The sequence below is a fragment of the Papaver somniferum genome, unplaced genomic scaffold (assembly GCF_003573695.1).
Source record: "Papaver somniferum cultivar HN1 unplaced genomic scaffold, ASM357369v1 unplaced-scaffold_137, whole genome shotgun sequence".
In the NCBI taxonomy this organism is placed as follows: Eukaryota; Viridiplantae; Streptophyta; class Magnoliopsida; order Ranunculales; family Papaveraceae; genus Papaver; species Papaver somniferum.
Window position 1 is genome coordinate 19,328,286 of NW_020622934.1, and position 72,089 is coordinate 19,400,374.

Here is a 72,089-nt window from a genome sequence, read left to right on the forward strand (position 1 = left end):
ATTTATGAGTTACCCATCACTGTTCAAGAATTATGAAGGATAAAACTCAACCAAACTGATTTTCCTTAACACTAAAAGCTGCAAACATGAGACAGAGATGAATATTTCTACAAATATGCTTCAAATACACAAAACAACAATTGAATGTGTTGACACACTCTGTGTGCTAAAGATTTACATGTAAATTTGTCAAAATAGAAAATAAGAAACCAATAAATTTCTACATAGATGAAAAAACAGTACACATACACATGTACTGAAGATAACAAGAATTTACAACAATACATATTTGATATGTACCGACAGAAAAAACAGTACGTATTGATATGTATCCAGCGAAAACACAGTATATATTGATATGTACCAAGTGAAAATGACCGTGTTTTCGCATAATCCAGCCGTCGATTACACAAGAATATGTCGTTAATTTTCTATGAAAGTCACACAACCTCAAGAAATTACGGGAAACACATCCCTAATAAATAAAATGTATATTGATATGAATTTGACACCCAGCACCATTGGTACAAAATTTTAGATATCAAGTGATTCCTAATAAAATGTTGTTTCCTAATAAGATTTTAGACACCCAACACCATTGCTGATGGATGTTGTTATGGGCTTACAAGAAGATGGATGTTTTTTACATACATCATAACCATCCATTTCTTATTTTTCCACAAGAGTGGTACTAATGCTTACAACACTTCCACCAATCCCTTTTTCCACAAGAGTGGTACTACTGCTTACGTAACACCAATCCAAAACATTTTAATTAGAGTAAATCAACACTTATTCCAAAACCTGAAGGATGGATGGAACATTCTCTAAAATTAGCTAATTAACATTCGATAAAAACTAAAGAGGTCCATGTACTTGTGATAGAGATTGTTAGGTATTTAACATACAATCTTCGGTAAACGACATAAGCAGGGAAATGATTGATCAAATGTATAATCTTTCGGGATGAAAGAACCATAGTGTGATGGCAGAAACATTATATCAATCAATTTAAGCATCCACACAGCATGAGCACTAAGCATATGAAACAGAGTATTTCCATCCATAAAACGGTGCCAAATTACTAGTAAATCTTAAATTCTTTAGCCCTAAAAGCTCATTCTAATTATCCGCAATTTCAACGAATCAATAATAACTCCTAACTAGAACCAATTCCAAATCATACTAACAAGTTTCTACAAATGAAAATTATCAATTTGAAAATGACCAATTTTAAGATCAAAAGTGGGTTCAAGTATCAGATTCTATGATTCCAAAAAAAAGTACAGAAAAATAAACTCTACCCAATCATGATAAATTAGGAAACAAACCAACCAAAAAAACCAAAATAAGCCTTAACCTGAAAAATGGAGGTTGAGTTTCAGGAAACAAAGGTTGTTATTTATGTGGAATCAGGAGATTTGGATCTTATATTAGGATGATACCCAAACGAACCCAAAAAAAAACCATCAGATGAAGACACTAAAGAAAAAAACATAAATTAAATCAACTTACCCATCCAATCGTTCGAACTTGAATCGAAATTCGTTGGAGCTGAAAAATGACGATTCACCATTATTGCCTCTTCTGGTTTTAGTTTGAATCGAGAGTTGGAATTCTTCGGGTTTTTTCCACCAATCGCCATTGCCAAAGCTCTCTAATTTGTGATGAACGAACGAACTGATGAAACAGAATTAGATCCGACTTAAAAGGGTGTTTTGGCCAATTAAAAATACACTTTATAACTTTCGCACGTGTACTGGACGAGCGAGTAAAAAATCTGATCCAAAAACATGTTTTTGGACCAGCGATTAAATTTATTTTAGGATTGGATTAACCACTAAACAGTCTCCTAAAACTAGATTAACCAGTAATTCCTAGTCGACATCGCCATATCTAGTGTGTTCTGTTCAAGTGGGTCAGATTTAAGTGATCCGGTATTTAGCTTGGCATATAGTGGGGCTGTACATAGTGCTGTTCGGTGTGGTTTCTCCCAAAACACTCAAACGCGGAAAAGAATTTGCTCTAGCACTTGATCTAGCAGCACAGGTGACAGCCATCTGGCCGTATATTATGTCAACAAACTTTTGAGTTAAAGGAATTATATATCCTATTTTTGCCGACTAATTTCTTTCCATATTTTTTTATAACAGAATTTAATATCTTTATCTTAAAATCAATAAGTAAAACTTTTGAATATCAGTTCTAACTGAAATCGGAAGAACATTGATTCAAAAATGAATAGATAAAACTTAAAATTAATAAGGATTGATAATGACAAATTTTAAGATTAATACTAATTATCTTTATCTTCATAAAACTCATCAAGTTTGAAAGGGATTCTAATTTAATCACTAATGTGATATCGGGAGTTGGTTCCTTTACTTTGAGCTCGTGCAGCAATTTTCTCAAATTAATTTGAGTTGTACTCAATATATACTTTTGATTTTGGATATTATTGGTCAGGCATTACGTCTCAACATGAAGAAGGGAAATGGATGATGTTTCTTCATAATGACGATGCCTACTCTAATGACCATAGATGTCACCATTTTCATCATACATCAAAACAAGAAACCTCTTCATAACTCACCTCTCAAAGCTCTCAGCACCCTAATCGTTCTAGATAGGTTCAAGTAAATTAAATTAATCTAATAGATCTTGGAAGTTCCATAAATATAGAGGTTCTTGTATCTTCCCCAAAGAAATATATCGATGGTTAAGTAGGATACTATTCTCCCTAAAAATTCGGCAGTGAACATACATACGGAACAAAATTAGTCGGACAAAAAAAATACTTCTGTTAGATAAAAAGTTTGCTGACATCACATATCACTAGATGGTTGTCCTCCGAGCTGCTAGATCAATTTTGCTCTAGCACTGCTAGAGCAAAAAAATTTCCCTCAAACGCACTTTGCCATTTATAGTTTGGAAGATTGATTTCTAAGTGGCCGGTGCGAGTTTTGCATTTCTGCAGTTGGTTACACAGAAGTTGGGAAGCACTGACACGGACACGACACAACACAGACACAGGGATCGGTAAAATTTAAAATTATCAGGACACTGACATGTTTATATATATTATAATTAAATAATTTTTATGCACTAATATCAAATACATTAATCAGCAAATACATAAAAAAGACTCAATTTTATGCCATTAGGTTAGCATACATGTACAAATATTATTTATACTAATTTTCATAAACCATTCAATTACCCAATTAGTAAAATGGGGTATAAATTTTTACACGTACATCGTGTTGGTATCCCACACGCATCTTATGTCCGACGCGTGTCTGACACGAACACATTATCAATACACTAGTGTGTCCATGCTTCCTAGCACAACAGTTCAAAATGAAAATTTGAGGTAAAATGAGAGCATTGTCCTGTATTGTCTTTGCCCTGTCCTGTAATTTTTAGACCCAGAATATGGTCAATATCTCCTCTTGATTTTAATGGAACTTCCATGTGCCTTCAATTCATATATATATTCTTAGTATATTCATGTCATGTGGATAGAAACTACAAGTACAAGTACAAACCACATTTGCATTTGAACATGCATCAATTTCAGGAGTTGCGGTAATTTTGTGTTATACAAGAGGCCTAGGTTAATGATCACCACATATACACCTGCCTTTACTTTTTTGAAGTGACTGATGAATAATGGGGTAGCACTTTGTACTGTGCAGAGGGCGTCAAGTCAAATTAATCTTGTACTAGATCTTTACCAGCCAATGTACTCGGCTATTGGCTTCCCAACCACAGAATGTAAATGCGCATGCAAAAATGTACTCACAAATCTAAGATTTTGTCAGTTCCTGGCAACCAGTACAAGCAACCTCTCTCTTTATTTTTTTCTTTTCCCAAGTTTTTTCCCTTTAATATATTGATGGATATGCTAATATCGATTTCGAGCGGCAATACTCACAATTTCCGGAAAAAAAATCAACCATTCATAAATTGAAGTGAATTTACCAAGTCACTCGGATTTCAACATATTTTACATCCACCATAAATGTCATAAGAAATTGACGTTCCTTTGCTAATCAGCTACATCAAACATCAATACAGGAGCCAATAGTTTCAAGAACCAAACGTTTGGTCACATCGGAAGACAAGAGCCTGAAAACGAAAACTTGAGGAATCTAATGCTAAATACAAAGATGTTGCAGATAAGCATAAAAGATTGAAAACTTTTCAAGAGGGAGAACTAGTAAATGATTCATCTAAGCAAGGAAAGATTTCCAGTTGGTACCTATAATAAGACTAAGATGAAGAAATACGGTCCTTTCAAAATCATGAAGAAAATCAGTGACAATGCATATGTCATTATTCTATCCAAGGAATGGAACATTTCTAATGTGTTCAATATTCAAGAGATTTTCACCTTTCATGGTGATAATGACCTATTATTTGTTTCAAGCAACTCAGAGACAAGTTTTTCTCAAGAAGGGGGACTGATGTAGGACATCTATATGTTTTCAATGTATCAACTGTTCCAGTTGATCCAATTGGTCTGTATCAACAATGACAATTGATCCCTTTATGTTGTATCAACTCTCACAGTTGATCCCTTTACGCTGTGTCAACTGTCACAGTTGATTCATAGCATCTACTTTGGTTTTCTTGTTTATCAAGTTTAGAGCTTCTTCTTTTAGAGTTTCTTTATTTCTTCTTTTAAAGTTTTCCTATTTTTAGGTTCTTGTCATGCCTATATAAACAGACTTATTACGTATTTGTAAGAGACACATCATTATTATTATCAAGTTTATTCAAACAACTCTTTTTAGAGCATTCTATCATTCTCATCTCTAAACTATATTGTTTTTCTATTTTCTCACCCTTTTCTTCCCTTCTCATCACCTGCAATCTCCGTATTGCCTTATTCTCTTACTTGTACTACACTAGTTGGTATCCGTTACCTAGTTTCTAGATTTTTATCTTGAAACAAATCCTTGACACAGCTTTCACAATTCAAAACCCTATATTATTATCAACTTCAATGGCAGATCAATCTCTTACCAAAGCCTACCTTCCTGACATGGAAACAGATATCGTCAAAAGATTAGAAACCTCTTTGACAGAAAAGATAACTAATTCTATGACATAGAAGTTATTACACAAATTCAACTCACATGAACATTATCTTGTCAAGTTGTTGAAACACATGGGATTAGATGAAGAAGGTGTTCCCGATTTGACTGACGATAAAGAGGTCAATACTGAAGAAAAGAATTCAGAAGAAACAAAAACACAAGATGATGAAGCAGCAAAGAAAACAAAAGACGATGAAGCAACAAAGGTTAAAAGTTCTTTTGTTCAGTATACTTATGTCCCTAAAGAAATTTCTCAATTTCTTAAGTTCACACAACAATTTGAGAGATTTCTTAACAGTCCTTATAAGAAACCTGCATCTGTGAATATCCCTAGTGATAAAGACGAGGACAAACTTGAAGCCGAGCTAGAACAAAGATGGGAAGATGAGAAGAGGTTAAAATCTAGCATAAATCCTTATGGAACTTTGCCAGAATATAAATTGAAAGCTGATATTCCCAACTTTCATAGTGGTTTACAAATAGAAGAATTGTTGGATTGGTTTTATGAAGTAGAATCTTTTTTTTTTTAATTTCATGGAGATACCTGATTCTTTTCAGGTTAAGTTGGTTGCATATAAATTAAAAGGTGGAGCTGCAGCTTGGTGGGATAAAATCTGTGATGATCGACGTAACATTAACAAGCCTCAAATACGTACTTGTAAAAAAATGAGAAACTTATTAAGAGATAAGTTTTTACCAGAGATTTTATGCAACAACTGTTTATCAAGCTTCAACACTGTCGACAAGGAGCTAGGCTTGTGGAAGAATATTTAGCTGAGTTCTACATGGTTGCACGTAACCAGTTGAATGAGTCTGAAGAACAATTAGTTGCACGCTTTGTAGATGGATTAAACATCTTAATTCAGCAAGGGATGACACATTCTGCATTTACTATGGTTGAAGTTATACAACAAGCTATTAAAGTTGAAAGGCGTGTGCTTAATACTTCCAGACAAGCAACACCATGACAAGCTCGTTATCAGAATTATTATAAAACTGCAAGAACATCAAATTCTTATTATGGCAACCAAGGTGAAAGGGGATCAACAATGGTTGTTGATCCACACGAACATAGTTATAGTTCACAACAACAACCAGTGAGCTTTTCTTTTGCTCATCCAACTTCAACCACCAATACTTCACCTATCTTACCATCTTTTATTGAGCCTCAATCCATTCAGCAACATCACCTAAACCATCAAGTGTCAGATTTTCTAATAGGATGCAAAATCAATTTCCACCTCCAAATAAGCCAACTAATATTTATTCAAAATTTCATGGAGATAAATGCAATAAATGCAATCAACCTGGTCATTCTTCAGCTGACTGTCGACACTTTAATGGTTTCATTGGAGATAATCAAGTACAGATTGAATCAAAGGATGTTGAAATTTTTGATGATGATGAAGGTGAAGAAGCTGAAAATATTGAATTACATGAGACTTATGGTGAACACTTTGTTAGAATGATTCGACCACTCATGCTTGTTGAACCATGTTATTCTCAAAGACATAATATTTTCTAAACCAAGTGCTTTATAGGTGGCAAAGTATGTGACAGGATCATTGACAGTGGCAGTGTCGACAATTACATTGCATCTGTTGTTGTAGAGAAAATGGGATTACCAACTACACCTCATCCTACTCCTTATTCTGTAGGTTGGGTGAATAGTTCTGTTAGAGCATTGCTCGGTCGAACTCGCATGCATTGCTATCTCAAGCATGTTTGTCAATGTTAGTGATCAAAACTATAAGTCTTGACTTCTAGTCTATTTTAGATAAGTCTCGGACTAGGATAGAAAGCGTAGTTGAGCTCAAGGACTTCATGGTGATTCATCATACAAGTAAAAGAACTACTCAAGGAACCGGTGGAACTTCTCGACAAAAAGGTATGTGAAGACTTGAACTTATCTATCACTCAAAAGTCTATCTACTCTATCTCCTACTCTTTGAGACAAGAAGTCGTATGCTATATATATAGACTTTGATTATATACATTTGGTATTTCGAGCCGAGTATACCTCGCCTATCTATATCTCGAAATATGAGTTGGTAAGCTTTTCGCTTTAACCAATTTTATCTTTACCATGTGACGAAAGTCATGATATGTTTCAATCATCTTGAAAATTGATTTGACGAGAAATGGTGTAACAACTGTATAACGTCCTCTAAGAATGTTTCAATGATTGAAATGAGATTTTAGATTACATAACCAATGGTGGACATAAGTATGGTTGTGGAAAAATATTTATGTATAAGTCCTATTCCTTGAACCAAAGTTTGCGAACTTTGTTGATCAAGAGAACCAGAAGAATGGCGTGAGCCAAGTCTGCGAACTCAGTCCACGAAATGCCGAAGTTCTCAAACCCGAGAATTTCTGCTGGAGTTGACAAACTACTTGCGTGAAACTAAGTCCGCGAACCCAGTCCGAGAACCAACGAAGTTCTCATACCCGAGAATTTCTGCTGGAGTTTGTAAACTCTGCCTAGTAACTTAAGTCCGCGAAACTAGTCTGCGAACTGGATAAGGTTATATATCTGAAGATGATTTATGAACTTAAACTTAAAAAGACTAAGGAATGTAGTTTGCAAACCGTGGGTATAAAAGTTCATGAACCGATTCGAGTGAATCAAATCATCTTTGCTTCAATTGTGTCTTGTGTAGTACATGATATTTCCTTGCAATTGAACAACTCTCTAACTAGTTCATTTGAAGTCATTTGAACTAGTTATGGTGAAGAAGAACGTGTTTGATATGAAATGCCCATATGGCTAACATTTTGGTTAACTATTGTTGAACCAACAAGTGCATACGTTTGGGTACGGTTAACAAACCTAGAAGTGTGCATTGCCAAGTGTGTGTAACAAGCTAAGTTTTCGATCTAACGGTTGGGAAATATTATCTTGAATCTAAATCAGGTTTTCATCTAACGGTGTATATTGATTGCTTTGTTACCATACTTAATTGCAAACCCTGATTTGAAATACTATATAAGGGGAACTCTAGTATCTGTGCAAAACTAATCCCCACACCTCATGTGTGATACTAGTTTGCTTATTAGAGTCGGTTCTCCTTTAACCTTTGGTTTTCTTCTTCTAAAACTAGGTTAACTACTTAAAGACTTCATTGGGATTGTGAAGCCAGACCGATACTACTTTTATCGTAGTTGTGTGATCTTATCTTGCATCTTATGTCGTACGAGTACAATCAGATTGATTGGATTGAGTTTGATATCTCCGATAGGCAAGATATAAAAAGTAATCACAAACATCTTCGTCTCATTGTTTGTGATTCCGCAACATCTTGTTTCGCTACCATACGATTAAGATTGTTGTGAGGTGATTGATAACTCTAGGCTGTTCTTCGGGAATATAAGACCGGATTATCAATTGGTTCCTGTTCACCTTGATTATTATCAAAAGACGGAACAAAACCTTTTAGGGTTTATCTGTGAGAGAGAGATTGATCATTTGATAGACTTGTCTGTGTGAGACATATTTGTTTATTGTCAAGTCTTCGACTTTGGGTCGTAGCAACTCTTAGTTGTGGGTGGGATCAACTAAGGGAATCAAGTGCGCAGTATCCTGCTGGGATCAGAGGCGTAGGGAGTACAATTGTACCTTGGTTCACTGGGAGACTGATTGGGGTTCAACTACAGTCCAGTACGAAGTTAGCTTGGAGTAGGCTAGTGTCTGTAGTGGCTTAATACAGTGTGTGTTCAATCTGGACTAGGTCCCGGGGTTTTTCTGCATTTGCGGTTTCCTCGTTAACAAAATTTCTGGTGTCTGTGTTATTTCTATTTCCGCATTATATTTTTTTTATATAATTGAAATAATACAGGTTGTGCGTTTGAATCAATTAATTGGAAATCCGACCTTTGGTTGTTGATTGATATTGATTGATCCTTGGATATTGGTCTTTGGTACCATCCAAGTTATTCCTTGTATTTGATTAGAACTCGCAGTTCTTGCTTGACTAAATAAAATCAAGAAGAGAGATATAAACTCGTTGATATACTTTTAATTGATTGAGTCTTGTTGATTCTATTAAAAGTATATTCGAAGTTGTCCATACAGATTGCTAAGAGAAATATTGGGTGGTGTTGCTAGACCCTCTCTTTTTCAAGTTCCTCTACACAGAAAATTACTCATCAGTGTGTTATTAAGTTTTCTTTTGTTGGATATGAAGAATCTGTGCTATGTGATGTTATCGATATAAATGAAACACATCTCCTACTTGGAAGACCATGGCAGTATGACGTTAGAGCAGTTTATAACTGTTTTGAGAATACTTATACCTTTTACAAAGATGGTAAAAGAGTAACTCTATTTCCTTCCAAGTCTTCTTCAGTGATTCAAGAACGTAGTGATTGCAAGACTACTGCATTAGTGGCTACTATCTCTCGCTCTCTAAACTCATCTCACACTTCGAGTTCTCATGAAGACACCAAACTTATGGTAACAATTCCTACTCAGGTACAACCTTTATTATCTAAATTTAATGCATTATTCCTAAAGAATTACCTGTGAGTTTACCACCTTTTCGAGACGTTCAACATTGCATTGATCTTATACCTGGAGCTTATTTACCTAATCTAGCTCATTATCGGTTGAGTCCAACTGAACATGAAATATTACAGGGTCAAGTTAATGATTTATTGACTAAAGGATTAATTAGACCTAGTAATAGCCCTTGTGTTTGTCCTGCTATTCTGGTGCCTAAAAAGGATAATGGATGGAGAATGTGTATAGATTGCAGAGCTTTGAACCGTATCACCATACCTTATAGGTTTCCTATTCCACGTATTGAGGATATGATTGATCTTTTAGCAAGGTCTATAATTTTCACTAAACTTGATCTTCGCAGTGGTTATCATCAGATTAGAATCAGAGTTGGAGATGAATGGAAAACTTCTTTCAAAACAAGAGAGGGGTTATATGAATGGCTAGTTATGCCTTTTGGCATGTCTAATGCTCCTAGCACCTCTATGAGACTCATGAATCAGATCTTACAACCCTTTCTGAGTAAATTTGTCATTATGTACTTTGATGACATATTAATTTTCAGCAGAAGTGCAAAAGAGCATATCAATCATCTTTCTCAGGTGTTCAAAGTTTTATACGACAATTCTTTGTTTGTGAACTTGAAGAAATGCACATTTATGTCATCTGAAGTTACTTTCTTGGGATATGTTATCTCTTCCAAGGGTATTCATGTGGATCCTTCTAAAGTTCAAGCTATTATGGATTGGCATGTTCCTAATTCTATCAAAGAGGTAAGAAGTTTTCATGGACTAGCTTCTTTTCATAGGCGTTTTGTAAGAAATTTCAGCACCATTGCTGCACCTCTTACTGATTGTTTGAAGAAGAAAAAGTTCATATGGACTGAAGAAGCTGATAAAAGTTTCTACACTCTTAAAGAGAAACTATGTTCAGCTCCTATCCTTGCACTGCCTGACTTTTCCAAGCCTTTTCAAGTTGATTGTGATGCTTCTATTATTGGAACTGGAGCAGTTTTATCTCAGGAAGGACATCCAGTTGCTTATCATAGTGAAAAAATTCTGAGACACAAAAAAATTGGTCTACATATGAATTGGAATTGCTTGCACTTGTACAAGCTCTTAAACAGTGGCATACTTATTTGGTTCATAGAGAGTTTGTCATTAATACTGATAATCATACTTTGAAGTATCTCCAAACTTCAACAAAGATTAATCGTATGCATGATAGGTGGTTATCCACAATTAACAAGTACACTTTTTCTATCAAACATAAAAGTGGAAAGCTCAATCAAGTTGCAGATGCTTTAAGTAGAAGGCGACATCTTTTAGCAACCATTCGTAATGAGAGTTTTGCTTTTGATTATATAAAAGAGATTTATGCTGAAGATGATGACTTTAAAACACTATGGGAGCAATGCAGTTCTTTGGTTCATGGAGTTGATGACCTTATCATTCAAGATGGCTTCTTATTTAAAGGTAATCGTCTTTGTATTCCTAATGGCTCTTTACGTCTTCATTTAATAAGTGAACTGCATGGAAGTGGTCTTGGTGGTCATGTTGGCAGAGATAAAACTATTGCACTTGTAGAAAAACGCTATTACTGGCCTTCACTTAAGAGTGATGTACAAAAATATGTTATGAGATGCATGGTTTTTCAAAAAGCTAAGGGTATTGTTCAAAACACCGGCATTTATACGCATTTACCTATACCGGAAGCTCCGTGGGTGGACATTAGCATGGACTTCATTCTAGGTTTGCCTCGAACAGCTAGAGGTAATGATTCAGTGATGGTTGTTGTGGACAGATACTCCAAGATGGCTCATTTTATAACATGTAAAAAGTCTACTGATGCGTCAAATGCATCCTTATTTTTTCAGAGAGATAGTTCGATTACATGGCATTCCTAAGTCTATTACTTCTGATAGAGATACAAAAATCTTGAGCTATTTTTGGAAGACATTGTGGATGCATTTGGGAACTAATTTACAGTTCAGCACTACTTCACATCCTCAAAGAGATAGACAGACTGAAGTTGTCAATCGTTCTTTGGGCAATTTGATTCGAGCTAAAAGAATTGATAACATCAAATAGTGGGATATTTTGCTGCCTCATATGGAGTTTGCATTCAACACTTCAGTAAACAGATCTACAGGTAAAACTCCTTTTGAAATTGTTTATTCAAAGGTTCCTAATCATGTATTAGACTTGGTTGTACTTCCTAAGTTACATAAATCCAATGTCAAAGCTGATAATCTGTTGGAGCAAGCTTCTCAACTACATCATGAGGTCAAAACAAAACTTGAGGAATCTAATGCTAAATACAAAGGTGTTGCAGATAAGCATAAAAGATTCAAAACTTTTCAAGAGGGAGAACTAGTAATGATTCATCTACGCAAGGAAAGATTTCCAGTTGGTACCTATAACAAGACTAAGATGAAGAAATACGGTCTTTTCAAAATCATGAAGAAAATCAGTAACAATGCATATGTCATTAATCTAACCAAGGAATGGAACATTTCTAATGTGTTCAATGTTCAAGAGATTTTCACATTTCATGGTGATAATGACCTATTATTTGTTTCAAGCAACTCAGAGACGAGTTTTCTCAAGAAGGGGGGACTGATGTAGGACATCTATCTGTTTTCAATGTATCAACTGTTCCAGTTGATCCAATTGGTCTGTATCAACAATGACAGTTGATCCCTTTATGTTGTATCAACTCTCACAGTTGATCCCTTTACGTTGTGTCAACTGTCACAGTTGATTCATAACATCTACTTTGGTTTTCTTGTTTATCAAGTTTAGAACTTCTTCTTTTAGAGTTTCCTTATTTCTTCTTTTAGAGTTTTACTATTTTTAGGTTCTTGTCATGCCTATATAAACAGGCTTATTACGTTTTTGTAAGAGACACATCATTATTATTATCAAGTTTATTCAAACAACTCTTTTCAGAGCTTTCTATCATTCTCATCTCTAAACTATATTGTTCTTCTGTTTTCTCACCCTTTTCTTCCCTTCTCATCACCTGCAATCTCCGTATTGCCTTCTTCTCTTACACGTACTACACTAGAATAAGTAAGACAGAGAAGAAGAATCAACTACGCATTTTCTAACAATAAGAATAGGCTACACTACATGAATCCTAAACAATGGACAACTAATACTGAAAAATAATATGGTGGTTTAAGATGACATGAATAAAAGCTTAGAAAAAATAGTCGTAGAACTAAGCATACAAAAGAATCATGAGTAACAATTTTTAACAGCAATGTAACTGATGCGCTATAGGTGCACTCGAGTATTCACGACAGTACCAGCCACAATGATAAATTGTCGTCAACAGCAGGGTTCGAACCTGCGCGGGCGAAGCCCAAATATTTCAAGTCTGTCTCCTTAACCACTCGGACATATTGACTGGTTCTTCATTTCTAACAAATTATTAGAATAAGATACGTAGACTTTGCAGTTTGCATAATGGAGAAAGAAAATTACAACACATTTCTACTTAATTCACTCAGGGAACATTATTTAAATACCTCTCAAAATTTTCTTCTTAAAATATATTTTTATTCAATTTTTAAAAATACTCATATTTTTTGAAAAGTGGACATAGCTACCACAAGTTGCTTTCAGAAATGGACACAACTAACACAAATTATTTCCAAATTGTTTCCAAAAAGTGGAAGCAATTTTTCATATTGACTCCAAAAAAATTGTTCTTTATCCCTCAAGGATATTTGTGCAAGGTCAACAAAAATGGAGAGTATTTATAATATTACCATTTTAGATACTTTTAGGCAGTGACCAATGCTATAAGGATGCGTACAAACAGACTCATCTAAGGATGTACCAATTGGTGGATCTGCCCCTCCACCATAGGATTGGTAGGGCAGACTTTTTAAATCAGTGTGATCCCGATATCCTAATTTAACGGTTGAAAAACTTGGTACACTTATAGCTTTTTCGGGTACAAATATACATGCAATCTGATAACTTCTCTTTTGCAAAGTTGCATACACATTTCTCATCATTCATAGTTTACTATACAGTTTCCTAAGTCATTGCACAATTTTTCACTCTCTTCATCCAAGTTATGGTTTAATGTTAGATTAATAAAATTATATAGAGTTTTTTAATATCTATTCTCTTTTTTGTTTTAATACTTACGAATGATGAAAACTGGAAGTATTAAACTGACTTTAGCGTAATACTGAATAAAAAAGGATTCAAATAAAACTCTGAGGGTTACCTTTTATGTTGTTTAACGAATTGCGGTTTAGGATTTTGGAACTTGGTAAGCATTTTAAAGGATTGATGCATTCAGTTGCGCAGTGAGTGAGGAAGGATCATAACCTATTAATTAATCTCGGTGGTGGAGAAGAAGGATTTGGGGGTTTTTACTTTTTACGTTTTTTTTAGAGTATAAAAGGAGTTTTAGAGAAGAAGTATTTTGGGTTCTCATAATCTCAGCCGATTTTCGAATGATTTTCTCCATGAAAGAGAAGCTATCAGAAAATCGTGATGGTGACTTCGTCGGTCTTCTCCTAAATAAGGAAGACAGACTAAGAATTTAGATTAGATTAGTTTTAAGGTTAGATTAAATCGGTCAAAGACATGGGTTGTATATATAACAAAATTGCTAAAAGTGATTAGGTTATATTTAACAAATTAAATTTTTCCGTGGATTGTATTTAGTCAGATTAGATTGTGTTTAACAAATTACATTTTTCCGTGGATTGTATTTAGTCATATTAGGTTGTGTTTAACAAATCATAAACCAAAATTGATTTTGCATGTCAATGTTGAATCTTGGTCCATGATTTTTCAGCTCATTCATACTTCATCTCCCACATATCAACACCTTAGGACCGAAACCAAGCAAGCAAAGAGACCATCCTGAAAGGCACAAACTTGTTTCAAATCTTTCACCGATCAGTCAGGCAATGACATTTCATCGAACTACTCTTTCTCGATATCGAAGTAAACAATAACTTACGAGTCTTCGTATGGTATAGCCCTAGATTCAACATTTGCCATCCAATAAAGAGCTTCATTAACTGGTATTCAATAAACAAGATTATCAATACAGAGTTCCTCAACTCTTTTCCATTTATTATTTTTCGTTGAATATACTATAACCTCACGAGTACCTTCAAAATGAAAACTAATACATGTTTATTCAGTTCATAGTCGTCTATTTCAACAAGGAAAAATGAGCAAAATAATGATAAAGTACAATGACAGATAGTACCTACAAGAGTGGCATGTATGATTAGCTCTCGACTTTGCGGATGAGTTCGGACAGGTGGAGAAAAACTGCTTAGGTTTTGTAGAAGAATCCTATTATAAGGGCTTCAAGATTTTGATTTTGAGGGCTCATATAGATTCAAATATCCTATAAGTAGATAAGGAGATTTAATTATTATAAAAATGAAAATCACACTCATAATTTATAAAATTACCATTAATAACTAACGTAAATCTAGTTAAAAATCAAAAACTAAACATAAACATAAACATAAACAAAAAACTAAATAAAATCTCTTCCTTTTTTTCTTTGCCCACTTCTTCATCTTCTTCGATGATGACTAATGATGATGATCAATCCCAAGAAGAAAAAGAATTGAACAATCAAACACTAGTTAATCGACCAATATGACTTCAAATAGGTACGAAAAAATTCATCTTTTTAATTTCATGAATAGGTTAGATTTGATGAAATTAGAGATTTAAAAATTAGTTTCAGAATTGTATACGGCTGGGAAATCAATCATAATCGTAAATCATATCTATGGTTGGGTAATATGAACTTCTACCCATAAAATACTCTAAGTTTTCCGACGCGGTTGGGATTTCCACACCATATGTGGAACTTATGAGTTTATCTACGGTTGGGAAAATTTGGATTCCCAACCACATACATTGATTATAGTTAGATTTACCAACCGTATGTTAATTTTAAAAAACCATTTATTACCACTAATTTTCTCTAAAATATATTTCCTTCCAAATATATTGGAGAGTATAAAAGATGCAATCAATTTCATTTTCATCATTGTGGGGTTCCACATAATATCCATTTGCATGGGCTTCTTTGGAATTTAACAAGGTGTGATTATCTCTCGGTACATGTAGAGATTTTGTGACGTCTTTGTTCTATCTTGAAAACAAATTTTTAGCAGTGCTGCGCTCGCTGATCCAATCCTTGTAGTCACATTATAAGGAAATAGTTCAACAACTAGTTTAAATTCCTTAAGCTGGTGGGAGGAAAACCACTATCTGTTAGACATTGAGTTTTGAGATATTAAATAAGTGGTGTGGCCTTATTAGTAGAAAAAGTGAGATTCAACTCAAGTACTTTAGAGTGAACATGATATATTTTTCATACAGATATATCTCAAGTGCTATAGAGAATTTATGTCTCGTACGTGGGAATGATGTACTTTTCATTCCATAAGCGCAGACATTGGATCTAGTTCAAATAAATAGTCAATTGGCCATGCAAATTTCTTCTTGTCATTAATGTTTATGTCTAAAGTATGACCTTCCCACGGAAATTGGTTGCTACGATGGTACCCGCATTGCATTTCTTGTACCAATACCGATAAGAAGATTCATTCCCAACTCTTTGGTGAGAACTAGAATTACATCTTAGATTCACTCCATATTCAGTTGATACATGTACTTTGTGTCGTTACTACCGGGGGAAAATACATCTTTGTCTCATGATATATGTCCCTTTTCACATGCTTTATGAAAAGACGAGGGTACCCAAATATACCTTAATCTAAAACTTTTCCTACGTATAAGTCCTTTCTCCGAAAGTGATTGTCTATGGACTGAGTCGAAATAATACAACCAATTGGTTCACACTTTGTGTGCTCGTCTATGGATAAAATATCGAGAAATACAACAACGAAGTATGTTTACTTGATAAAAAGGTTTGGACTTAACCAAACACAATAGGATTCACTTATCAAGTAAATATGAATTAATGTTTGTGTGATTTACTTTAAATTATACTAAAGACAATTATAATTGCGAAAAATAAAAGTAAATGACACAGCAAGATTTTGTTAACGAGGAAAACCGCAAATGCAGAAAAACCCCGGGACCTTATCCAAAATTGAATACTCTCAGGATTAAGCCGCTACACAAAATTACACCTACTTCGTATAGTTGAGACCAAACAACTAAACCTATAGTTCACCTAGTTCCGTCTGTATTCCCACGCCTCCAACTTATTAATAAGTCACGTACTTGGAACAATTCCTTTGGTTCGTATTCCAAACAGTAAAGAAACAACAAATATGTTTGGTATCAACTCTCTTCAACCAAGTGATATGAGTCCGACAAAGTCTCTTTTGTTTATCTTAACATAAACTCCTTCGCCAGGTCCTTAGATCTATCTTATGTTCAATTACCGAAGTAATATTTTAAGATTAAGCCAACAACACTATTAATCCAAAGATTTTTTTTGATGTCGATCTACTCATTTAATATCCAATCTATCACAAGGATAAACCGATTATTAATTGGATGCTCTTTTCCCGAAACAAGTATTGTGCACACCAAAGACTATGAACCCACAAATCAGAAATCTTCAATATCTTCTTCGTCTTCAAATCTTCTTAGATCTTCAATAATAACCTGCATACAATCACTTGAATCTCTTGTGATCAATCATGCACAGAACGGAGTCTGTTAACAAATTATCACAAGATCGTCTTTAGAACTAACAACAGTTTAAAGATCCATGTCGAAACTTTGAACTAGTTTGAGTGAATCTTATATCAGAAGAGAAGATTCTCAAGAATAAACAAACTAGGTGCAATCAAAGTTCAACCACCGTTAGTCAATCAAATCAATGAAAACAAAATATAAACCGCAACTATCTAGTTTCCCTCCAACAGTACACGTTAGAGGTTCTCAATCCCAAAGAAGACTTTAAACAGAGCGGTCGTAAGAGATTTCGCCTAATTAGGTTACTCTCCTCTCCGAATAGGCGGCTACACCAGTAACAACACAACAAAGAGGAAGCTTGTTGTTACGAAGGATTAGTTTGCTAGAAATGAAAACTTCAAGTATTTGTAGACTAGGAAGTTTGGACACCAAGGAATTTCCAAAACTGAAAATATTTTCAAGATATTCATTAAAGCACAAATTCGGTTTCCATAATTCCTGGAAACGCTCTGTCCAAAAATAATGATCGAAATCTCTCAAAAAATCTCTAATTAGTAAATTCACATTACTAATTCTTATTTTCCCAAAAATAAAGTTAATTACCTTAATTAAAATATTCTTAACTTATTTATGTTTCGATCCTGGGATTCTCTTCCCTTAGCTATTAAGGAATAACTTTGAACAATTAAAGAAATAAACATCCACAACACGTGTTCAAAGTGTGTTGACATCCTTACTTTATAAGTTCTCTTTCATACTTACAACCTTGAAACCGATTTGCCACACTTCCAAACAAGTTTAGAATTGGTTCATCTGACTTTCAAGAACTATGCGATTGATCAAATAACATTCAATCACAATCATGGGTTTAACGGTTCTACCAAAACAAGTTTCGGTTCTACCTCCATGTGAGTATTGTGCATAGTCACACTAGCTTTCCGAAATTCGGTTGTGTGGATGGGGAAAAACAAGTCGCTGGTTTCTTAGGGAAGTGAAAATACGAGCGTGTTGTCGAGACTCTTCAACCGAGCAAACTGTTCAACTTCACACAGATGCACTGCAAAGGGAATGCTTAGATTCGAGGGATCAATCTGTAGGACTCCGGCCTAAACCAAGTCAATGACCGTTCCAGAGTCAATTCGGTCGCAAAGAGGGAAATAGGTTGATCTGTAAGAGGAAAGATGAGAATTGTGTGGTATCAATGATGATCAAGGATTATGGATGTGTTGAAGGTTTCTGCAATAATGATGAACTGATGAGTTCGAATAAGTTCTGGTAGATTGATGAATTCCTGAGAGTAATTACTCGAAAAATTCTATGTTGACAATTGATGATGATGGTAATCATTCGTTGTCCTGAATCATGGATTCAGAAACTTATTTATACTGTAAGAATAGTAAACACATTGATCTCTGTAAGTGTGACGGTTTCTTGAGTGGAAGAGTGGAAAAATGGGAATCATGGTGAAAACCAGTTCCAGGTCGTGCAGAGACTTGGTTAACCGTCCACCCACTACTTTGCTAACTCCTTCAACCGTTTGCACGACTTACTCACACTTCTCGTTGTGGATGTATCCACGTGTCGTAGGCCGCCAGACCAAAACCCAAGTGATATCCCCGCATGTGACGTGATTGATGTCTCACGAATCGTGGAGTCTGCATGACAGACATGTATTAATTAGTCAGTTGTTGACTGATTAGACGGTGAGTCTAGATTTTGTTGATTTGAGCATGAGTGATGAATACTCAGTGATTCATGGATTGAACATGCGTAGTTCTTTGCATGATGCTGATATTGCACGTGTTGGCATAATTGTGAATTTGATGAAGGATTGCTGATAATATTGATAGCTGGACCAATGTTTGAGCAACTGAGCAAGTATTTCTCATTTTAGTAAATTACTGATAATTTACTGAATATTGATGGATTGAGCAATTATTGCTCAATTCTACAAATTACTTATGGATGTCGTGACCAAAAATATTAATTAAAATATTGGTAGACTACCAAATATTATATAATTAATCCAGATGATGATTTCTGAATCAACATAAATTCATTAGTGTTTGAATCCTACTCAGAATGATGATTCGTGAAGCATTTATTCGAAACCCTATTTTTTAATCAATTGTTCGACAATTGATGAATCGCTGAAGATAAGTCATGAGTGATAGAGGGATCGACCATATGGAATGATAGATGTCCATATGACACCCAAGTGCTCGAGTGAGCATGCACCAGGATCATTATTTGGCCGACTGGTGAAAGAATGATGATTAAATGCCGGCCTCATCATTTATTGAAATAGTGATCGATTGTGCATTAGGTGATAAAACCTAATTATGGAAGAGTGAGGGACCGACCAAGAGGGCATGAGACCGGACCTTGGTGGTCGTGCGATCAGCTGATGGTCGTTTGAGCGAACTCCAAGTTGGTTGAAAAGAGTTTGGACCCAATATGAGCAATTGAGCAAATTGGGTCAAAATTATAAGAACATGTGGGACCGGATCGTTGCAAGCCTCAGAGCCGCCCTTGTTCGGTCAAGGGAGCATGTACGTGTCCCCATAATGCCTGTATCTCAGTCCTAAGAGTTTTGGTATTTTCTGGCGTGCGTTTGAGCAATATGTTGAATTTTCAGAAGAGTTTGATCTTTGACTGAAATTCTTGATTTTTTGCTCGAATGAGCATGTGTGCTCATTTGATCAATATTTTATAAATATTAAAATAAGAATATTTTAATATTTTCGCGAGTAGCCTAGTCGTTCGTGTGACCATGTCGACTTTTGGCTTTTTCATGGTTTGAGCAATATTTGAGAAAATATGAAGAAATCATGATTTTTGCTCAAACTAAGGAGTTTCATGAGATGAGGGAAATAATATTTATGAAAGAATAGGGATTGCAAGGTGTGGGACCGGCCACGTCTAGGTAATGGCCGTCCGGTCAAGTTTCCCGATCCCACGACACCTTTCCTATTTTATAATATTATTTTTCATGAAACCATGAAACTATGGAGAAACCATGAGTTTTGTTGAAACGGAGGAGTTTCATGAGATTAGGGAAATAATAATTATAGAAGGCTAGGGATTGCAAGGTGTGGGACCGGCCACGACTTGGGTATGGTCGGCCGGCTAGGTTGCCCAGTCCCGCAACACCTTTCCCTATTTTATATTATTATTTCTCATGAAACCATGAAAATATGGAGAAACCGTGAGTTTTGCTCAAACAAGGAAACTTGCTAGAATGAGGGAGTTTTTATGAGTTCATGAAAATAACAAAATAATAAAAAATAATGGGAGAGGCATGGGATCGGACACCGCTAGGGCACGGCAGGCTAGCCGGTGGGCCCGGCCCATGAGTGCCTCTTATTTTTTTTATTATTATTGTTTTTTCTCCTGTTTTGTGTAGGATTCCTCATTTATCCATATTTTCGAATGCTCGTTCGTGCATCATTTTCGAGTACACTTGCACCATTTTATGGGCTTACACAGTGATGGTCCTGATGCCCGATTGTTGAGTATTTATTACTAATTTATGAAATTCAGTGGAGAATGATTCATGAAACTGAGTAATAAAAGTGAGTAGTTTTTTATTATCAATCCATAGGATCGGCCGTGGATTCGACCATGAATTCAGAATAATAAAATGAGTATTACCATTCCATGGGATCGCGGATTCGACCATAGAATCGAAGTAATGGTTGTTTATTACCATTTCACGAGATCAGCGTGGATTCGATCATGAAATCGGAGTAATCTATTACCATTTCATGAGATCAGCCGTGGATTCGATCATGAAATCGGAGTAATAATTTATCTATCACCATGAGATCAGCCGTGGATTCGATCATGAAGTCGGAATGATGAGTTAAAATAGATTATCTTCTAGGAATTCAGTAGTGAATGTCACAGTAGAATCAACATATTGCAGAAAGGATATTAGCTAGTTAAAGCGTCACATCCATCCTAAAAGGTGCATAGTCAGGGAGTCACAATTGTTGCTTACGACCTGAAGGCGTTAATGCTCTCAATATGAGGAGAACCTCCTGAGTCTATACACGGTCTCTACACTTAGTCAGGGAACAGTGAGTGTCACCGACGTCCTGAAGGCGTTCAGATCTCAATCCGAGGAGAGCCGCCCAATCGTTATTTTATGTGGAAGGGGTCTCTCTATGTAGTCAGGGAACAGTGAGTGTCACCGACGTCATGAAGGCGTTAAGTTCTCAATCTGAGGAGAACCGTCCAATTATGTTATTCTACATAGAGGGCATGATGGAATGCGAGGCATCTAACGCTCAGTTAGTGGAGGCTTTTCGAAAAACATGTTCATCATGGCTCGTAAAATATGAATCGTCACATGCCTGAAAGCCGTGTCAGGGACATGCAATATCATGATTTTAGGATTTTGACCTTTGTTGAAAATCCACCATCAACAGGTTGACTAGGTACTAGGATCGGTTCCTCACATATATATGGTATCTAACTTATATGTGTTGCACATGTCCATAGGATCGGTTCCCCTTTTCCTAAAAACATGTTGCACATGTTCATAAGATCGGTTCCCCTTTCTGCTATAAACCTTGATGCACCTCATACAAGGATCGATTCCCCTTTGTGATGTACTGCACCTCTTACTAGGATCGGTTCCCCTTTCCCAAATTTGGTCAGACAAAACACAAACCCGATCATACCATCTCAGGTGATTACTTAAGATCGGTTTCTACTAATAAAAGTCATACCAATACATAAGTCAGGCCTTTGTGAATATTTCTACCAAGAACACAACAAGTCGTGAATGGTTATACTCAATCACACATATTGGTTGTTCATAAGATATGCAATGAATAACAAAACCAATAACGCATGGAAATTTCCTTTTCGGTTCACAAACAAGTTTATGAACTTACTTCCTTAGAACACATGTAAAACATTGTTCCCTATGATGAAATCCTCACCTCATACCCATACATAATCACAATAGAATTCAAATGATTATGGCGATGTCTTATCTACAATATTTAGTGTTTAAGAAATAAACCTCGTATTGTATTCCTTAATACTATGTCTATCTAGAGTTCAAATATGCTTTGCAGTTTTTTTTTCAATATGCACGACTTGAAAGATACGTTAGGGAATGAAACAGTTCAACTCAAATATCACTAACCTCAAGTGGAAGGATGATTGTTGTCGTTGTAGCTCCTTTCTTCTTCACATATTCAAGTCTTCGCAATACTTGTAATGTCTCATTATCCTAATACTTTCAAGCTAACCTATACGAAGTTGACTCTAATATATAATCAAGCGACTCTTAACATGAGTTTTGATTCACTAAAATATGACAACCAAACTTGACATACCAACGCTTGGTGGGTTCAACCGAGCTATGCTCTAACAATATCTCTCTTTGTCAATTTTAGTGAAAAAACTCTTACATCATATGGATAAAAAAATTTCAAGAATTCATTACACATACGCTTGATTTCCGAATTCAACAGCACATTAAACTGTTTAAATTCAATCCTTGAAAATGCAACAACAACATTACAATAACAAAGCTATTACTCCCCCTAAGGAAGATAGGTAGATATTCAATCCGCACATCTTTTTTATACCAATTCATATGACATGTTACTCCCCCCTTAGTTCGTGCTTTCACTCTTTCGTTTAGATAAAACGTTTAAGCACCAATGTTCTTTTCCTTAGTGATATCAATCAATATAAAATCAATGCTAGTATCACTTGTTTACTCCATATATTTCTCCCCCTTTTTGTTACAAAATGACAAAGAAACGAAAAAATAAAGGACAACACGAAAATAATCTTACAAATCTCAAAATAGACTTGCAACCTGTAGAGTTAGGCACGAGGGTTCCACACATCATGTTCTGATAACCAATACCAAAACTGAAACTACAAGTAGTTTTATTTTGATATGTTACCATGGAAACAATTGTCCAAACAATTATTCCAATTTAGTTTAGCAAAACAAAAATCAATTAAGCACCTTAGTCCCTTTGCTAAAGCGATTGTTCAAAAACAACCGCTTAATTCGATAAGACCAAAATAAAGATAACTCTATTTTTCTCATCAGGTTCTAATTATCCATAAACTTCGGCCTTTCAATTTTAAACAAGACAACTACTAGGTTAATTAACTAGCATTTCTTGTTAAGGCATTCGATTAGACTTGAATAACCGAAACCTCACTTCGATAAGTCTAACTAAGATCAGAATTAAATTAGTTTCTCTTATCCGGAATCTAATTGGACTAAACAACTCATACCGTAATCCTTTTGTTTCGTTAAGCCATAAATAATTCACCCCAACCGGAAGCAATTGAAACAACATAAGTATTAAAACACCGCAATTTCACCGAAATTTTGTAAGCCTAAACAATTGATACCACACAATAAAGCAAGATAACAATAGTTTTTCTTAACCGAAACCAATTGAATCACACACATCCACACACACATCATGGAATAAACATCAATTGAACCGAAATTTTGTTAAGAAAAAGCAATAAATATATATAATATAAACTCAGGCTTTTCTTAAACAGGAAAACAATTAACTAACAAGATTGTTACCTCAAATTTCGCATCCACTTCTCCAATATGATTGCATCTTCTTCTAGGGAGAATTTATATCGAAATATCATCATGTTATCATCCTTATGTAAAAACAAAAGAATAACAACAACCAACCTTTACCAGAGAAAGGTTGACAATAGGTTTTAATAATTGCAAGCAAAAGTTGAAAACCGTCGAAACACATACGCTTTTATGCTAAACCAAAACCGATTCAACATATTGTGACTTTTTCACATATTGTTTCTACCAGAACCCCTCATGATTCTTTGATAAAATCCTACCAACATGGGCTAAAACTTAATCCTGCTAAATCAAAAAGTCACCCAAACCACAAGGGTTCACAACATATGAGATCGAATATTAAGGTTATGAAAATTGAAATCAAACATCCCATAAACTCAAATGCAATACACCATAAAAATTCAACAAAGAATCAAGTATTGAATTACCTATATCTTGTAGGGAATTGGACTGCGAAAACAACGCAAAAAGAATGAGGTCATTCCGAGTTCGGACGAAGAAGTTATGGGCAAAACAGTTTTATACTTATTCGTATGGGGACCTCTCACTAGGATAGGTACCCCAAGTGTTACTTGTGACGGATCACAATACTAAACTGTTTTTGACATAACTTTTGCATACGCTGTCCGAATTTAGTGATTTTTGGCTCATTTTAACCGTAAAAATAAGGGCTACACATATATGATCAGTAGATATCAACATAATCAACTAAAAATTATCGTTTCTATCAAAAACTCAAATATAGATAGAGAAGGTATGAGTATAGAAGAAAAGAAATCTCCTAAAGATGTTAATTAGTCATATAATAACCGAGAGATCATGTGCTCAGTTTCATGTGCTTCCTCACCTTTCATAAAATTGAGCACCAAGGTGAGTATGCACATTCTAACACAACTAGGTTGTGTTGAGTTGATCCTTGTCTTGTTCGCAACGAGTGACTAAGACAGAATCATCATTCTTGACCTCTTGCTTGGTTTGTTTTCTCTTGTTCCATATCTTGTTTTTCTTCTTTGACTTGTGATGAAGAGTGTCATTATCACAATGTTCACTAGTACAAGAGATTTCAGACATGATGTCTTTCTTTAGTCTTTCAATAAGACTCTTATAATTATTGTCACCAACAATTAACAGCTGAGAGTCATTCTTGTGACTAACTTTTGTTCCCTTCTTGGCTATAGAGGACTTCGGGACCCATTTAGAGTTGGATTTCTCAGGAGCAGACTTCTCCTTCATACCATTAGGATCATTGTCCTTTTGAATATTTTGCGAAACACCCTTTCTCCAATTTGGAACATCATATCTTGTCTTTGCATTTACAAAGTTATATCTCTTTCTATATTCGGGTCTTTTATGAGATGACCTTGTCGAGTGATATGCAAAATTTGAACTATCATTATAATAATTCTTTTGCTTAAATTTAGGACAATAACGATCTGAGTTCTTATGAGGAGAAAACTTATCCAATTTGTTTGATACAAAAGAAAGTGCATCTTACGAACTTTGCATCCCCATTGCAAGTGTCCTTCATTACCACAATAATAACAATGCTTAGTATAAATATACGAAGTATGAGTTTTGATGTTACCTTTTTGTGGATCCTCTTTCTTTGGAGCTCGATGAGTTTTCTTCTTATTCTTCTTTTCTTTATTCAACGTTGTTGCATTCTTGACATTAACAGAAATGCCTTCTTTGATTACTACTGGTTGAACACTATTCTTAGGCTTGACAGACTTTTCTTCTTTACAAAAAATATGAGCATCTTTGTCATCAGTGGAAGCCTCTGGTTGAGAAGAATTTTTAGCTTTAACAAATTTTACCTCTTTGCTAATATTTGAAGCATCTATTCCCTTATAGCCCAATCCTCGTGTATCACGATGATTTCTACTTGCTTCTAACATTGTGGTTAAATTGTTTGAGCTAACATTGAACTTTTTAAGGTCCAAAATTTCTTCCTCCAACGTCTTGATTTTATCAAGAGCACCGGCTAGATCAGCCTCAAGGCATTTTTCTCGTGAGAGATATACACCTTCTTTCTCTTCAAAACTCTTTTGTTGAGAGTTAATCCTTGCATCAGATTCAACAAGTTTCTCTTCGAACAAGTGAATTTTTTTAGGAGCAACATCAAGCTCTTTCTCTAACGATTTTTTTTGAGAGAGACTAGCACTGGATTTTTCTTCGAGAACCTGTACTTGTCGAGAATTAAACATTGCTTCCAATTCAACACGTTTCTTTTCCGACAAAAACAGTTCTCTTCGAAGTTTTTCACATTCTAATTTCTTAGAATTTAGATCATTTGTACGATATTTAAGAAGAAAATCACTGGTTTGGTAACCAATATAATATCCTTGAAAAACCTTCCTCAATTTCTTGTTCTCACGACAAAGAGGAGTCATAAAACCAAGAAAATCTGAAGTTCTTAGTTTTTCATTTTTCAAAGGATCCGGTAATTTAGAGTATTCTGAGATATCATATTCTACTTCTTGTTCAAAATCTGAGTCATCATCATCGGAAATTTTATCTTACCCTTCTTGTAGACGTATTTTCCAGTCGTCATTGGTTTCTACATTATTAACAAGATTAACTTGTCTCGTAGAATCTCTAAAGATGACTTTTTCAGATATTGAATCGTAGATGCCATTATCAACTGTTAATTCAAAAATCTTGATGTCTTGCTTTACGTTAACTGAATCATTCATTAGATTCAATTTCCTATAGGTTGGATCACACCAAACACAGATTGTTATATCTTTTCGTGTTTTCCTGCTCTGATACTAATTGATAAGACGAGGGTACCCAAATATACCTCAATCTAAAACTTTTCCTACCGATAAGTTATTTCTCCGAAAGTGATTGTCTATGGACTGAGTTGATACAATACAACTAATCAGTTCATACTTCATGTGATCGTCTATGGATACAGGATCGAGAAAATACAACAACGAAGTATGTTTATTTGATAAAAAGGTTCGGACTTAACCAAACACAATAGGATTCACTTATCAAGTAAATAGGAATTAACGTTTCTGTGTTTTACTTTAAATTATAATAAAGACAATTATAATTGCGAAAAATAAAAGTAAATAAATAAAAGTAAATGACACAGCAAGATTTTGTTAACGAGGAAAACCGCAAATGCAGAAAAACCCAGGGACCTTGTACAAAATTGAATACACTCAGGATTAAGCCGCTACACAAAATTACACCTACTTCGTATAGTTGAGACCAAGCAACTAAACCTATAGTTCACCTAGTTCCGTCTGTATTCCCACGCCTCCAACTTATTAATAAGTCACGTACTTGGAACAATTCCTTTGGTTCGTATTCCAAACAGTAAAGAAACAACAAATCTGTTTGGTATCAACTCTCTTCAACCAAGTGATATGAGTCCGACAAAGTCTCTTTTGTTTATCTTAACATAAACTCCTTCGCCAGGTCCTTAGATCTATCTTATGTTCAATTACCGAAGTAATAGTTTAAGATTAAGCCAACAACACTATTAATCCAAAGAATTTTGTTGATGTCGATCTACTCAATTAATATCCAATCTATCACAAGGATAAACCGATTATTAATTGGATGCTCTTTTACCGAAACAAGTATTGTGCACACCAAAGACTATGAACCCACAAGTCAGAAATCTTCAATATCTTCTTCGTCTTCAAATCTTCTTAGATCTTCAATAATAACCTGCATACAATCACTTGAATCTCTTGTGATCAATCATGCACGGAACAGATTCTGTTAACAATGGATTATCACAAGATCGTCTTTAGAACTAACAATAGTTTAAATATCCCTGTCGAAACTTTGAACTAGTTTGAGTGAATCTTATATCAGAAGAGAAGATTCTCAAGCATAAACAAACTAGGTGCAATCAAAGTTCGACCACCGTTAATCAATCAAATAAATGAAAACAAAAGATAAACCGCAATTATCTAGTTTCCCGCCAACGGTACACGCTAGAGCTTCTCAATCACAAAGAAGACTTTAAACTGAGCGGTCTTAAGAGATTTCGCCTAATTAGGTTACTCTCCTCTCTGAATAGGCGGCTACACCAATAATAACACAACAAAGAGGAAGCTTGTTGTTACGAAAGATTAGTTTGCTAGAAATGCAAACTTCAAGTATTTATAGACTAGGAAGTTTGGACACCAAGGAATTTCCAAAACCGAAAATATCCTCAAGATATTCATTAAAGCACAAATTCGGTTTCCATAATTCCTGGAAACGCTCTGTCCAAAAATAATGATCGAAATCTCTCAGAAAATCTCTAATTAGTAAATGCACGTTACTAATTCTTATTTTTCCAAAAATAAAGTTAATTACCTTAATTAAAAGATTCTTAGCTTATTTATGTTTCGATCTTGGGATTATCTTCCCTTAGCTATTAAGGAATAACTTTAAACAAATTAAAGATATAAACATTCACAACACGTGTTCAAAGTATGTCGACATCCTTACTTTATAAGTTCTCTTTTACACTTACAACCTTGAAACCGATTTGCCACACTTCCAAACAAGTTTAGAATTGGTTCATCTGATTTTTAAGAACTATGTGATTGATCAAATAACATTCAATCATAATCATGGGTTTAACGGTTCTACCAAAACAAGTTTCGGTTCTACCTTCACACTTACACTAGCTTTCCAAAATTCAGTTGACTAGGTACTAGGATCGGTTCCCCACATATATATGGTATCTAACTTATATGTGTTGCACATGTCCATAGGATCGGTTCCCTTTTGCCTAAAAACGTGTTGCACATGTTCATAGGATCGGTTCCTCTTTCTGCTATAAACCTTGATGCACCTCATACAAGGATCGGTTCCCCTTTGTGATGTGTTGCACCTCTTACTAGGATCGGTTCCCCTTTCCCAAGTTTGGTCAGACAAAACACAAACCCGATCAAACCATGTCAGGTGATTACTTAAGATCGGTTTCACTAATAAAAGTCATACCAATACATAAGTCAGGCCTTTGTGAATAGTTCTACCAATAACACAACAAGTCGTGAACGGTTATACTCAATCACACATATTGGTTGTTCATAAGATATGCAATGAATAACAAAACCAATAACGCCTAGAAATTTCCTTTTCGGTTCATAAACAAGTTTATGAACTTACTTGATTAGAACACATGTAATACATTGTTCCCTAGGATGAAATCCTTACCTCATACCCATACATAATCACAATAGCATTCAAATGATTATGACGATGTCTTATCTACAAAGTTTAATAGTTAAGCAATAAACCTCGTATTGTATTCCTTAATACTATGTCTATCTAGAGTTCAAATATGCTTCGCAGTTTTTTTTCAATATGCACGACTTGAAAGATACGTTAGGGAATGAAACAGTTCAACTCAAATATCACTAACCTCAAGTGGAAGGATGATTGTTGTCGTTGTAGCTCCTTGCTTCTTCAAATCTTCAAATCTTCGCAATACTTGTAATGTTTCATTATCCTAATACTTTCAAGCTAACATATACGAAGTTGACTCTAGTACATTATCAAGCGACTCTTAACATGAGTTTTGATTCACTAAAATATGACAACCAATCTTGACATACCAACGCTTGGTGGGTTCAACCGAGCTATGTTAAAACACTTTATATGATTCGGTACGTCTAACCCTTATTATTTCTGAAAATGCGGGGGTCTAACAACCACACCCAACAATTCGTTTGGAAATCTGAGAGGACTTAATCTAATATAATTTCTAGAGAATCAACTAGACAGTCAGACTCAATCTAGATGTATATAGAAGAGTTTATATCTCTAACTTTTAATTCAATCCGCAATCAGCAAATAGAAATATGCGAGCCCGATTGAATGTAAGAGGAGTAAACTTGAACGGTACCAAAGACCAATGTTCAAGGATCAATCAATCTCAATCAACAACCAAAGGTTGGATTCCTGTGATATTTCAATTATATAACAAAATATAATACGGAAAAGAAATTACGCAGATACCAGAATTTTGTTAACGAGGAAACTGCAAATGCAGAAAAACCCCGGGACCTAGTCCATATTTAACACCACACTGTATTAAACCGATACAGATAATAGCCTACTACCACTGAACTTCGGACTGGACTGTAGTTGAACCCTAATCAATCTCACACTGATTCAAGGTACAATTGCGCTCCTTACGTCTCTGATACCAGCAGGATACTATGCACTTGATTCCCTTAGCTGATCTCACCCACAAGTAAGAGTTGCTACGACCCAAAGTCGAAGACTTGATAAACAAATCTGTCTCACACAGAAAAGTCTATAGATTGAATAAACCTGTCTCCCACAGAAATACCCAAGAGTTTTTGTTCCTTCTTTTGATAAATCAAGGTGAACATGAACCAATTGATAAACGAGACTTATATTCCCGCATAACAGCCTAGTATTATCAATCACCTTACAATAATCTAAATCGTGTGATGGCGAAACTAGATATTGTGGAATCACAAACTATGAGACGAAGATGTTTGTGATCACGTTTTATATTTCCTATCGGAGAAATTAATCTCGAGCAAATCTTAGAGTAGATAATAGTCAAACGATAGAATCGGGAAAGATCAGAACACGCAACTACAAGAGAAATAGTTAGGTCTGGCTTCACAATCCCAATGAAGTCTTTCAAGTCGTTAACCTACAGGGTCTCGATAGAAACCTAAGGTTAAAGGAGAATCGACTCTAGTTGATGCAACTAGTAATACAGAGGAGGTGTGGGGATTAGGTTTCCCAGTGGCTAGAGTTCTCCTTTATATAGTTTTCAAATCAGAGTTTGCAATCTAAGTTACCTTGGTAACAAAGCATTCATTATTCACCGTTAGATGAAAAACCTAATTCAACCAAGCTAATATCTTTCAACCATTATATCGAACTTAGCTTGTTGCACACAAATGAAATGTACCCTCATTTACGATTATGAACCGTACCCAAACGTGTACACCATGTTGGCTCAACAATAGTTAACCAAAGTTAGCCATATGATTAACTCTCATATCAACCATATTCATCTTAACCATAACTAGTTCAAATGACTGAAATGAAACTAGTTAAAGAGTCGTTCAATTGCTATATTCTTATAGAAGTATACAAGAACACAATTAATCGAAGCAAAATCGGTTTGATTCACTCGAATCAATTCATGAACATTATAGCCACGGTTTGCAAAGATTGTGTTCCTTATAATATAAATATTTAAGTTCATGTACACAACCGATTTTAGAAAGTAACCCACTCAAGTGTGCAAACGGGTATGCATACTTGAGTAGCCGGACCGAGTTTGGGTAACGCCAATACGCGTACGGGTGCGCGTACTACAACACTTCCCCAAACTCTAGCAGAATTTCACGGAGGTGAACTTTTAGCCAGTATGCGTACGGGTACACATACTTGCCCAGACATCAACAACTGCCATTACGCGTACGGGTACGCATACTTCAGCCTCCCCGCTTTGGACTTGCACAGTAATGTGATTAACACACTATGTTTATATCCAAACATGGTTACTTGATTCTAAACTCTTTATTTATATCATTGAAACTTTCTTAGAGGATGTTATATAGTTGTTATTCACAAACTATTTTTCATCAAAGCGATTTTCAAGTTATTGAAATTATCATAATGAAACATTCCAAGATTACACCAAATGATTGTATCACATAAACCATGTAAGATGTTATATTCGGACTTTCGTCACGAATGTAAGATGAACTTGATCGAAGCGAAAGCTTGCAACACATATTCCGAGAAATATATAAGCGAGTTAAACTCAGCTCGAAATCTCAAATGTGTATAATAGAAAACTATATTGTAACACGACTTATGTCTTAATATAGGAGATAGAGTAGAAATAGACTTTCCAAGTGATAGATGAGTTTCAGTCTCCACATACCTTTTGTTAATGAAGTTCCACAAGCTCCCCATAGTAGTTCTTCGTCTTCAAATGATGAACGCCGTGAAGTCTAAACCTCAACTACACAATCTATGTCCTAGTCCGAGACATCTAAATAGGCTAGAAATGAAGACTTATAGTTTTGATCACTAACATTGACAAACATACTTGAGATAGCAACGCATGCGAGTTCGACCGAGCAATGCTCTAACAATTTCGGGTTTTTTTCCATTTTCAATTTTGCTACATTTAGTTTGATTTGAGAAATTTATTTATCTCAACAGGCCAAGAGAATCTCACTACACATGTCAACCAATTACTTTAGGTTGAATAGATTACTAGTATCATCGATGAAGTAGAGAAATGGAAATTTTCTGACTCATATCACTTTTTATGAGTTCTTCCACAAAAATTGGAATACATGTGATTTTATTTGCGACGCATCTTTTGAAACTACCGACTCTTTAATAGTCGAGCAAGTGAATTACATTCCATGAAACATTCAAATTTGGGGAGAAAATATCACGTACGCAATAATGGTGCTCAAATACTTCTAAACCCCAAATAAATACATTTGAATCGAGTTAGTACAACTAATTGAACAAAAGACATCATTCAACTACAGCCAATATCATATATCATATTCAAGAGAACAAAATAATGAAGACCGAAAATTGTAATGATCGAGATCAACAATCATATTCTAAATTGACCGTTTGTATGATATGGACTTATCTTAAGACAAAAAAACAGAACTAAGTATATTATAAAAACAAACATATAAGCCCAACAAGTATTCAAAGTTACATACCTCAAACTTTGATTCCTGTTGTATAACCACAAAACCATAACAGCCTTGGTCGCGCACGTCCTAAAACCAGGTCAGAACAAGACAGGACAAGCTGGACAGTATGAGCTAGACCGGACCGGTCGGGGTGGACCGGTTGGAGATTTCTCTTTCACAAATTTTCCTCGAACAGATAACATCGCAAACATTTTTTCCCTTCACGGATTTCTCACCGACCTAATTCACAGATTCCCCACTACACAAACTAACGATCGGAGGGAAGGCTAGGTAAGAGGACCAATCTCACATTACGAGAGAGCTCGTGCTTGTAATGTGATTATTAAAACAGAATCTGAATCATTATTCACTGAATTGATAACAATCAGAAATTTTTTTTTATCTTCTCTATGGCAAGGTTAGAGCTCGTGCTTAATAACGTTTTATAGTAACAATTAGATAAAAGTAAGGAGGCAGAGAGCTTCTTATTCATCACATCAGTAGAGTTACATGGATACAAATAACCTATATATCTAGAATACAAAACAAAGCTTGGCTAAGTTAGGCTAGGTAAAGAGCGGCCGTGATTTTTTCAACTAACCATTATAAATAATTTATTAATTAGTGTCATATTAATTGCTCATGATGAATGCTTAATTAATTTTTCATCATAAATGTTCATTTAATGAATCTAATAAATACATATTTTTATTAATAAATAAGTTTATTAAAAACTATATATTATATTGATCGGTAAAGAATTTGGTGTTGGCGAGTTTCGAACTCAGGTAACTCGTATCATCACCCAATGACTTTACCACTGTACTATAGTGACCCCGGTTAAAAATTATATTAGTATTTTTTTAGTGGTGGTAGTGAATGAAGCAGTGGGTGGTGGAAACAGTGGCGGGTACTTGTGAGTGGTGGAGGTGGTAACATTACTGGTGGTGGAAAAAATAATGGACGTGGATGGTTTTTACGTACAGTGGTGGATGTTAGTGAATAGTAGTGGACAGTAATATTTTTGTGTTTTTACAAAATGGGCAACATTTTATTGTGATAGATGTAGTTGGCTGTTTTTAGCACAACTGGTAAGGACAAAACACAAATATTTTGAGGAGGATACTAAATCATATAAGACAATATGATCATGACCGCTGGATCACCCAAACGAGATTCCAGCTATTTATAGTACCCGATCAAATAAATAATGGTTTTTAGTATTAAAATAAAATTGATTAGATTTCCAGAATACAAAAAAAAAAGTTTGGACAAGTTAGGCTAGATAAAGAACGATCAAATTTATACTTGCAGAACATAAATCTACCGCTACAGATGAGCACGTTTAATTAAAATTTAATAATAAATATTCAATTGATATTTCATCATAAATGTTTCTTTAATTAATCAAATGAATATATTTTTTGTTGATACATAATAAATTTATTTGATATTAACCATATCAGTAAGCATTAATGGTGGTTGTGATGATGGGCAGTGATGGGGATAATGGTGGTGGGTATTGGTGAGATTGGTGGAGTGGTAACGATAATATGGTGATGGAAGAAGTAGTGGTAGTAGGGTGAGAAAAGGGGTCCTAAGATAGGTAATTAAACACTAGTGGTGGTTGTGATGGTGGGTGGTGGTGGTGGGGTGGGGATAATGGTGGTGAGTATTGGTGAGACTGGTGGAGTGGTGACGATAATGTGGTGGTGGAAGAAGTAGTGGTAGTAGGGTGAGAAAAGGTGTCCTAAGATAGGTAAATTATTTACTCACCCTTGGTTAATTTTTCTTTGTTTTGTTTTAGTTTGATTTTAGTTTTCAAATTACTTTTTTTTATTATTTTTTAAATTAAAACCATTTTTAAAGGCCAGATTTTTCCAAAAAAGAAGATGTTGTGATTTTAAGATTTGCCGGGTAGGGGGCAAGAAGAAAAATGAAACCTATAAAAAAATTGACCAAACACAAGGCTACGTGCGAATTAATTGTAATCGGTTCAGTTTATTACATCTCTCTTTATTCCCATTTTTTGTCATGGTTTCCGTTTCTGTCATTATCTTTCCCATACTTCATGGGATTATGCAAGGCTACGCGTGAACTAATTGTAATCGATTCAGTTTCTCACGTCTCTATTTATTCCCTTTTTTTTGTCATGATTTCTGTTTTTGTCATTTCTCACCAACTTCATGTAATTATGCATGCTTGAGAAATAGTTCATGATAATAAGTAAAGAGACAAGAAAAGAAATGGATCAAGAATTAAATATTATTATAAATTTTAGGAAAATGAATAAACACAAATCTATGTAAATTGGGAACCCAACAATTTATATCAAAGAGAAAAATTAAATTCTAATGCTAACAGGTTTTGTAAGATTAATCTAATTGATTTTAATGTAATTTTAGGTGTTTTTAGTATTATTACAAGTATGGTGAATGACTTTTGATGATATTTGTTTGAAGTAGTGAAGGAAGTAATGTTTTACTGCCCATAGGATTTGCACTAACAATTAACTATGTTTATCCCAAAGGGTTGTATGACTTACATACACAATATTAAAAGATTCGAGGATAAGGACATGTTTAATAACCAACTCCTCAAAACATTTAGACCTGGATCGATCGGTTCGATTCTTCTCAGACAATTACGACATGTATGAATCGATGGATACATTTGAAACACATATCCTTACCTGTGCCGTTACGGCACAGGTTGAGACCTAGTATATATACATGGAAAGGTAAATCCTAACAATCTAGTTGGGCCGCACATCTATGGGTCATAGGCCCAAATAACCAGAATTGCAACAAGTGAAAACTACAGCCACACCGATTTTCTAGATTTTGGACACTGTGAAACCCATCGACAAAAAAGTTCAGGCGCGTACCCATTTCTTCATTCAAAATTATTCCTAAACCCAGAATTTTTAGAATTTTGTTTCCGTTTTTTAACAGTTCAATCTCCTCTTCTCTGTATCTCTCTTTGTGTCTCTCAAGATCCAAAACAAGGAAGGAATAAGAAACTAATCAGAAGAAGGAATAGAAGAAGAAAATCAGAAAGAATATTTTCTCTCATGGCGAACTAAATAGCAGATCTAAAAATCGATGGAGAAAGATCATGATGATGGTGACTTTCGGTGGGTTGCTGAAGGTGCTACAAGACATGGGTCGTCGTTGGATATCAATTCTGTTGGAAATCGACTATGACGAGCAAGGTTGTTTTTTTTTTGTGCTTTACAGGAAAGTGATGATGTTGGCGGTAGGTTGTTCTTATTTTGAGCTTTTAAATCACTGAATTCCTGATTTATTGAGGTTCTTCTGCAATTACATCAATTAGAAAAAACGATTCGAGTTTTCTATCTCCATGTTGCAAATTAAGGCCACGAGAGCAACAAAAAAGCTGAAATGGGTTTTATTGATTTTGGAGGTTTGATGTGTGAACTCAAGGAGATAGGTTTGAGTCTGAGATTGAATTGGTTACAAAGGTTTGGAGATGTTACTATGGAGTTCAGCTTGCTACTATCTCAGTGGGGTGAGTTGGTGTTCTTGAAGATGAACGAAGAAAGGGAGATGAGATGTAATGGTTCTGGTGGTGGATTGAAGGCTACAGCAAATCCGAGAAGATGCTCTTGAGAATTGGCTAGGGTTTTGATTCAATTACAGAAGGTACTGGTGATAAAGTTAATGCCATTCATGGCAGTAATGAATCTGGTGGAGAGTGTTGGTGTTGTAAATGAGTATGACAGTGTAGCTGTTGCTTGTGCAATGGAGAATGGAAGGTGAAGCTGGTGGTGTTGCAGGTCATTTATTAGATGGAGCTGGTGATTATTTTGCAACTGGAGATAGCTAGGTCAAGGAGATAGATGTATGTTTAGGAGTAATGATTGAGCAATTGCAGAGAACTTCGGCATGAGGCGTACATTGCAGGTGGGAATGGAACTGAGCATGGGAGTGACTATGTACAGATTATTGGTGTTGATTAGATGGATTTGAAACAGTGACTTGAGCTGTGAAATGGTTGGTATTGCAGCTGGTTCTGAAGGCCTGAGAAGGAAGAGATGATGCATGATAATTGTGTTGTTGCTAGAATGGGTTTTTTGTGAATGAATGGTACTGCTATGGGCTGTAAATGGCAGAGAATGAGGTTCAAGATGGTGCAGTGATGAGCATTTGTTGCTGAAAGCCATGAATTGCACTGTGGTGTTGGTATGGACAAGATTGAGATAGATGTTTTGCCGGTGGTGGATACAATTGGTGCCAGGAAGTTAAGTAGCTGATGTCGCTGCCGTGGGTACTGCGGGAAATCAGGTGGAGAAAGTGGGAAGACTAATCTGTTGATGTTGGGGATGGTTATGCAGTTCGAGTGTGCTGTGGATTTGGTACTGACATTATGGTTTTTTAGCTGTGAATAACGGGAGTTGCAGGATGAGTTTTGCAGCTGCAATTGCAAATGAACAAGTCACTAAGGAACTGAAGTTGCAGCAGGGATTGAATGTACTGAGTAGATGTATGTGTAGAATGGAACGGATGATTGATTGTGCAGGCAAGGAGGATAATAATTTATCCTCATTTGTTGTATGCCGTCTTCAAGCAACTCTGCCATGACGTTTGTCTTCATTTGCAGAGCCTTCTCCATAGACTTCATAATAGTCAAGCTAAGTTTACTCAACCCAGATGAGTAGGATTCAATTGTCTCCCTGCATGTAAAGATGAATTTTCCCAGTTATAGAATCATACGCACACAACCTGAATTTATTTAGCTTGTATTTAAGAGAGTGAGTTGCACTACCTACAGCCATCAAGGTGGTTGAATAATCTTTTATGTAGTTATGAAAATGGAATCATAACCTGTTATGCATCTAGAAAAGTTGTTGCATAACTTGTTATGCAGTCCAGAAAACGGCTGAATAACACGTTATGTAACAATTTTTTTTTTACTATTGAAACCAACAAAAACAAAGACTGCATAACTTGTCATGCACCTACTATAATATCTGCATAACATGTTATGCAGTCATGAAAATGGATGAATAACCTGTTATGCATCCGAAACTATGGATGCATAATGTATTATGCATCGAGAAAATTGTTGCACAATCTTTTATGCATCGAGAAAATAGATGCATAACCTGACATGCATCCCTAAATATGGATGCATAATGCATTATGCATCAATTTTTTATGTACGCACTAAAATCAACCAAAACAATGGCTACATAACTTGTTATGCAGTCGAGAAAATTGTTGCGTAATCCGTCATGCGTCTGCAGAATGTGTTATGCATCTTTTTTGGTGGCTGCATAATGATTATGTATCAAGTTTTCGAAAATTTTGCCTACAAGGATGATCACCTCCGATTTTTTCGTGAAAACAAAAATTTGATATTGTTGTTTGTACTCGTTGCGTAGGTTTCTTAAAAAGATTTCCAACGATATAAAATTTGTAAAATTCCAAGGCGCGGATTTTTAGATATGTTATATCCAAGTTGCGTTGTCAATTATACCCCTGATGCATAACCCGTCATGCGGATGCATAATGCGTCATGCAGATATTTTTAATAATTTCATATAAATATGGAAATATGGGTGTCACAGAACTAAAAATTAATTATGGACCTGACAATGAGGATATTATCTTTTTTAGGCCCCTAATTTTCCCTTGCAACAACCAGGTGAAAGAAATTCATCCCTGCTGGATCCCACTTCTCTCTCATATGAAATGATTATCACCCCCGACAAAAGGTTACTTTCGTCGCCCCATCTCAGGTATTGCCCAACTTTTTTGTTCAGTTTTGGCATCTGGGTTACAATCACCGAAAGAATGTGTTATACACAGTGATGAATTACGACTCGGCTACAGTGTATCCACACTCAAAATTTTCGTCAGTGACTTCTCAGGCACATGATGATACTAAAAAACCCATGGCTGGCGGACTGGAATTCACAAACATGCACTCCTGAAGTTGTTACCTATCCGGCTATAAAATATTACATACTTTGCAGTGTTCACTCAAATGGCCTCACTCTGTTGAACAAGGAGCTGTACGTCATGAACACTTAAATTGGCAACTTGACATCCCTGCCGCAAGCATGTCGGCATTTGATTTTGCCAGTATTCTGCTCTTTACTTTCATATGCAACCTTCCTCACGTGTACGGCCACCTCGTACACTCTATATTAATCCAATAGCTCCTTCCCATCCTTTCAACTGTTGAACGAGGGATAAGACTCCAAGTCAAGCTGATTCGTATGGAATAAGATTTAACATAGGCTTGTGGAGTTGGGTTTAGCCCCCAACTGTAGGTCCGTTCCATCTGCCTGCACCGTCCAGCCAACTTGGCAACATTACAGATAGTCTCTAAAGTCTCGTCAGTGACTTCTTTCAAGGCATCATCTGAAACAGCCCTCACAGTTTCCTTGTAAACATCGAAATTCAACACACGTAATTAATCAGCATTCGGAACAACTGTAATCTCTGTTGATCATGTCAGAATTTAGAAGAGTATCATGATTTCATTTAAGTACACACTATTGTTCTGAGAGGAAATAGCAGGATATAGCATAATATTGTGCATGATTCGAAGAGGGTTATTGAGTCGTCTTCACCACATTCCCATACAAAAACTCTTCTTAATCCAAGACCCATCTGTATTTTGTTGCCCCTGACACAAATTCTGGAATCCTATTGCTACAGTTTCCTTTTATATAACTCTAGACGAAGCTAGATTGAGGTTTTAAACAAAATTGTTTCGAAGTAAACCAGGAAAGTCGAACTTTAATAAGAAAAGTGGGGTGCATGAATAGTATTCCAAAGGAACAGAAAACCATTGTTTATCTGGGTACATTCGAGACTCTGGTATACTCATGATTCCTAAATTCATCAGAAAACTAAATTTAAATCTACCAGAAAAATGTCTCAATATTGTTTTACATTTAGCTGCTGAAAAAGTTCAAAAAAAATAAGAAGTTGAAATCGACATATACCCAAAGAAAGGATGCTATCATTCACGAGGATGTTGCAACTCCCGCCGAACAAAATACTACTACTTCTTCTTGCCTTTATTCTTTCCAGCCTGCTTTTTCGACTTTTGCATTTCTTCCCTCTTGATTTTCTTGCTGTAAGAAGTATTTTTAATAATAATTCCAAATAGACCAGTGATGAATAACATTTTCAGTTCTGGAATCCTTGCAGTCCACTTCTTTAAGCAGTCGCCAATCCGTGAGTACTGAGTATCAGGATCCTCATCACTGAAACATTTAGTCGAAGTGGATAAAGTTAACTAGGATGGCACATGCTTCTGTGACCCAGACAGCAAAAATGTTCTAAATATAGTGGTCCCAAAATGTCTGCAATGTAGAGAGAGACTTCATATGGTATTCTATGCTGAAGGTTACCTATGCTTAGAAATGAAGTTGAACTGAAAAAGCTCATACGAATGCAAACTAAACCACCACATATACTTGAAATAACTAACCTGGTGCTTAATGCAAAAGAGAGCTGTTTTATTTCCCTCATCCACCGTTCATCTTTCCAAAGCGGATTGGTACTTTGCAGAAAACAAATGCAAATATCCAACTGAGGGAAAAGAAAAACATACAAAAATGTTAGAGCTTTTGTTACTGGAAAAATAAATACAGACATAAAGAACCATGAAACAAACCTTCATCTGTGGTTTGCAATTATGAAAGCTGATGTCCTCAAAAATGCCTTTCAAGAACATATAAACATGAGATGTATTCGTGAATAACTGCACGAAACTCCCGGTGTCGAATTTTTTGATATCTGTTCTCAATTCTGCCATGTCTATATCGTAACCAGGAATAACATCATCAGACTCGGTTAGAAATTCGGTATAACTCATATGATCAAAATTGGAGAAGCAAACATCTCCATCACTTCCATACTCCATTTCATCATTTGCGTCACATTTTGAGTTTCCTGGGTATAGTATTCCGAAAATGTCTTCTCGGGAGTGAATCAAATCCACATCTATCTCTAACACATCGGGACTCATATATTCTCTCTGAATATCTCCAGACCTCAAACAGACCAAAGGATCCCCAATTGTTTCAAAGGATTCAGCAAGCAACTTACCAAATTGCCCTGTGCCTCTTTTCTTGAGGATCTTAACAAACACAGGCGGCAGTACGGTTATGATATCGTATCTACGAAGTAGACTGTACAGCAAATCAAAGTGACGTCCAGAATTCAAACAAATTAAAGTAACCAATATAACCAACTTCAAGACCAGAAAAGGATAGTAAGCCACTCTGTCTAAATCACGTTCCCAAAGCCATTCTAGCTTACTCGATAAAATTTCTTTGATCTTGGATGCTATAAAATCGAAAGACCTCCTCGAGAAAACTTTTGAGTCAGCTACTGATAAAGAACTCGAGTTGCATCTTAGATTCCCCCAGGGGATTGTTTCACGGACAGAAGACTTTACTGTGAAAAAAGAACCATGCCAAGATGAAACCAAGAAAAGAAGACGTTCAAGAAAATAAACAAACCAGGAAGGTGGCATGAAATCGAAGTCCTTCATCCAGTCGTGGTTGAATGTTTCTTGTAATGATTTTCAAAATTGCTGACCAGAGAAACCGAGACCAATCCTGATATTTTGCTCTCTTTCAACTGCTTAATGAAAACTTTATAGGCTGGAGACAGATCCGGACGTTGTATTATAACTTGATATATTTCTTCGCTTAGATTACCAAAGGTAAAAATCTGCAAGACCACACTCCACATTTCCACATACCTTAACCTGCCTTTTGTGCTTATGATCTCTATGGTAATTTCTCCAATCAAATCCTTAGAGAGCTTTGTTAGTCTAAGATCCATCATATGCTTGAACATCATCTGTTTCGGGTCCCTCAGACAAAATATCCCATAAAAATACTCCTTGGAATGTTTGAAGCACTTGAGCAGTTCCCCAGGAAGCTTTTTGTCCAGTATCTTAATCTCTATTATCGATTTTGCAACTTGATAACTGTTAAGCGCGGTTAGTCCTTGTCGGAAGGGACCATTATAGTGCATGTAAGACTCATTCCCAATTTTAAAGATACCTGAAATTTTACCGAGGCTTTCCAGCTTCTCCAATACTTGCATACAGAGACTAAGTAGTGTAGAAAACCAATAGCTCCGAGCAGAAGAAGCAAATTGGTGATCATCCAAGCCAAGTAAGTTTCTAGTCTTTCGAAGAAAACGATCCTCAATTTCTTTTCTCCAACAGGATGGAACTTTGATTATGCTCCTGCTTATACACACCTAAATAACCCAAACAGAATATTTCATAGCTTCTGTAGTCTTGTTTATCTAGAGTTCCAAGAGAATTGAGATATTTCAATATGTTTACTATCTTTTCCTTCCATAAATTCCAAAAGTAAGTCAATGTTTCAACGGAGACCCTGTTCTTGGATACTGAATTCTCTACATGCTCTATTGTGTTCAACACAACATCATCTACCCAAACATACTCTGAAGGTGCTAACTCTAGATGGTAATCAATGATTTTCCTCAAAGAAACAATTTCACCACGCAGACTCTTAAGTCTTTGTGAGGCAAGAAAACAGTCATTCATCTCCGACAATCTACTACTGGTGTCTGATAATATGCTTGCCTCTGTACTAACGAAATCATTAAAAAAATCATCTTTGCTTTTTGCCATCAATCTAACTTTTGCCAAAAGTTTTTCTTTGTTCGGAAATTTTTTCAAGGGCCAACCTTTGTTACCATTTGACCAAACAGAATTGTCAAGAACATAAAACAGAATTACCTCTGCAGCATCTACTAAGCCCCCTGCCTGTTCTAACATATCTGCCTCAAGAAGGCGATCCCCTTTCAATCTCGCAACAGTGGCAGCTTCCATAAAATTCTCAGACCCAGCTTCAAAGAGGACGAGCTCATCAAGATAATCATGAGACCTTAAAAATGTTCTTATCATGTCCAACGAGTTGATGGCTTTGATAAACTTCATCATATTAGTACTATCATTCTGTTAATGATAGTGAAGGGCACATCTCTTGAGAAAACTTTGTTCAATATCTATGAGATCTTGACTTTTGGCTGTATCAGGGTTTAGCTTTGCACTTTCTTTCCAAACTTCTATGAATTGAAGACCGGTTTCAAAAAGACTGCCATTTGTACAAACTTGCAAGCACTTGGAAAAGCAGTTACACCTAGAATACGCATCAGCTGCAGTAGACCAACATCCAGCAAGACTGAAACAGTCACCCGCATCTTCTAGCCTAGATTCCCCACAGTTTTTCAAATAAATAATGCCTGTTACATTAAAAAAAGTTAAGAAAATATAAGCAAGCTGAACATAACCTGGCTGGTTGGATGATTTAAGATACGTACACAAGCAATCACCTGATCATTGACTAGTAATCAAAATTCAGGGACCATAAGTGGAAAAGGCTTGATAGGAACTTCTAAGTTGAAAAAAGTTGATTTTACTAGCTTCTCAGTTGTAGTACCAATTTAGTTTTAAAAAAATCTATGACTGTTGTTTCATGCACTATAGTTTATTTTCCACGGATCTACGAATATATTACAAAAAAGAAAAGAGACGGTATGATAAATATTTTCTAAGACAACTTCTATCCTATTAACTGATAATGAGTTGAAGGGTGACAGATCAGTCCTTTTGAGGTTCAACAAAGACAGGTTTGATGGGATCAGGAAATGCAGTATGAATAAACCATATTTGTAGAAATATTATCGACCTAAATGCAGAAAATATAGACGTAACATCCTTAAAAAGAAACATATTATAAAGTAACAAAGCATAAGTAAATTAATATGCATAATGTACAGAGGGAAAATAGTCCATACCTGCTCTTTTAAAATCCTTCAACTCCATGAAACATTTAGCAGCAAAATCAGCCTTGCCAATTGATTCATGAATCTCAGCTGCCTCTACAAGAGCAACGCGAGCTAATTCAGTATTAGAGCCAAGCATGTGAACACCAGCAGCTCTAAGACCAGATGCCTTAGCGAGTTTCTCCAAAAATGAATCGCCAGCCCTTTCAAAGCACATTCTCGCCATCTCAAAATTACCTTCATCCAGTAACTGCACCAAAATTAAACATGTAAAAATGGTATCTTCGGAGCACAGTTGGTGCTAAGTTAGCAGCATGGATGCAAGGAAGATGGAAAACTAGGGTCATTCAAAATGCAACTAATTTATATGAAAAAGCAGGATACACTCGTGTGATTCCCATCTATAAATAAATCTCTATCTAATGACTTTTCATCTAACCATCCAACAGATGGATGTACATTTGATGGTATAGTCCACGCCATGTCGCACATGTAACTATATAAAAGAGAGACTTTGTAAGTATTGGTTAACGCATTCTTTTTAGACAAAATGTTAGGAGGGCCATATTTTGAATATCTAGCTAAATTAAACTTTCTGCACAGAAATTAAATATTCAATGTTCATGAATGTGTATAAGTTCATATTTTGAATTGAGGGTTAAAGTTCAAGTTCAAACTTCTACCTTGATACCGCGTGAACTCCATTCCTCTTTGCTGCTAGTAGCCTGCATTGCCTGTACAAGTGATTCATCGAGTTCTCTCACTTGAACGAGACATAACTTCTTCCAGTAATCAAACATAGGCTTAGAAAGATCATCGATATTCTCACAGATCCATAGTCTCTGCCTAGTACGGGTGATAGCAACATATAATTGCTTCAGTTCAGAGCAGAGAATCTGGTGTTTAACCTTGCTAAATTTTGGAAATTTCATATCATTGGAGTCGAGAAGATTTTGTTCCTTCATATACCCATAAACAACTCTCAATTGACACTTTAACGGTGATGTTCCAAAAAAGTTGTAAAGCAAGACATCCTGTACAAACGACATATGCAATGTCAGGCGGATCATACACTCATGAACCACAATAAATAATAATAAGATTGATTATGGTGGAGGTTGACCTCAAAATACAAAAACATTACCATATACCACTTATCTTATACCTGAAATTCTAAGCCCTTGCATTCTGCTATAGTCAGAATAAGCGCTTGTTTTCCAATATGCTCAGTAATTTCCTTCCTCACCAAATCATCAGGCACCAAAATAACTTGTTCTGCACCAAATCCACTTGCACTCCTACCAGCATGTTCGCCACTTTTGCCAAAAATGGTTATGATTGCACTGTCATCATTAGCAGATTCAAGCCATATTGGTGCTTCTCCATAAATATGGCTTGTTTCGGGACTTAAAATTATCAATGTGGTGTGGGAAGAATATGTGCAGAAGTTCAATTACACTCTGTCACAAGTTGAGAACACCTGCATGAGTACGGAAGTTCTGATTCAAATGATAGATGTCTGAGATACGAGATTGATCCATGTCTTTCGCATTTCCCATGCCATCACTTCCTGAATCCAAAATAAACTCGTTGTAGAACAAAGATCTCGCGTCTTGGAATCTGAAATCAACCCCACCAGCAATAGTTTCGCAATATCACCAGAAAAAATAAACCCTTCCACAAAATTTCTACAAATATATTTAAAAAGACCAATCTGTCTCATGGTGAGATCCTGCACTTCATCAATATACACGAAGTCCATTTCCTCACCCTTGTAGCACCCAGTTTTCAGTCGAAGGTGAAGGTGAAGGTCAATGACAAAATCAGCCAAATCAAACTCATCATTTAGTAATTTCTTCTTCTCGTATTCCAGGAAAATATCATAAATCATCTCCCTTCTTTCTTCACTTATAGATGATGCTCGTCCCTCTGATAGTGATATGTAAGCTTCTCGACTAAGTTTATTATTAGGTAGCCTTCCAGCAAATAGCCCACCTTTGATGTGTGAAATTATCTCAATAAAAACCATAGACGAATCAAGCTTCTTGGTCATCTGGCAATTAAAATGAGGCCAGTAAATTGAGTTGAACTTTTCGTAATTGACCTCTTTCGATCTTATAAGAGCACGCAAAGCAAATGACCTTGAGGTTGCAATTTTAGATTGTGTAAGTTCCCTTATATCACTGAATCTATCAAAATACGAATTTCCCGTACTTCCATCAAGCATCATTAAGAATTTCTGAAATGTTATGAGAAGTGGATAACTTGCAGGTGGAATGTCCCTAAGAGAATCTGGTAGATCTCGAAATTGAACTGCGTCATCGACATCGGGCGACTCAATGGAATTGTATTCTGTTGACGCCCTGCCATTGCTGATAAATCTATATTAAAAGTACAAGAAATTAATTAGAATACACAAAGTACTCGAATGTAAAGTGTGGATAAATAATTTCCATAAACACATCATCTAAACCCCACAAAGGCACCAATATCTGCAAAACAAACATACAATAAAAATAAATAAAAAAGAAATTTTAAAAACGACACCTCAAAAGATATCTGATACCTTTTCAAGCTAGAAATTTGGTTTTTAACGGCAGAGCATAGTTTTGGGCTGACTGTTACGAACAATTGCCGTAAGACAGTACCTTTTGCCTCATTACCGACCACTCCACACACGTTCCCCGTTGGAGCATTCATAGAAATATCTCCCATGGCTTCCACAAATCCTGTAGATGAAAAGTAGTTTGCTGCTCCTTTTGGAACAATTTCATAGTCAAAACCGTGGTTTTACCTGTCCCAGACCTACCAAGAATCAAACTACTTCTGGGGAAAAGAATGATATCTGACTCTTTATCTGTTACTTCAAAAGGAAGATCAAGCTCTTTTCCATCACTCCCAGAGAGCAAATGGTTCACTAAACCAGCTGATAAGGAATAGAACTTCATGAGCAACAGACTATCTCTCACTTTTGAGTTTTCAATGTAGCATCTCCCATCTAATACCCCGTCACTTGAACTATCTACTAACTCAAGGTTGTTAGTATTCTTATATCTAACTGTCTCATCATCTATTCTCCAGGTAACTGGCACCACCAAATCCCTGCAAAAAAAAAAAAGTATGAAAAGTATGTGCATACATTACTGAAATGAATCCATAGTAAATAATGTTTATATTTGTTTGGTAAAGCAACATTGAGATGAAGAATATTGATCAATATTCATCATCTAAAGTTGAATACAGAAATCAAGACACCTTACAACAACAAAAACTGGTGTTTTGTGAGATTAAAAATAACAAACATACCCCTCAGAGTGTTCCAGCTTACAGCGGTTGAGGTAATCGTCAGTGTATAAAGAGAATATGCTGTCCAGACTCTTCACTAATTTAGGTATTTCCTCAAGAGGTAAAATATCCCATATCTTTAAAACTTGGGTGTAGCATGAATATTTTGCAACATCAACGCTAGAAATAATATACATCCTTCCAACCTTATACTGTTTCACAAGCTGGACGGGGTTATCGCTTAATGTTTCAACCCTAAGCTTCTTCGGACGCCAACCTTTGGAAAGTGTTACTAATAGATTAACCACAGACTTCTGTGTTTGTGATGACTTCAACTTCCCAAATGACTTCCTAAAGTTATTGCTGAACAGCACCTGTAAGTTCGAGGTACGAAAATGAATACTGAGTAGAAACTAACAAAATGGTGTTTTGAAGTAATCTTGGAAAAGTTTACCTTCCACAATGCACCTTTGAAAAGCATACTTTCTTCAGTAAGTAAATTATCTAACTGATCATGCTCTTTGTTAGCCTTGATTATTGCTTTCACCAACTCTTCATCTTCATCGGCATTAAAAAAACATTGTCGTTGCTTTGCATCACCAATTAAATCTTCCCAGAAAGATCCAATTTTAGACAACTTGTTGTCATTCCCCAAAACCCAAAGGCAGTGCCTGACAAATTAGTCCACAGCGAGATAGCGAAGACTAAAGATGTGTGATCAAGATTAGCATACACAGAAGTCTCCTACAAGACACACTAGTTGTACCTAGCACGTGTCAATGCAACATTAGTAAGTTGCGTATTAGAAAGGAAGCAATCTGATCCACCATTATGATCAGACCCCAAAGTAGATATTATTATGACATCTTCCTCGCCACCATGGAATCCATCTGCAGACATCACCTTCACTGTGAAGTCCTTTAGCTTCTCATATTTGTGACCAACTTTATTCTCTATTGCAGCAATTTGAGCAGTGTATGGAGATATAATACCAATGGCTAAGCCAAGCTTTGAGCCTTCCCATGCTGTGAAGGGTTAAAAAACATCCTTTATAAGCAGAATAAATGGACCAATCACGAGTTAACAATTCAACAATTTTTTAATGGCTCAATCAAAAATGTATCCTCACTAATAATTAAAATCACACTGAGACATGAGAATGGAAGAAGAATAAAAATGTCAAACTACATCGAATTTTCTATTTAACCATATATAGCATAACGAAGAAGCTATTGCAAACAATTTCCAAGCATTGACCATACCTTTATAAAGGTTTCGCACCATTGTCATCACAACTGCCACTTCAACCATATTTTTCATACTGTGCCCAGCTTCATCTAGCTCCTCCCTCCCATTAGAAATATTTATGAATGAGTAGGGACCAAACATAGGTCTGGGTGGATAATATTTTTGAAAATCTCCATGAAGAACACTTGGAGCATCTATAATCTGGTCTTTATAAAATTTAAGATTTGGAAAAGAGCTTATTTCTGGATGCATTCTGTATTGCATATTCAGAAGGTCCTCCGAATGCCCAAACAAACCCAACCTTTCAAACAGACTTCTTCCGAAGTCAGCTTCATTGGACACCTGAGATTACAATGCGATGGAATATATTAAGAATGAAATTGAGAAAATCATGTTAAAGCGAAGAAATTGACATTACACTTGCACTTACCCTGCTTTTGACCCTAGCTTGTGGATGGCATTCATCACCAATTAAAACAGCATGTCGTATAGCTTCAAGCTGTATGGGAATAACTGATTCACACTCCTTCAACTGAGAAGCTTCATCAATTACGAGCAAATCCAGTGGTTCCAGATCTACCTCATGCAAATTATATGAGCTGGACACTGGAAAAAATGAGGGATGATTTTTTCAAGCAGAATTCTGTTAAGAAACTTCTGTTTGTGGAAACTGGAAGGCGATCACCACGAAAATGACTGACAGATCTCAGAACCTGCACACTTTCAATTCTCATCTTTTGTAATGTGGCTGAAACACAATTAAATGCTCGACTTTCTGGTACCTCCTTGGTATAATTTTCTTGCCGTGCAAAAAGTTCTTCTAATTCCTTGTCAGCCACCTGACTTTGAGAGAGCAAAATTTCAAAAGATTCAAGCAAACCACAAAGGGTAACCATCTTTTCGAAATTGTCCGGCAAAATAAATCTTTTAGGGAGATGGGTGCATACTATTCTCATGCTTCTTTTCAGTGGCACCGCTAAGCTCTGAATCGGTCTTTTGCAAACTTAAGAAGTGACATGTGGTCTCCAGAATTAGTTCCAATTTTCTCCGCTACGTGAACCTCTTCAATAATTTCATTCTCCAAAAGCAAACGATACTGAGATACACAATCTTCAAGAAAATCCACCATGGAAACAAAATGCACCTTCCAACCAGTTAATGGAGCAAAGCACTCTACAAGACTGTCCACACGATAATCTACATAAATCTTTCCAAGATCATCACATAATTCCAGTCTATTCATATTCCCAAGCAAGAGAAAGTCCCCTAGTGAACAACCTGACTTGTTCTTTCCCAAGTCTGATTCACAAGCATCTTTGTGAAGGTGTAAGACACGTAATGCAAGTTCAGCAACTGCAATGTTTTTTGGGGCACAAGCAAGTGTTCTGTAATTCATAATTAGCAAGCTATACGGTAATATACTGATGGTTTTGGTTTTTCCTGTCCCAGGTGGACCCCAAACAAGTTTCACAGAACTCCTGTGGTTACACTGCACTGCAGATATACTACCCAAAACCGCAGCTCTTTGAGTTTCATTAAGAGCCAGCAATAATGGTGAATCAACTTTTCCAGCCCAAATCCTGTCAACTTGTGCAGAACAGAGACCACAGTTTTCCTTTACCTGCATCACCATAAAGCAACGTAGAAATCACTTCCCACAAATTATTACTACACTAATAATTTAGATGTCAAAAGGAGAACACAATCCTACTATCTTGTTTCCCATATCTATGTAATATAAAGAACGAGAAACCAAAAGTAACACAAAACCAACTCCAACATTGGACAAGAAATGCCCGAGGTTAAAGTGAAGCCAAATTGTACTTGCATCATTTTTTTTCACCATTACGCAGAGTCTTTAAAGGCTTGAGAATGTACACCAAGTAATATAAAATTTTATATTGAATAAGCAGTAGATATATCTTACCATGGAATTGGCACACAGAACTTCCTTGATAATATTCAAATTTCGAGACATGTGTAACGCCTTCCATGTTCTAGTGTTTGTTGTCAAGTTCACCAGAAACACCACAAAAAGTGACTTTCTCGTGCCCTCCTTCATCTCTATCTTTATGGGCTTTGAAGTCTTAACGTGAAAGTATTAAAGTTTGTCTTCGTCCCCTACAGGATTGGACTCTTTCACATCTTCCACAACTGAAGCCAAAGACCAACTGCTTCCAAACCGCTGCAAGTCTGAAGCAACTTCAGGTACAGTATCACCCAAAAGAACAGATCCAAAGGTTTCGGACTGTACGGTTCTTTGCCATATATACCATACCGGTTTCTCCAGGAGTCAACCTTGATGCAATACATGAATGACCCCACATGTAGCTTAGACTCCTCTACTGAGATTACTTCAGCATGAGGTACACCTGACATAAACTCCATTTGTGAACAAATCTCCATGCGAGTTTCTTCAAGCAACGGCATAGTATAAGAGCCAAGATAATGTTGTACGGACTGAAAACGTTTTGGTATCTTTTCCACCTAAAAAAACATACACATTTCTAAGCTTAAACAAGACATACAAAATTCAACTAACCGTACTACAAAATCCACATATGAATACCACACTTTAGCTAAACCCAGCAATGAGAAGTTACAAATGAACACAGAATATCATTAAAAGACATAAATATAAGATAGATCATAAAATTGGAAGTAATCACGGCCAAGAGAGTAGATCAACCTAATCAGTTCAGGTTAAAGAAAATGAGAAGCTATAAATGAACTGCAAAACATCCATAATATCTCTGAAAAATAGCCATTGTAATTACCAAAATTGGGGCTAAAATGTTCTAAATAAGCATACTTTGGTCGGTGCAGATTCATAAAATTGCTACCAAGGTTTAAAGTTCAACATTCATAACATTTAAGCCTGTGTGGACCACCAACACCACCAGAGCATCAATCACGTCACCACCACCATGGTGGTGGTCCACACAGGCCCAATTGTAGAACATCCATAATATCTTTGGAAATATGCTGATTATTAGTCCAGGATAGGATGGTTTCATACGTCTAAACCAACACCGCAATCACCAGCCAGTCCTGCGCTGCATCGTGAACCTACACTAACAGTTATCACTACAATTGGAACTAAAGTGCTCTACTTAAGCACTCAAATCAAGCATAATCGACTTAATCTAGGGCAAATTTCAGTGAACTTGAAAGCCATATGATAAAATCGAGAGAGAGGGAGAGAGAGATTACCTTGTGTTTGTAGAGATCATCATTGAGTATATCTTGAATACTCCAAGAAAATACATGTTCTATCAAATCTTTTACAGAAGAACAAGAAGGTTGATCAATTTCTTTAGTACCAGAAGCAGATGACATTCTTCTCAGTTCCACTCACTGCTGCTGCTACTGTTCACAATTTCACATTACAGGTCTATACAACTCTTCGTCTCTTCTAGTCTTCTTCTTCGTCGTCGTCCAATACTGCTTTCCGATTTCAACGAGAGAGAGGCAAAAAAGGGAAACGAAAACCCAGAAAAATAATGTTGAGGAAAAGTGAAATGAAATTTTTGGGGAAAAGGGAGAGGAAATAAAAAAAGAAAAGTTAAAGGCTGAGAACTTTTGGGCGCGTACGGTGTGCTTTTTCCTCTTTTTGGAGAGAAATGTAACCGGAATCGGGAAACAGTAATGATACGCACACCGTGAAAATGTCCGGTGATGTGCGCCGAAAGGGATATGACGGCTTAAATGTCACCCTTTGTGCGTTGGGACAGGGGTGGGGCATGAATGGGCCTCCCCCTCTCACATGGTGCTCACCACAGTGCACAATTCACGGTTCATCAATCACTTTCGTTCAGGAAATATCAAATATGGTATCCTCGTTATGGGCCCATAGTTTGGAGAATCTTTTGATCCTTATCTAATTGTTCCAACATCATTGTAACTGCTTTCTAGGAATTACTTGTTAGTCCGGTTGGGAAGACTCGTGTAATGGTTAATCTAGGAATTAAAAATGTTTTAATTGCTGGTCTTATCCGCTAAAAGTTTTCCTATTGTACCCTTCTGCAACGACATATAACAAGGAGAAAATACAAATCGAGCAAAAAAGAAATTCCTCTTATTTTTTTTAGATCCGAATCTCTCACTTTCTGCTCCTGCTACTGTTTTTTCCAAAAAAAAAAACTTTCTGGTGAGTAAGGTAGTTTACTGTAATCATTTTCTTTGTTTCTCATATAACGAGGATATTCTCCTCCTGGGGGCCCATTGTTTATAAATCTTAGGATCCGTATTCCAATTGTGCTGACATCAAGGTGTCCACTTTTTGCTAGGGTTGTAAATAATATCGGAAATACTCGACTTACTTGTACCTGCCCGAGCATGTATGTACTTGTAAGAGCCCAAAGCATGTTACAACCTATTATGGATTGCCTGGTCTAGTCGGGTTAGCTTAAATGTGCGAGTTCGAGCATCTCCGTAAATTCCATAGCCTGGTGTTCGTGGGGAAAAACGTTTCACTGGTTTTGTTAAAGCATTGCTCGGTCGAACTCACAAGTGTTGCTATCTCAAGATTGTTGTCAAATTTAGTTGTCAAAAATATATCTTGATTTCTAGTTTATAATTAGTTAAGTCTTGGATTAGGATAGAAATGTAGTCGAGAAACGGACATCACGGCAGTCATCATTGCGTTCTACCGTTTGAAGGCGAAGATCAGCCGAAGCTTTTGAAGAACTTCTTCAACAAAAGGAAAGTGAAGACTGAACCACCTATTTCTCAAGTTATATTCACCTTTCTATCTATGAGATGTTGTCGCGTAACTAATTAGACTATCATAAGCATATCAAGAATTTCGAGTCAAGTTTATCTTGTAATTAGTTCTCAAAATATAACTAAGCTTAATGAACATTTCATTCTTGATGAATTTCAGTTAAGAACAATTTATTGTTCGCAATCAAAATCATGATTCAAAAATTATCATTCGAAAAGGCCTGGAATGGTGATATGTGTCATCGATGTTATTCGGGAATGTTTCGAATCGATTTGGAGAGAAATATAGAACTAAAATATAAGACAGTATACTTACCAATCTTATAAACTAGGAAAAATGTTAAGGTCTGAAGCCGTAATACATGTACTCTGTACAAGTAACGGAGTAGCTATATATCGACAACAGGATTTTGGTACGCATATCCGCATGCACACCTTAAAAAGTTTGTGAACTCGTGAACCCGGATCGATCGGTAAGCAAACCAGTACGCGTACTAGGATAGTACTGTTGGTCCAGGAACCGGTTTGGTATCCATGCCGGTACACGTACCAGAAAAGTTATGTAAACTCCGAGATTGGTTATTGTCTTAAGGTATTCATACCACTACACGTACCTGAAAACTTCTGTGAACTCCAGAACTCGACCATGTTATAAGGTATACATATTGTTCCACGTACTTTGACTTAATTATTCACGAACCGACTAATTATTTGTACCTTGTACATCTACTTACCATGTCGATTAAATTCATACTCACTTAAATCATTTCTTCGAGATAATTAGCATTTGAATAATCTCTACAAACACCATAGCATTTGAATAACCTTGATGTATGATCAAGAGAGAAATCATACATACAGGATTATCTGTGGGAGGTAGATTGATTTAAAGTCTTCAATTGAGTTGAAGCAACTCTTAGGCTATAAAAGGGAATCAATTGCGCGGATTTTTGTTGGGATTCAAGAGGCGTTAGGAGCACTACTGTAATTGAACTGTTGTGAGGGTTTAATTCGGTCTCAACTACATTCCAGTCTGAAGTTCTCTTATGTGAGCATGGCCAATTGAATTGATCATTTTCCTTGTGGTTAATTCAATTGAGACTTTTGGATACAATTCATGATTCATGTGATTTGTTAATGTCCAAAGAAATCCTTCTTTTCTTGTAAAAGTAAGGTTTCTCTTGTTGTTCTTTCGGGAATGTATTGATGGTGGATTTTTGACAAAGGCTAAAATTGTAACCTTACATATTCCTGATCCAGTAGTCAGACGAATTTGAGACTTATATCTCTCATTAAAGCATGAAAACTCATGCCACGATGATCTCTGTTGAGTGTATTGACTCTCAGAATATCCCTAAGAACTCTGACTGAGTGTATTGCCTCTCAGAGTGTACATATGCAGTGTCTCAACTGAGACCACGTCACGTTTCATTAACTGAGCAATTTCAGTAAACACCTCTATATATAATCGAAATGATTGGACAACTCATAAATGTATTAATCACTAATATAGAGCAATAACGTCTTCAGGATGTCGCAATATAATTGTGTTACTCATAGAGTTGTTCAATTGTTTATATTCTCACAGAAGTATACAAGACACAATTGAAACAAAATCAAATTTGTTTAAAGAGAATCAATTCATGAACATTTAGCCACGGTTTGCAAAGATTGCATTCCTTAATTTAAAAATGTATTTGTTCATGAGTATGGAATCATACTTAACTGATTTTAGAACTTTAACCAACTCAGTTTGCAAACGGGTACACAAACTTAAGTTCCGGACTTTGGTCATGTCCGACAGTTCACAAATTGGTATGCATAATGTTGTTCCGGATCTAACTCAGGTGAAACCGTTCGCATACTGGTATACAAACTTGGTTCCCGAACTTTAGCAGTTAAAACCGTCCGCATACTGGTATGTAACTTGGTTTTACGGACATGAATCATACTACAACAGTTTGCATACTGGTCTGCATACTATGTTATATCCAGACAATGGTTAATTGTTCTAAACTCCCATTTCAATCATTGAAACATCCTTAGAAGACGACAATAGATATCTCGCACAAAATATTAGCTTATAAGTAATTTTCAAGTGATCGAATGATCAATACGAAACATTCCGACGCTACATCAAATGATTGTCTCACACAAATCATGTAAAAATGTTTTAAGGCAATCTTCACATGATCATCTTTTGACTCATTATTTAATTTCCAACAAATAAATTTGTTTTCCAACTAAAGTTGTCAAGAATAATGATGAACGTAGCTAAATCAAAAAGCTTCCAACACATATTTCGAGAAAGATATAAGCGAGTTAAAATAAGCTCAAAATATCAAATGTGTATAATGTAAAAGTCTATATATCTATACGACTTAATCTCAGTAGGAGATAGAATATAATAGACTTCTGAGTGATAGATAAGTTTAGTCTCCACATATTTTTTGTTGATGAAGTTCCTCCAAACTCTCCTCAGTAGATTTTATTCTTCAATCGATGAATGCCATGAAGTTTAAAGCTCAACTATACATTTTATCCTAATCTGAGGCATAGCTATTAGTAAACTAGAAATCAAGACCTATAGTTTTGATCACCTAAACTTGACAAACAATCTTGAGATAGCAACGCTTGCGAGTTCGACCGAGTAGTCCTCTAACATCAGTGTTATTTCTTTTCCGCGTTATATTGTTTATCTTTATAATTGAAATATCACAGGTGTTTTGGGGTAAAAATTGATTCTGCTGGGAATGGTAAATTTGGGTGTGCCACCGAGAAACGAATCTAAACCCTAAACGGGAGTACTTTAGATTCGAGAGATCAATATGTACAATTTTGGCCTAAACCAAGAAATGGCCGTTCCAGACTTGCTTCGGTCACAAAGTGAGGGAGAAGGGTTTATCTTAGGGAGGGAAGCTAAGAAGGTGTTGAGATCAAAATATTGAATTTTGAGGGTGTGGATGTGGATGTTTTATGACATACATCAGAATTTGGAATTGGCTTGCGGAATGTAAGCTATCAGTTCTTGGTGTTTTTATGGATACTTGTGTTGTTAACCAAAACTCTCTAATTGGTTGAAATAGGTTGAAAACCTATTTATACAAGTCATTGAGCCCCCTGATCTCATGGAGACAGTTAAGTAGTGGAGAAGTTGGGTTGTGTAGAAGCGGTTTACCATCACATTCCCATTGTGAGGGGAAACTGGTCATCCTTACTCCCACAATTCTCTTAATGTTATCTAACTGTCCGCTCTTTCCTGACACTTTCTTGTAATGGGCGCATTGCACGCCGCACGCTATAAACCGCCAGACCAATACCCTGATGAGTATCCCCCAGTTTGTGACATGTTTGATGTCTCGAGTGTTTCATGGAAAAATGTGCAACAAGTTGCTGAGTGGGTCTAATGTGCAAGACCTAGTTATTCTGACCAATGGCACGCAAGCTAGGCGTCTGCATAGTGGCGTAATGGCAATGTGGCGCCAGTTGCCTGGTATTGTAGCAGCACCAGTGGCATGGTGGTGTAGCCACGCCAGCGGCATGGTAATGTGGTCGCGCCAGTGGCATGATGGTGTAGCCGCGCCAGCGGCATGGTAATGTGGCCGCGCCAGTGGCATGGTAATATGGTCGCGCCAGTGGCATGGTGGTGTAGTCGCGGCCACTATATCTTATCATATTGGTGTTAGACCCTGGCCTAATTAGGGTTTGGCATATCAAAACCCTAACGCGCTCGTCTAGGTGGCGCGGTACGGCATGGCCTGCAAATTGGCATACTTAATAAATCAAGTGGCCAAATCGTATGGACGTGATTGTTTTTTGGAGACTAGCTTGGGCCGTCTAGATTAAATTCCTAATGGAATTAGGCGCATCGACCCACCAACTTCCAATCTTTATTAAAACTATGTATGGTGGGTTTTGAGCGATTTGATTGTTTGATGGGAGAGGGGGCTAGCAAGAGAAATATGGAGCGTGGCCAACGGCCACAGGCGGTGCCTATTGGAGCGGATTGGCCGGCTATGTGGCGTGGCTGCGGCTCTTTCGTCATTGCTCTTTATTTGCCACAATTCATCCTTTGTTTCTTGTTTTCTGGTAGGACTTTGTCCTCACTAGCTCTGGGACGGATCAGTTTCCTAGTTTACCTAGGTTTGGCCTCGACCAATAGGGTTCGAGATATTTGCACAAGGCGCAAAAAACCTAATGTTTGCAAATTAGTTAGGCCGAAAACTTGAATGTTGTTAGTTATCACAAAATTGAACAAATTTAACAAATTCTGTATGTTGACACAAAATTCTTTTATTCTCAGAGAGCAGTTAACGCATCTTCTGATTGAGCATTTTCATGCAGACCTTAATTTTGATACTTCGGGAAATTCATGCTACTCAGTTGCGAGTGAACACTAATTGTCATATCTTACCAATACTAAGGGTTCAGCTGGGTAACACAGCATAGGAAAATACTCAATAAACAATACACTAATGAGTAATGCAGGCGAGAGTTTTACAGAATGTTTGGGATTGTTGCTACATGCACCATTCTGAATAAATATACTGCATTTCTCAATACATGTGTGAGTAGAGAGGCTCGGTCACTCATTGATTTTAAATGGCTCAGTCCCTTTGCAGACGGCGTGTTAAATACAAGGTTTTACAATTTTATCCTTGAACTAAACCACCATCAACAACAAGTTATGTGTTAATAAATAAAAGTAGATACATCCATCTTTGTTTGTTGTATACGAATTGATTGATTACTTGGGAAATTGATCTTTGGAATCACCCAAGTACCCTCACACGTAAATCAGGTTCACAGACTAGTCTCTGTAAACTTTCTGATTGTGCGAGAAAAATATACAACTCTAGATATTATTCCTTGATTGAGATTCATTAAGTTGAACTCTCGAATTGTGTTTAAGTTTGTCCATACAGGTTTCCGACGAAAAAGTTAGTGGTGTATTTTGGTACCCCCCCCCCCCCTGTCGTTTTTAATTCGTATCAGAGCAGGCAAACACATTTAAGACCTAAAAAGTTTGTGTTTGAAGCAAATCTGACTACATGGACAAGAGTGCAATATCAATAAATGTCTCACCAATTCAGAATCATTCAGACATGTTTCAAGGTTTGGGTTCACGTGAGAAAACTGTCACATCTGAGACATCATATAAAACTGCGGATAACCGGGAGACACGCCTAGAAGAACAGTTGGATGAACTTTCTGACGAAAGTGATTCTGATATCAATAAAGATGTTGATGAGGAAGTCTCATAATATACCAAGTTGTTTGACCATCTCCTGCACATAAAAAAGCTAACTTCATGTTTGATTAGTTTTCTGACTTCTCTCTATCGAGAAACCAAGAAATTGAGAAAGATATTTAAAGGTTATGATTGTGATTATAAGCTAATACAATTCCTTCTTAAAGATCGATAAGAAGATGTGCATTTAAAAAATTCTAAATGTGAAAATCTTCGAAGAAATCTCATTATATTGAAATAAAAACTTGCAAGGAATGAAGCAAGGATTAACTCTCAAATGATTTGCTTTAATGTCAGAAAGTGTCTCTCTCGCTCGAGAAAGACAACTTGAGGCTGATTTAACGACTTCCTTAATTTGATAAAAGATCAAGTTGATGGAAGAAGACTTGAAAAAGTTCGATGCTAGTTCAAACAAATTAACTACTATGCTAGGAGCAAGTAAAATCATCGCGATACACGGGGATTGGCTATAAGGGAATAGATGCTCTAAGTCGAAGTAAAATTCGTCAAAGCTAGTGATTCTTCTCAAATAAAGGTCTCCACTGATGGAAAAAGTGAATTACCTACACCGGAAATTACGGTTCAAATCACATCAACCTCCAAAGCTAGCACAAACGAATCCAGGTAATAACATTCCTTATATTTGCTATTTTTTTGGAAGAATATGTCACCTGCAAAGGGAATGTCGTTTAAGGGAAAAAAAACTTTACGATGTTCTTATTTGGGCATCACCAGAAGTGATCGAATCTAGATTATATGTTAACGCTAGTACCTTTGACATTACGGGTTGTCAACGTCCAACCTTTAGGCAAGGAATCAGTGATGCGATAAACCAAGATTTGCATATAACGTCATATAAAGCCATTTCACAATTGTAATGATTATCAAAAGGTTAACTTTGTAAATACAAAGAAAGGATTCGGTGCTCCCAATTGGATAAAGCTACTAACTTGCACAAGAATAGTCATTCTGATTTCCCTTGGAGAGAATAATGGGAAGAATATGATACTGAAGAAATCCGTCTTAGAAGCACATAAATACATGTAAGATTTCTACCTCTTTTTCCCTTAGTAATATATTGTGCTCAAGACATAGCAGGTACCAAACATGGAAGCTTACCAAATAATATTGTTGTTCATGATGGGCATTTTACGGATGCTTACCATAACATAACTTGATTTCGGTATATCGTGCCTCCTCCTAGAGCATGAAAAGGAAGAAGCACGATCTGTTCAAGAAAGGTAACAAACTCCTTCTTGACACATAATGTATTTTGTGTTATCTACTTTGTTTTTATCTTTGATTTTCACCATTACGTGGTTCATCTTTGGTTATGTCAAATAAAAATCTCAACTACCTCTTGTGCTCTAGATCTCTATCCATTGATCTAAGAACAAGGTTGATTATATTTGTCAGCTTCTATGAGTATGGTCACAAATTCATGTGCTCACTAACCCATATGCGTGTGAGTTACAAAGTCGGTGTGAACCTATGAAAATAATGAGTTAAAACTGTTAGAGAACTGCTCGGTCGAACTTGCAAGCGTTGCTATCTCAAGCTTGTTTGTCAAGTTTAGTTGATCAAAACTATATACTTGCTTTTTAGTCTACTTATAGCTATGTCTCGGATTAGGATAGAAGTGTGTAGTTCATATTTAGACTTAACGGCGTTTACCAATTGAAGAAGGAGATCTACTGAAGAGCTTGGAGGAACTTCATCAACAAAAGGTATATGGAGACTAAAACTTTATCTATCACTCAGACGTCTATTATATTTTATCTTTTAATGAGACTAAGTCGTATAGTTATATAGACTTTTACATTATACACATTTGATATTTCGAGCTGAGTTTATCTCGCTTATCTATTTCTCGAAATATATGTTGGAAGCTTTTTTCCTTAGCCATGTTCATCATATTCTTGACGAGTTTAGTTGGAAACAATTTATTTGTTTGAAACTAAATATTAAGTCAAAAGATGATCATGTGAAAATTACCTTGAACATCTTACATGATTTGCGTGAGACAATCATTTAATGTTAGCTTGGGAAGTTTCGTATAGATCATTCGATCACTTGAAAATTACTTGAAGCTAATGGTATGTGTGATATTATCATTGTCGCGTTATAAGGATGTTTCAATGATTGAAATGAGAGTTTAGAACAATTACCCATGTCTGGATACAACACGGTATGCAAACCTAGTATGTAAACTGTTTTGTTATGATTCAGGTCCGGAACTTTTGTTTGCACACCTAGTATGCGAACGGATTTACCTGAGAAGGTCCGGAACTATTTTTTGCATACTTAGTATGCGAACGAGTTTACCTGAGTTGGATCCGGGACGGTTGTTCGCGAACCGGGTTTGCGAACAGCTTAACTAGGCCAAGGTCCTGATGTAGTTTTTTAAGTGGTAAATAAAGTTCGTTCAACTCGGACTTGTGTAGACTCAATTTCAGACTTAATAATAGAAAACAATAAAAATAAAGAAAATATATACACAAGGTTTGTCACAATGTCGAGAGAGTACTGAGACTCAGGATTCCACCAAACCTCATACTATGTGGTTCACAATGTCGAGAGAGTAGCAAATTCCTGATCACTATGCTTATTTATTTCAAATTCTTCATCAACACTATCCTCATCATAATCATTATAATAACATGAAAATGGTTGAACCTCATCTAAACAACAAGTAGTGTTACCAATTATATCCTCGTCATCTTGATTATGCAAATAACTATCCTCATTTTCAAGGGTATTATTGGAGACACTGTATTGAAAATTAAGATTATTTCGAGCAATTCTTTCGTTCGTCTCAGCTATCAGCTTGAGGGATTCCTCTAAATAAAGTTTTCTTTCGTCATAAACTAAGTTATTCATCTCAGCTATCCTACGTGTCGACTCTTCTAACTTCCTGAGAGACTCTTCTAAAGGAGAAATATAAGAATTTTGCTCATATGACCGGTGCGTATGTGGATAGTAATTGGGCTCACCATGGTATGGACCATAATCTTCAAAAGGCTGATGTTCCCAACTCCTATTCACACTATGGTCAAAGTAGTAATGTCCATTTTGAAACTCAGTCGGATATTCGTTGTATTGGCTATTGTAATACCGGTTCGACATTCTACTGCAGGGGTGTGAGTTGTCACACAAAATAAAACCCACTGACAGGGGATTCATGGGTGGATAGAGTCTTACCTCCCGTACCAGACGGGAGATGAACCGTTGAAGTCGACTCAGGCCACCGACTCCTATGACAGTGTACGAACCAGAGGGGCCGAGACAGTATCGTAACTGTCGTCCTTCCCTGCAAACAGTTTATATTTAATTTTAACCCTTCCTTAGGGTTTAAAAATAAAAATGTCCAAGTCCAAAAATAAAAATGTCCAAAAAGGAAAAGAAAAATTACAAAAATAAAATCCTATTTACAGTTTCTAAAAATAAAAAAAAATAACTATATACAAAATCTTCTTCTTCACTCCTTTCGGATTCCTCTTTTCTTTCCTTCTTTGGCGATGCTTTCCTTTTATAGTACTTTTCTTTCCTTGTAGCTTCGCTCCAAATCTGAAAAGAATCGAAAAATACCAAAACGCGTAAAAAAGAACAAAACAAAAAAAATAATAAAACCTAAAACAAATCTAAATACAAATCCGCGTCGGCGGCGCCAAAATTTGGTGTAGTTTTTTAAGTGGTAAATAAAGTTCGTTCAACTCGGACTTGTATAGAATCAATTTCAGACTTAATAATAGAAAACAATAAAAATAAAGAAAATATATACACAAGGTTTGTCACAATGTCGAGAGAGTACTGAGACTCAGGATTCCACCAAACCTCATACCATGTGGTTCAAAAATCAATTCTTAGATAATTATAGCTCTTGTTTATTGACTTTAATTCTTTGCCAGGGTAGATTTTAAAAATATTAACTGTAAATCACTAGCATGATGCATCAAAAGCACTTAGACCAAGCACACATCATCATACGACTTCACAACTAATTAAGAAAAATCATAAAACAATTAAATTAATGCAAAACGTCATAAAAAGAATTAAATATAATTACCAAACGTATGAAATATGGCTTCCTCCGTCATCCCAGTGTTGGGGTTTAGCTTCTCATATCAAAAACATGCACAAAATAATAATCCATAGCTCAAGAAGGTGTTTTACTGAATAAATATAGTGAAAAAGAACAAAACTGCGAAACAACAACAGTTATACACGTTACAGATCGACTATTACGAAGGTGACAAATAAAATAAGACTGCTAATGTACGACTATTTTCTGTGTCGTATGGTTACAACGTTCTTTTGCGACTGTCCTTAGCAGCATAAAGTTCTTCGTGTTCTTCTTCTTCCTGCAGCAGCAGGAAACTTTCTGCAGCTCCCTGGTCTTCTCTACAACTACCCCCAAAGCCTCCGTACGACCCCCAAAGTCTCTCTGTCCTCTGTTATGACTTCCTCTACCTTTTATATCCACCACAAGCCGATTAAAACTCGGAGAAAACTTCTTTTTTTTCTCCCGCCGGTCACGGTACTTTCCTTTTATTTTTCTCTTATATGCGGCTTCTAGCTCTTTCCAAACTCTCCAAAAACTCTATAAGATCAAAACGAATCTAACAGAATATATGGCTCCATTACTGCACGAAATTTCCAAGAATAGAACCAACAGAATCCGTGTGAGTATTCTTCCCTGTTTTAACAAATCAACGTGTAATAATCATGTTTCTTCCGCGTCCAAGTCTATTAGCTAGCATCCATAATCCTAACAGGCCCATACCCACGTACTTCCACTAAAAATCCATGAGATATTATCGTTCAAATCCAAACTGGGAAGTCACGGCTCTGTAAATTTGTTCCCGCCAAAATATGTTTAAATGGGGAAGAATAAGGGACGCCCCCTATCCTATGATGGGGTATGAATAATAGATGGGTGGCCCTTAACAATTCGGGTGCCCCTTATCCAAAATGGGAATCCGAATAACAAATGTCCTCCGGGTGCTTTCCGAAAACTTTTCGAGCCAATTTCGCCACAAAATCTTATTTTTCCAAAAACACCTACAAAGACATAATAAGCCAAAATAAATACAAAATCGAGCACTAACAATATATACAATTGAGATTATATCAGACACAAAAATGTGTCTATCAAATACCCCCAAACCTATTATTTGCTAGTCCTCGAGCAAAAATAAAATATAAATAAAATCCTAACTCACTGTCGCAGGCCTCGTCGATTGTATTTAGCGTATGCAATAAGCCTTTAAACCCCTAGGTGTCCCTAGTGGCAGAGTGTTGTCTCCGGAGGGCTTACCAGAGGTATACCCACAAAACCTTTTTACTCCAGACCCTAGCTATCTACACAGAACCTTGGAAGGAACTAAAGAATCTCCTTGGTTGGCATACTTATTGACTACAGGAGGAAGTACCCTGATGCGAAATTCCAATTGTTGTACACGAGTTTGCACTCAAGCATACTAAAATTCATATGAAGTGACAGGGCTCTACTCAGATAGTTGCACTATGGACATCAATATCCGGAGTCGAAACTAATCACATGGATAGATCAAGAAGATGGATATAGAAAAACATAGATGGTTTTGATGTTTACTAGGTGAACGGTGTTTCTCATATCTGTCTGAAGGCCTCCGCCAAAATGAACCTATCCTAATGGACTGAGATACTAGTCTGACTAATATCAACACACTGGCATATTCAAGGGAACCAGTGTTTGATAATCTTAACTCTAGGTCAACACAACTGGCATATACAAGGGTTCCAGTGGTCGACTTTATTGAATTTATTCCAGTTGGTCTGATGGTCTGGTATCAACTTTTTTTTTTTTTTTTTTTTTTTTTTGTATCTCAATCACTCTAATTCGCCCTAGCATTGGTAACCACTTGAATCGTGAGCCCCACCTAATCACTTAGAGAAACATAGTTTAAAAACAAAATAAAATAAAAACAGAAGTGAAAAGGACTCAACGAGATATGGTGAAACTATCATGTTATTTATAACACCTGAGCTCTGTGCTTTTATGAATAGACTCTTTAGATGTTGCCATCTAGTCAGATTGGTTCCTCAACTCCTACAACCAAAATGCTTCCATCCACTTAGATTGGTTAGTGCCATCCTTAATAAGTATAAATTTCTAGGCTCTGGAGTTTAGTTGTGCAACTAAAAAGTTTCTCCTATACCCCCAAACTTAAATATAACATTGTCCTCAATGTTCTAAAGATCAAATTAAAAGCATGAACAAGGAGAAACTGTTACCATTTGAAGCAAAAGAGATAAGGAAATATATTACCGTGTTGCATGAGAATGGGTTACCTCCCAAGAAATGCTAAGTTTAATGTCTTCAGCCAGACTAAGAAAGGATTAGTCACCTTATAAAATCATAAAGTAATAGCCGAAATATCTGTGGGTCATCAAAACCAAATAGAGCTATCACAAGTAAAAGGAATCTGCAACATGCCAAGAAAATGAACAAATAAAGCACATCCTTGTCTAGTTTCCTGTTTAAGACAACTACATCCAGCTGTGGTTCAGGTTCAGGATCTATAACTGGGTCCAAATAAAATATTTTCATGGGTTGCATTTCCTCATAGGTTAGATCCAAATATTCAGGTTCTAGAGTCTGGAAAAACTCAAATAAAAACTTAGAAGCACATAATAATAACCTGAATAATTGAGGATCCTCTAAGTCAATCAGATTTGACTTACACAGCCGACCACAATGAGAGTGGTGATCTTCCTTAAACAAGTATGTCGACCCTAATCTCCTAAAGTAATTAGGTTTAGTTTCAAAACTTAATATTCGACACATTTGAAAATCAAACATTCCCACATTTGGAAGAAAAATATTTGGTGGGAAAACAAAGTCAATCTGGGTATCATAGCTTGGGTAAACCACATCAACCAGAGGATGTGTTTCTAATAACTGAAATTTCTTGTGGACATCACTAGGTTCAGGAAAACGTGTATGAAGATAATCTTGTAAAATGGTTGAGGAACATATGTCAAGTCCCAAGTGAGGTATCTTTCGAAGAGTTAAATCACATGGAGAATGATAATCACCCCCAAACCTCGAGTTTTCAGTGTCTCTAGAAAGACTAGTCACAACTTCCCTAATTTCAAGGTCATCTAACTCATGAAAATGGTCAATTGATTCTTCTAAGTCGGGTACATCCTCACTCATATCGACGAGTTCATTTTCTTTTTCTAAGTCTATTGTTTCTAAATCGCTAGACTCAAAATAAACTCGTTCCTCTAAACCATTATTAGCTTCGTAATCAAAAGGAAATACTATATCGTCTAAAACGGGGGTATCTCTAGTCAAATCCTCGTCTTTTTGAATAGGTGAATAATTATTAAAATTATTTGGATTTGAACTAGAAATAATATTATTATTAAGCTCAGTTGGAGTATCAAATTCCTGATCACTATGCTTATTTATTTCAAATTCTTCATCAACATTATCCTCATCATAATCATTATAATAACATGAAAATGGTTGAACCTCATCTAAACAACAAGTAGTGTTACCAATTATATCCTCGTCATCTTGATTATGCAAATAACTATCCTCATTTTCAAGGGTATTATTGGAGACACTGTATTGAAAATTAAGATTATTTCGAGCAATTCTTTCGTTCGTCTCAGCTATCATCTTGAGGGATTCCTCTAAATAAAGTTTTCTTTCGTCATAAACTAAGTTATTCATCTCAGCTATCCTACGTGTCGACTCTTCTAACTTCCTGAGAGACTCTTCTAAAGGAGAAATATAAGAATTTTGCTCATATGACCGGTGCATATGTGGATAGTAATTGGTCTCACCATGGTATGGACCATAATCTTCAAAAGGATGATGTTCCCAACTCCTATTCACACTATGGTCAAAGTAGTAATGTCCGCTTTGAAACTCAGTCGGATATTCGTTGTATTGGCTATTGTAATACCGGTTCGACATTCTACTGCAGGGGTGTGAGTTGTCACACAAAATAAAACCCACTGACAGGGGATTCATGGGTGGATAGAGTCTTACCTCCCGTACCAGACGGGCGATGAACCGTTGAAGTCGACTCAGGCCACCGACTCCTATGACAGTGTACGAACCAGAGGGGCCGAGACAGTATCGTAACTGTCGTCCTTCCCTGCAAACAGTTTATATTTAATTTTAACCCTTCCTTAGGGTTTAAAAATAAAAATGTCCAAGTCCAAAAATAAAAATGTCCAAAAAGGAAAAGAAAAATTACAAAAATAAAATCCTATTTACAGTTTCTAAAAATAAAAAAAAATAACTATATACAAAATCTTCTTCTTCACTCCTTTCGGATTCCTCTTTTCTTTCCTTCTTTGGCGATGCTTTCCTTTTATAGTACTTTTCTTTCCTTGTAGCTTCGCTCCAAATCTGAAAAGAATCGAAAAATACCAAAACGCGTAAAAAAGAACAAAACAAAAAAAATAATAAAAATAAAAACAAACCTAAAACAAATCTAAATACAAATCCGCGTCGGCGGCGCCAAAAATTGGTGTAGTTTTTTAAGTGGTAAATAAAGTTCGTTCAACTCGGACTTGTATAGAATCAATTTCAGACTTAATAATAGAAAAAAATAAAAATAAAGAAAATATATACACAAGGTTTGTCACAATGTCGAGAGAGTACTGAGACTCAGGATTCCACCAAACCTCATACCATGTGGTTCAAAAATCAATTCTTAGAAAATTATAGCTCTTGTTTATTGACTCTAATTCTTTGCCAGGGTAGATTTTAAAAATATTAACTGTAAATCACTAGCATGATGCATCAAAAGCACTTAGACCAAGCACACATCATCATACGACTTCACAACTAATTAAGAAAAATCATAAAACAATTAAATTAATGCAAAAAGTCATAAAAAAAATTAAATATAATTACCACACGTACGAAATATGGCTTCCTCCGTCATCCCAGTGTTGGGGTTTAGCTTCTCATATCAAAAACATGCACAAAATAATAATCCATAGCTCAAGAAGGTGTTTTACTGAATAAATATAGTGAAAAAGAACAAAACTGCGAAACAACAACAGTTATAAACGTTACAGATCGACTATTACGAAGGTGACAAATAAAATAAGACTGCTAATGTACGACTATTTTCTGTGTCGTATGGTTACAACGTTCTTTTGCGACTGTCCTTAGAAGCATAAAGTTCTTCGTGTTCTTCTTCTTCCTGCAGCAGCAGGAAACTTTCTGCAGCTCCCTGGTCTTCTCTACAACTACCCCCAAAGCCTCCGTACGACCCCCAAAGTCTCTCTGTCCTCTGTTATGACTTCCTCTACCTTTTATATCCACCACAATCCGATTAAAACTCGGAGAAAACTTCTTTTTTTTTTTCCCGCCGGTCACGGTACTTTCCTTTTATTTTTCTCTTATATGCGGCTTCTAGCTCTTTCCAAACTCTCCAAAAACTCTATGAAGATCAAAACGAATCTAACAGAATATATGGCTCCATTACTGCACGAAATTTCCAAGAATAGAACCAACAGAATCCGAGTGAGTATTCTTCCCTGTTTTAACAAATCAACGTGTAATAATCATGTTTCTTCCGCGTCCAAGTCCATTAGCTAGCATCCATAATCCTAACAGGCCCATACCCACGTACTTCCACTAAAAATCCATGAGAGATTATCGTTCAAATCCAAACTGGGAAGTCACGGCTCTGTAAATTTGTTCCCGCCAAAATATGTTTAAATGGGGAAGAATAAGGGACACCCCCTATCCTCTGATGGGGTATGAATAACATGTGGGTGGCCCTTAACAATTCGGGTGCCCCTTATCCAAAATGGGAATCCGAATAGCAAATGTCCTCCGGGTGCTTTCCGAAAACTTTTCGAGCCAATTTCGCCACAAAATCTTATTTTTCCAAAAACACCTACAAAGACATAAAAAGCCAAAATAAATACAAAATCGAGCACTAACAATATATACAATTGAGATTATATCAGACACAAAAATGTGTCTATCAGGTCCGGAGCTATTGTACACATACCTAGTTTGCGAACATAGTGGTTAAGTTCTAAAATCGGTTATGTATGATTCTTATACTCATGAGCTAAAACATTTATGATTTAAGGAATGCAAATTAACTTTGCAAACCGTGGATTAATGTTCATGAATTGATTATTGTATAAGTACTTTGTACGATTACGAATCAATCCAATTTTGATTCAATTTGTTCATATATATTTCTATGAGATAGTGAACAATTGAACAAATCTATTTGAAACACAATTAAATTCATTTGATTATCTTTCATGATTAATTGATCATCACATTTGATCTAGAAGTGTTAGATGATTACGGCTAACACAAATATGTTCATATGGCTAACTTCGGTTAATTGTTATTGATCCAAATCAATATACACGTTTAGGTACGGTTACCCGTATCTAAATATAAGTATATTTCATTTGTGTGTAACAAGCTAAGACCATCTAATAGTGGAGATTGATTGCTTAATTTCTAAGCATACTTGGCTTGAATCTTAAATCAGGATTTCATCTAACGATGAATATTGAATGCTTTGTTATTAAACTATCTTATCTTTGATTGTAAGCAACCCTGATTTGAAAGGCTATGTAAGGGAGAACTTTAGCAACTGGAAAACCTAATACCAGTACTTTCCTATGTAAGGCTATGTAAATCAGATCCAGCTATTTTCTATGTAGTTGAGTATTTTAATCTTACTTGTTTTATCTATTGAGTTTTATCTTCTCTAAGATTTACTCGAGATTATCTCCGATAGGTAAGATATAAAAAGTAATCACAATAGTTCTTCGTATCAGACTCGTGTGATTCCGCAATAACTTTTTCTGTTAATCAGTTGGGTTATTGTGAGGTGATTGGTATTTTTAGGCTGCTCTTAGGGAGTATAAGACCGGATTATAAATTGGTTACTGTTCACCTTGATTTATCAAAAGACATGACAAAAAAACGAATAAATAATAGACATATTTGTGGGAGACATATTTGTTTATAGTCTTCGACTTTGGGTTGTAGCAACTCTTAGTTGTGGGTGAGATCAGCTAAGGGAATCAAGTGCGTAGAATCCGGCATAGTTCTAGAGGCGTAAGGAACACGACTGTACCTTAATCGATGTGAGACTTGGTTAGGGACCAACTACATTCCAGTCTGAAGTTAACTTGTAGTAGGATAGTGTCTGTAGCGGCTTAATATAATGTGGTGTTCAATGCTGGATAAGGTCCCAGGGTTTTTCTACATTTGTGGTTTCCTCGTTAACAAAATTTCTGGTGTATATGCTATTTCTTTTCCGCATTATATTTGTTTATATAATTGAAATATCACAGGATGTGTGTAGTTTAATCAGTTGATAAATCCGACCTTGTTTGTTGGATATAACTTGATTAACACTTGAGTATTGGTCTTTGGTACCTTTCAAGTTATTTCTCACATCAATCAGGCTCACGGATTTCTGTATGTTCGATTTGCTGATTGTATTGAGAAATAGATATGCATCTCTTTGATATATTTCTTGATTGAGTCTCACTTTTAAGTTGGTGCTCTCGAAATTATATTGGAGTTTAGTCTATACAGATTTCCGAACAAACTATTGGGTGTGGTTGTTATACCCCCCCCCCCCCCAGTTTTTCAAAAACCTCTTCAGAAGATTCTAGAAAGGATATCTTTTCCCTCAGTATCCTTAACCTAGAAACTGTGATATCTATATATATTCAAGGTACGCCTACCTTGTATTATATACAAAGTGCTGGAATAACTCGAGAACGTTCACAAACCATGGATGCTTCTAAGGTATTAAACAACACAGAGGAAGATAACAAGAAGATGGAGGATGAAGGTTCCACAAGAATTATTGAGTTTTACGATAATCTTGTCACCATTTCCTGTTACTTTGCGCAAGAACATACAAGGTCAAGACCGGTTCAGATGTCCCGTGATTTGGTCGGTAACATTATGAGTGACATAAAAGTTGTGTTCGAACAATTGTCTTCTGCCAAAAGGGATCTCAAGCTTCTTAATTCGGACTGGGTAAAGCATTCGATGATCTTGGTTCTCTCAAAACACAAGTCGCAGACTACATATGAATTATAGTTCTTCTTATTTTGTTTTCTGTGTTATTTTCCAAGGAAACTTCTTGTGAGAATTTATTATTGCTTTTGAAAAGGATAACTAAGGTTTGGCATAACAAAATTTTTGATTACACAAGCTATTTCCAGCGATTTTTATCTTACATGTTTTTAGATTTATTTATTTAAATTCTAGAGTTTTTGGAAGATAAACTTACAGTATGTAATCATTATTGATTTAACTATTGCAAAAGTCTTCTGAAATATATATGCCTTTAAATTTTCGTAAATCGAACTGATATTTCATATATGCTCAGAAGTTAAACCTATTATATTTTTTATAAACGGAAAATAGAACAAACTCTTTGAGAATTTTCGCAGTATCGATCTACTTGTGATCATACTTTTGTGTTATTACTGCATGACACACTCCGTAATATTTTCAGATGTTGAGTCATACCGATTAAAATTATCTCTTTGTTCGTAACTGGCATTGAGATTAGTTTAAGTCGATATTCATGAAACAAATCCGTGTGATTTGTTCTTTTCATAAAGTAAGGTCACTCATGTTGTTCTCTTGGGAATGACATCAAATGAGGGAGAGTTCTTTAATGAACTAGTGCTTAAGTGTTATATGTTTGCGGGGTGTGTGACCGTGGAATTTAAAAAGGGATGCTTGTATCTTAAATCTCCTAGATGAGCGCTAAGTATTTTCTTACTATGTGATATCCTCCCAATAAAGTTGATATGAGGAGTTACATATTAACTATGTTATTATGTATTATCTCTAACTCTCTTTAAATCTTGAAATATCTTTTGGTTGAATTCATTACGATCCCATGATTTTCGTACCTTTCCCAATTTTTATTGACAAAAAGATGAGAATTAATTAGTGGTTTTGCACTACATACGTATGGTTTACGGATCATTATGTAAGGGGGAGTGGATCAATAATATATAAGTTTCACCTATTATGCAAAAGATGTAAGTATTGATTAAGGGGGAGAAACATATCACCGTAGTATTACTTAAAAGTTGTGATACAATTGAGATTTGGAGAAGATAATAATACATGTACATAGATCTTATCATTTATTGTTCAAAGATAAACCTTGATACTCAATGTGTTCCCATATCCAAAAAAGTGAAAAACATTTAATTATGATTTTCATCATATATGTTTTAATTACCGGAAATTATAGCACATGCTCTGGAAAATATTATTAGCTAATGTGCTAGACTAACAACATAAGTTTTTTATGAGATTTTTCGAAAATATGGTTTGGCATTTATGTGGAAATAGGAAAACCGAAATTAGGTACTTTAATGTGAATATCTTGAGAATATATTCGGTTTTGGAATTTCCTTGTTGTCCAAACAACCTTAGTGTATAAATAATAGAGTTTTCATTTCTTGCAAACTATCATAAGAGTTAGGCAAACTTCATTCTTGTTGTTTTTGGTGGAGCCGTCTATCTGGAGAGGAAAGTATCCTAATTAGATGAAACTCTACGAGTATCGTTGGTGCGAAACCAGATAACTGCATTGTTATTGTAGTTTTCGATTATTGATTTGATTGACTAACAGTTGTTGAAACTTTCATTGCACCTAGTTTGTTTATTCTTGAAAATATTCTCTTTTGATATAAGATTCACTCAAACTAGATCAAAGTGTTGACGGGATATTTAGAACCATCTTCGGATCTAAAGATATCTTCTGATAATCCATTGTTAATGGACTCCGTTCTGTGCGTGATTGATCACAAGAGGTTTCAAGTCGTGTTGTGCAGGTTATTAAAGACAAACGAAGATTCGAAGACGATGAAGTTTTCTTATTAGTTTTCATATCTTGTGAATTGTGTGCACAAACCTTGATCGGCTGGGATCCAATTAGAATCGTGTTTATCTTTGATAAACTTGATTGATTAGTTGCGTGAGATCGACATCACCTTATAGTTTCTCTTTGATACCTATATTGATTTATTGCAAATATATAGTTTGATTATTTCGGTAATCAAAAGATAGATTGATCTAACCATACAAAGAAGTTTATTATATTAAACAGAAGAGTCTTTGTCAACGAC

General features: G+C 35.9%; 3 protein-coding genes, 1 long non-coding RNA gene and 1 other non-coding gene across 6 annotated transcripts; all 5 read right to left on the bottom strand.

Moving 5' to 3' along the window:
- Positions 1 to 12,939: 12,939 nt before the first annotated feature.
- TRNAS-UGA lies at positions 12,940 to 13,020 on the bottom strand. Its single transcript has one exon. It is a non-coding gene; the product is annotated as a tRNA-Ser (tRNA).
- Positions 13,021 to 14,291: 1,271 nt separating this feature from the next.
- On the bottom strand, positions 14,292 to 15,350 carry LOC113334500. 2 transcript variants are annotated; one of them, XR_003352849.1, is made up of 3 exons: positions 14,857 to 15,350; positions 14,602 to 14,662; positions 14,292 to 14,501 (listed from the first exon to the last, which is right to left on the bottom strand). It is a non-coding gene; the product is annotated as an uncharacterized LOC113334500 (long non-coding RNA). The 2 variants fall into 2 exon arrangements; XR_003352848.1 differs by having other exon boundaries at positions 14,381 to 14,662.
- A 24,007-nt stretch (positions 15,351 to 39,357) lies between these two features.
- On the bottom strand, positions 39,358 to 44,857 carry LOC113334790 (TPR and ankyrin repeat-containing protein 1-like). Its single transcript, XM_026580992.1, has 6 exons — positions 44,571 to 44,857; positions 44,089 to 44,439; positions 43,418 to 43,655; positions 40,245 to 42,862; positions 40,059 to 40,159; positions 39,358 to 39,831 (listed from the first exon to the last, which is right to left on the bottom strand). The coding sequence occupies exons 2-4, from the start codon at positions 44,368 to 44,370 to the stop codon at positions 42,579 to 42,581; spliced, it is 804 nt and encodes a 267-aa protein (XP_026436777.1). The 5' UTR covers positions 44,371 to 44,439; positions 44,571 to 44,857; the 3' UTR covers positions 39,358 to 39,831; positions 40,059 to 40,159; positions 40,245 to 42,578.
- On the bottom strand, positions 44,857 to 47,364 carry LOC113334791. The gene is made up of 4 exons (XM_026580993.1): positions 47,145 to 47,364; positions 46,712 to 47,064; positions 45,972 to 46,507; positions 44,857 to 45,786 (listed from the first exon to the last, which is right to left on the bottom strand). The coding sequence occupies exons 1-3, from the start codon at positions 47,169 to 47,171 to the stop codon at positions 46,102 to 46,104; spliced, it is 786 nt and encodes a 261-aa protein (XP_026436778.1). The 5' UTR covers positions 47,172 to 47,364; the 3' UTR covers positions 44,857 to 45,786; positions 45,972 to 46,101.
- An 82-nt stretch (positions 47,365 to 47,446) lies between these two features.
- On the bottom strand, positions 47,447 to 48,834 carry LOC113334650 (probable helicase MAGATAMA 3). The gene is made up of 4 exons (XM_026580857.1): positions 48,660 to 48,834; positions 48,369 to 48,544; positions 47,953 to 48,280; positions 47,447 to 47,715 (listed from the first exon to the last, which is right to left on the bottom strand). The coding sequence occupies exons 1-4, from the start codon at positions 48,832 to 48,834 to the stop codon at positions 47,447 to 47,449; spliced, it is 948 nt and encodes a 315-aa protein (XP_026436642.1).
- Positions 48,835 to 72,089: the final 23,255 nt, after the last annotated feature.

Bases quoted from the DNA above. Each gene is read 5' to 3' on its own strand.
- LOC113334790 (XM_026580992.1), bottom strand. From the start codon at position 44,370: ATGAAGGAACAAAATCTTCTCGACTCCAATGATATGAAATTTCCAAAA. The intron at 43,656-44,088 runs GTAGAAGTTTGA...ATTTTGGTGCAG, and splicing joins GGAGTTCACGCGGTATCAAG to TTACTGGATGAAGGTAATTT. The intron at 42,863-43,417 runs GTATGGACTATT...TTAATGTAACAG, and splicing joins GAAGGATTTTAAAAGAGCAG to GCATTATTTATTTGAAAAAC.
- LOC113334650 (XM_026580857.1), bottom strand. From the start codon at position 48,834: ATGGTTACCCTTTGTGGTTTGCTTGAATCTTTTGAAATTTTGCTCTCT. The intron at 48,545-48,659 runs GTGTGCAGGTTC...CATTTTTTCCAG, and splicing joins ACAAAAGATGAGAATTGAAA to TGTCCAGCTCATATAATTTG. The intron at 48,281-48,368 runs GTAAGTGCAAGT...TTGTAATCTCAG, and splicing joins AAGCTAGGGTCAAAAGCAGG to GTGTCCAATGAAGCTGACTT.
- LOC113334791 (XM_026580993.1), bottom strand. From the start codon at position 47,171: ATGCTTTTCAAAGGTGCATTGTGGAAG. The intron at 47,065-47,144 runs GTAAACTTTTCC...TCGAACTTACAG, and splicing joins TCAAAGGTGCATTGTGGAAG to GTGCTGTTCAGCAATAACTT. The intron at 46,508-46,711 runs GTATGTTTGTTA...TTTTTTTTGCAG, and splicing joins AAGCTGGAACACTCTGAGGG to GGATTTGGTGGTGCCAGTTA.